At 34.3% G+C, this 65,545-nt stretch overlaps 8 protein-coding genes and 1 long non-coding RNA gene across 11 annotated transcripts in view; 6 read left to right on the top strand and 3 right to left on the bottom strand.

The window, feature by feature from the left end:
• Positions 1-1,397, bottom strand: part of LOC18606052 — a 5,065-nt gene extending 3,668 nt beyond the window's left edge. The window contains exon 1 of the long non-coding RNA XR_001926925.1: positions 759-1,397. This is a non-coding gene — a long non-coding RNA (uncharacterized LOC18606052). The remainder of the gene's footprint in view (positions 1-758) is intronic.
• On the top strand, positions 5,789-6,799 carry LOC18606051 (transcriptional regulator SUPERMAN). The gene has a single exon (XM_018117226.1). The coding sequence runs from the start codon at positions 5,882-5,884 to the stop codon at positions 6,632-6,634; it is 753 nt and encodes a 250-aa protein (XP_017972715.1). The 5' UTR covers positions 5,789-5,881; the 3' UTR covers positions 6,635-6,799.
• LOC18606050 (acetylornithine deacetylase) lies at positions 14,669-18,961 on the top strand. The gene is made up of 10 exons (XM_018118535.1): positions 14,669-15,079; positions 15,964-16,208; positions 16,364-16,472; positions 17,128-17,266; positions 17,342-17,399; positions 17,481-17,498; positions 17,660-17,782; positions 17,954-18,107; positions 18,192-18,225; positions 18,561-18,961. The coding sequence occupies exons 1-10, from the start codon at positions 14,750-14,752 to the stop codon at positions 18,662-18,664; spliced, it is 1,314 nt and encodes a 437-aa protein (XP_017974024.1). The 5' UTR covers positions 14,669-14,749; the 3' UTR covers positions 18,665-18,961.
• Positions 21,942-25,557, bottom strand: LOC18606049. The gene is made up of 9 exons (XM_007039450.2): positions 25,064-25,557; positions 24,252-24,403; positions 23,875-23,970; positions 23,709-23,771; positions 23,346-23,414; positions 23,145-23,247; positions 22,984-23,055; positions 22,481-22,569; positions 21,942-22,357 (listed from the first exon to the last, which is right to left on the bottom strand). Exons 1-9 carry the CDS (start codon positions 25,362-25,364, stop codon positions 22,205-22,207), a joined length of 1,098 nt encoding a protein of 365 aa, XP_007039512.2. The 5' UTR covers positions 25,365-25,557; the 3' UTR covers positions 21,942-22,204.
• On the top strand, positions 33,223-40,286 carry LOC18606048. 3 transcript variants are annotated; one of them, XM_018117998.1, is made up of 11 exons: positions 33,223-33,344; positions 34,298-34,375; positions 34,995-35,819; positions 35,923-36,177; positions 36,610-36,695; positions 36,853-37,268; positions 37,375-38,050; positions 38,171-38,401; positions 38,488-38,612; positions 38,712-39,055; positions 39,478-40,286. In XM_018117998.1, exons 2-11 carry the CDS (start codon positions 34,373-34,375, stop codon positions 40,120-40,122), a joined length of 3,606 nt encoding a protein of 1,201 aa, XP_017973487.1. In that variant the 5' UTR covers positions 33,223-33,344; positions 34,298-34,372; the 3' UTR covers positions 40,123-40,286. The 3 variants fall into 3 exon arrangements, with proteins under 3 accessions (XP_017973487.1, XP_017973486.1, XP_017973485.1); XM_018117997.1 differs by lacking the exon at positions 33,223-33,344 and adding an exon at positions 33,364-33,411 and having other exon boundaries at positions 39,490-40,286; XM_018117996.1 differs by lacking the exon at positions 33,223-33,344 and adding an exon at positions 33,364-33,411.
• LOC18606046 (mitochondrial carnitine/acylcarnitine carrier-like protein) lies at positions 46,737-50,564 on the top strand. The gene is made up of 4 exons (XM_007039441.2): positions 46,737-47,184; positions 47,281-47,353; positions 49,196-49,587; positions 49,836-50,564. The coding sequence occupies exons 3-4, from the start codon at positions 49,196-49,198 to the stop codon at positions 50,335-50,337; spliced, it is 894 nt and encodes a 297-aa protein (XP_007039503.2). The 5' UTR covers positions 46,737-47,184; positions 47,281-47,353; the 3' UTR covers positions 50,338-50,564.
• Positions 50,749-53,327, top strand: LOC18606045. Its single transcript, XM_007039439.2, has 4 exons — positions 50,749-51,024; positions 51,139-51,279; positions 52,005-52,187; positions 53,017-53,327. The coding sequence occupies exons 1-4, from the start codon at positions 50,956-50,958 to the stop codon at positions 53,167-53,169; spliced, it is 546 nt and encodes a 181-aa protein (XP_007039501.2). The 5' UTR covers positions 50,749-50,955; the 3' UTR covers positions 53,170-53,327.
• Positions 55,400-56,616, top strand: LOC18606044 (abscisic acid receptor PYR1). The gene has a single exon (XM_007039438.2). The coding sequence runs from the start codon at positions 55,666-55,668 to the stop codon at positions 56,317-56,319; it is 654 nt and encodes a 217-aa protein (XP_007039500.1). The 5' UTR covers positions 55,400-55,665; the 3' UTR covers positions 56,320-56,616.
• LOC18606043 (protein HAIKU1) overlaps positions 63,954-65,545 on the bottom strand; it is a 2,424-nt gene continuing 832 nt past the window's right edge. The window contains exon 2 of the mRNA XM_007039436.2: positions 63,954-65,545. This exon is cut by the window's right edge and continues 381 nt beyond it. Within this exon, the coding sequence (XP_007039498.2) occupies positions 64,459-65,469 (1,011 nt within the window). The 5' untranslated portion in view covers positions 65,470-65,545 and the 3' untranslated portion in view covers positions 63,954-64,458.

The raw sequence follows: 65,545 nt of genomic DNA, 5'->3' as shown, positions 1-65,545 counted from the left end.
AGGTGACTTTTTTATCATGATAATGAACAAAAATTCACAACTCCACTGGAATAAATAAGCATATGACAAGCTTGATGCAAGCCATGGTAATTGTCCCTCTTTCAAACAATTGACAGCACCAGTTCAATATATCAATATCAACAATGAACACTTCCAACTCCTACTAATCAGTCATTGCTTTGAGAAACTTCTTTACAGATTACACTTTCAGCAATGAGTGACACTAAAGGACTCCACCAGTAAATTAAAAATTCTACTCCATTTGCCATCATTGTCAGTTTTCAATTAATTAAATTTCCTCCTTTCTCATATAAGAAGGGGGAAAAAAAACCATCAGTTTAACTCTAAAACAAGAAAATAGATCACACCCTAAACTCTGCAATACTCTAGCAGGGAAACTGACATTCGGATTTCTACAAATGAAACAGCAATTAAAGGCATCTTTCTAAATTTGCACAAGAACCCACCAAATTTAGAGGTAATGTAACATTAAACGATGATCTTGTAGAAAGGCTTGAATCAACAACATCTCATATATCATCTAAGAATCTCAAAAAAAGATTAAAAAAAAAATGATCGAGGCTTCTCATATTTTCACCTCACAAGGTTGCACTATCCACAAAAGTTTAAGAGATTCAAGAGCTCAACAAAAAGGAAACCATAACGATCATAATATTGCTAAAATCATTCTCTACAACCAATAAAACAGGGTCTAGAAAAAAACAAATAGAAAGAAAGTGAAGGATGGAAGCACTGACCTTTCATGCGCTTTGGGTTATTTGGCTGCAAAGACAAGAGAGCCATCAGGCAGCGTATGGCTAGCGAACAAAATCATCAAGGAACAATAAGAGACAAATAAAGGGTGGGTTTGTTTTGCTGTTGTCTGAATGGAGGCAAAGATCTCTCATTAGAGTTCTAGTTTTTGACTCAGAAAGGTTCAGCTCAGCAACTGAACAGAACTGAGGGGAGAGACTTTCCCGTACTTTCAGTTCACAGTACAGAATCTACAAGGACACATTCGTACTTGAAATATTTGTGAGTCTCCATATAATCATTTTTGTTTCTTTTTTTTTATTGTTTTTCATTTTTTTTTCATGCCTTCTTTTTTCTTTTTCTAGAACAAAATCTGGGAACTAGGCAGTGACGCATCCGAATCCCAAACCAGCATTGAGTAGATTTGCTGTAGCCTTGCAGCTGAACTGGAGACCAACTAAACTCAACCTAGCTTGACCCGTAGCCAAAATCTACCGTTGTTTTCTACCTCAATCTCAGCGGTTCATTGTCACATCCGCATCCACATGGACCAAATCCAACTCGCTGTGGTTGGTTTGGCGTTACTTTTGGATCAAGCAAGGGCCAAACTGTAATCTCAATGCAACTGTTCATTGCATCCAACCCGCTACCTGTCACATTGAATCAGAATTATTACACTCTAATAGAATTCATCCAGTTCTTTCACGTTTTATTTTGCAACAGATAGGATCCACAACACGATGATGGGCCTAATTTGTATATTTAGGCATCAGGTACTGGGCTTGTATAACTGGGTTTCAACACCAATCTGATCCAAATTTATACTAGTTTGGGAGTCTGTAGAATGAGCTATGACCTACGGGGTAATGACTCGATCTCTTCCCAATGCTAACCGAACAGAGGTACGAAGCCAACTAGAAAAAAAAATTGTTTGGAATTTAACCAGATTGCGTCAGTGGGCATGCCATAGGATTTTGACACATCAACTCCATTTTTTCTGTTACTCGAGAAGAGAAAAGATGCCTTACCGGCAATCCCCAATATTTTGAGATACTATGTGTATACTTCGTCCCCTTTGTCTTTTTTATTATATATTATTCTACCTTACAAAGTTTTCTTGCAGCCACAAAATAAGTTCATCTAAGACGTAATGAAAAAGCAGCTTTTCGTGTAGCCATGGATGAGTAGTTCAAAAATTTGGACTTGCTGTTCTGACATTAATTCTCAACTTACTCTATGCAGTAAGAAGTACGAACATATAAAATGTTAAGTTTGTATCATATTTACTTTTCTAAATTTTTGCGTGTGTACATATATATATATATATAATATTTCTAATTTTATTAATAAAATAAATAAATTTATTATTCAAGTATGCAAAGAGATAAGAGCCTAGAGTCTTTGTCAATTAAATATTATAAATTTAGTTATATTCCTCGATCAAATTCTTTGATGTGCAATATATACTCCTTAAAGCATATGTTGTTTAAAATTTGCTAAGCATCAATACTAAAACTTCACCGGTCTTGATAGATACAAGAGGACAAATTAATTGTATTACTAAATGATATAGGATAGCTGTACACACAGCAACTTGATGAACTGACTACATTTTCTGCAAACTTTCCTTCTTTTTATCTTTTTCTTCGTGGCTTCTTATCTTTGTCTTAATGGAAACCATGCATAAGAAATGAAAGCAAAAGGGAATTGCAAAACCAATCATGAAGAATATCCTTCCCAACGATAAGAGCAAGATTAATCCGGTCATGGATGCGGGACATATCACTAAAAGGCTGTCCCTAAGTAAACCTCGTTACTCACTAAGAAAATCAAACATAATTAAGTAGTTAAACAGAAAGGGTTTAATTAATTGATCACAATTAAAACTGCTTAAAAGTCAACTTCCAATCTGTAGTAGGATACGGCAACAAAGAGAAGGAATTAAAAGATATATTAATTACGAAGCATGGGGACAGGGAAGTCTGTTACGGGTTATGACTAGGAAGAGTTCCCCCCCTGTTGGTATTTGACGGCAAGAAAACAGGACGATGCAAACAATGGAAGACAAAGTAAGATTAGTGTTTTCTTGTTCAAATCGAAAGGCGAAAACAGCTATGTCAGAAAGGAGACCATTTCTCCCCATGATCATCAAGTTGCTTCTGGCTACTTCTGCTTCCTGACATATTGATATTAATTTACATAAAAACAAAATAAAAATAATCACTTGCGAGTAACTTCGGAAAATCATTAAATATCTTGCTTTTATGTTAGATTTGTTTATGGAAAAAAAAAAAATTTCTTAGTAGGAGGGGAATTTATGCTAGTGCAACGGGAAGAAACCAACAAGATAGAGAATTCAGATATACTTTGGTGTTTAATGTATAATATTGACAGTCCACATCCAAGTTGAGAGAGAGTGGGATGGACAGGGCACATTTTGATTGGAAATTAATACTTTGATAATTTTAATGTTTTAAATTCCGTACGCCGTTGAAAGGGAATACATATAAAATAGGGAAATGGAATTAGACAAACTAACACTACAAAAGATTAATTGTTTTGAATTGCTTTCTAATACACAACTCAGACAAGTTCATTATCTTCAAATTACAGAAAACCAAATTGGGTAAATTTTTTCAATGAAGTTATTAGGTTTTCAATTTGGGAATAAATAAATAAAAATTATTAGGAATTGAAAATCAACAATCAATGATATATATTTATATAAAATAAATATTATGTAATGGTTAATGTTGAATTATGAGAAATATTGTCAAGTTGAATTAAAATAAAAGAATAAAATGTTAAATTTATTTCAATTGTTGGAAGTCTTGTGAATGTGACATGATCAAGAACTTTATGTAAGTGTTTTCCTTTACTAAAAAGTTAAAAGACAATTAAATCTAACAGTGTCATATTATTAATATACAAAATTATCGTTGAAATAAGCCTTCTATCTATTAATATTAAGTTAGGTTAAAGACTTGAATCAGTATAATCTCCTTTATGTCGACTATCAATACATATATATATATATAATTCATAAAAAGTGTTAAAATAAAAAATAAAAATAGGAATAGTACTGGGAGGATGTTGTGGACTAAAATCATCTATCTTGTCAAGGTTTGGGTGAGTATTGAAATAATAATAATAAGGTGGGCAAAATCCTGTATCTTATCCAATGCCATTTTCATCCCTATACTAACATCCACTCAATAGGGAAAATTAAACAGCTCACTAGAAATGAATTTGATAAATAAGAATAAAACAAAACTTTTGGGAGGTGAAGAGAAGATATATTTTCATATGTGATTTTCACCTCTTTATCAGAAAAAAGGTCTGGAAAAGTTTTGTGTCCAAATTTTAGTGTAGAAATTTGGAACTAAATGAAGCATGTAAAACATGTCCACGGAACAAGACAATCAAGTGGAGAAAAAGAATGTTGATTATACATATAATCCTATGCTTCTTCACACTTTGGTTGTTTGGGCATATATGGTGGAACTAGTCACATCACAAAGTAAATGGGAAAAAAAATACGACAATAGCATAGCATCGGTTATGCTAGAAGCCAAATGCAAGAAACTTCACTAGCATTACCAATCTCTTGTATATTGTGATGATGCCATCTCAATTAACTTCCATTCAGTCGGAAGCACTAAATAACAATATTTTACTTGTCATTGATTTTTCCTTTTTTCGATTTTTTTTCTAATTTAAATAGAATTTTTTTTTTGTTAATATCAAATAAAAATCTTGACACAAAAATTGTCAAACACTTAACCCTTAGATAATTGAAACACCCAAAAATCAACTTCCAACTTAACAACCTACAAAAAAAAATATCAAATTTCAATATAAAACTATCATCATAAGTAAAACATTTCTACCTTATCAACCCCAAATTTAATATGAGAATCTACAGAAACATTAGTTTTTCAAAAAATATATATATAAACAAAAATAACATCACCAATAAATTTTTTTTAAATTATCAATCTCATTAAAACATATCATTTATCATACGATTTTTATTGCTCCCTGAACACCCATACTTTCTAGTATGGTTCAACATTGACTGACTTGCTTCCAACCCATGATGAAGAACTAAAGACCTGCAAACCAACTTCAATAACCATTAATTTTGTGAAATTAGAATCTTGTATTCTCATAGGGACAAAGAAAATTTCAAATACCGAGCCATTTAAATCTCTAAACACCCCTTCACAACCCGCCAGACTCGATTCGCCTCTTGCCAAAACCATCAGCATTGTCTTTCGACTCATCCTCGTTTGGAGGAATCCAATCAACCCCTTTTGCTACCATTTGTAGATTGACAGACGTAACAATAATTCCAAGATTCTGACCGTCATCCAAATTCATTTACACAATCATAACTTTCAATCATCTTAATCCAAAACATAAACTTCATTTTTGTTCGTATAAAAACTTCATTGGGATAGGGTTACATAATAGGAAATATTCCTAATATAGTAACATTTTTTTTCTCAGCCAATCAAAGATTTCATTTACAGTGAATATAATTGCAAAATGTAGCAACTATATTGCTCTTAAAATGATAGATTGTGTTTGATTCTTTATATGGGTAGTTTAGATTTGATTCCTTATATGGGTAGTACAGATTCAAGCATTTAACCTGTATTTGGCAAGATATATGGTACGTGTATTAATGATTTATTAATCAAGAGAAATTTTTTTGTCGTAAAAAAAGAAGAATTTTATATGCCACCATTTTAATTTTAGTTTATATTTGGTTTTTCGATAAGCATTTGTGATTTTCATTGTATTTGAGATGAATTTTAATTTTATATTAAATCGAAGAGCAGAAAATGCATGAGGTGTTTGAAGCAGTAAATAGATGGCGTTGCAGCCAAAGTAGGACATTGTCCGTGTGCACAGAGGATAGCTAGTTTGAGTGGGCAAGTTATTATATTGTCAATGTTGCAAAAGTCCAAATGCTAGCTACAAGATTTGGGTGATATGCCCGGTGTTAGGGTTTTATTTTGTCTCTACCATCCTTCTTTAGCCCATCCCCCTTATTTAACCCATTTTCCCCATTTCATTCCTCATCAACTCTCTATCACCTATCTTAAATGTTTCTAGTACCATGGCTGCTGAGCTTGGCCTTCTCTCATTGAACCAACTTCAAAAGTTAGCTCAATCTCAACAAAACCAGATTCAACATCAGCCCAATCCTAGCTTAGCGGCTGCCTCGTGGATGTGGAACCCTAAGGCCCAGCCACAGGAAGACGATGATTCGTGGGAGGTTAGGGCCTTTGCCGAGGATACGGGCAACATCATGGGCACAACTTGGCCGCCGAGGTCTTACACTTGCACTTTTTGCAGAAGGGAATTCCGGTCAGCTCAAGCCCTTGGGGGTCACATGAATGTGCACCGCCGTGACAGGGCTAGGCTTCACCAAACGCAGCCCAGCGGTGCAATCAATCCAACCTCATCTTCTTCTACTACTTCCTCATCTACCCTCTTAATCCCGACTCAAGAATTCGGCACAAATGGAGGCTTGTGCCTCCTCTACCAATTACCTAACCCTAACGGGGTTTTCACTTCTCCGCCTATGAATGCATGCTCTAACGATTCACCTTCGACTCTTCTCTCTATTTCACCGTATCCCTCTAACAACTTGATGGAAGCGCCATCTCTAAATTTTCCGGTAACGCCTCAAGGGCTCAACAATTCTTCTTCCCTCTGTTACTCAAGCAAAGCTGAACCTTCAACACAGACGTCGGCGGATAATTGTATCAATAACATTGGCAACAGCAGCAGCAACAACTGCAAGGAAACATCCATTGAAGAGCTTGATCTAGAGCTTCGACTAGGGCATAGACCAACAACATCCTAAAATGGGAAAAGTACAAGAAAAATCAAAGAGAGTGAGTGTGCAATTATCTTTACATATATATATATATATATTTATATATGCCAGTTTGAGGAAGAGTGCCAATGAATTCTTTAGATAGTCTAGTTTTGATTAACTTGGTGTGAGATTTTTTTGTTTTTTCAATGCTTGAAATATGATTTTTCATTTACTATGTGTGAAGGTGCTATCGAGAGCGCAAGAAAAGCTAAGGAAAAAAGAAAATGGAAAAGCACCGTTTCAAATGTAAAAATTCAAAGGAAGAGAAGGATTTATTTTTAAGAATAATAAATGAAAACAAGATTAGGGTTTGATTGAGTGATAGACTGGTAATGTTTGCAGTGCAGGGTCATTTTCTCTTACAGGTTTTTCTGAGTGAGTCAGTGTCTCTCTGAGCATATATTTCCGTGGGGATTATTTCTATTAAGGCTACAAGATTCAAGCCTCTTGCTCACATAAAACTACATAAATGCCATTTCCTCTCTGCATTTAGTCACTTGGAAAATTACTACTTTTACAGGAAACATTTATAGATAACACTCAAGGGAAGACAGATAAGGTCATTTAAGCAAATTCTATAAAGGGTTCATGTCCCATGATTTATATGCATTAATTGCGCTTTTGGGAAGGGAAAACAACCCTTTTGTTTATAAGCTGATCATACCTCCTCATCATCAGGTGTCTACCTCAAGAATAAATTCATTATTGTTTTCACGTAGTACATCAGAATAAATTCATTATTATTATCATCTGGTACCATTTTCCTTACTTTCTTTCCCTTTTTTTTTTTTCTCTCTTTCTTTTGGGTTCTTCTTCCCCTTATAAGTCATACCCCCTGGCTCACTATCCCTCCTTCTGGTGCTGATCAAGCGGGCCAATACTTTCTTGTTTTTGAGAGTAGGAGGGAAAATCTGTGAAGATGTGATATATATTTTTCTCTTTATGAGGTAGGTTGTCAAGTAGAGAAAGGAAAATATGTGAAAGAAGAAAAAAAAATTATGAAAGGTTTAATGCTTAACAGCGTTTGCCATTGAGGTTGTGAAAAATAAATGTGGGTAAAAGGAAAAACAAATGAAAGTGTGTTTTAAACCACAGAAATAAGTCCAGACCAAACTTGCGGTTAAGACAGTGCTTGGCCATGGAAAATTCCATTCACACAAAACTGACTCGGGCAAAGAAAGCCAAAAATCAATCAATTTTATCTCATTGGGATTTGTGAATTTCAGATGAATATAAATACTTGAAGACACAAAAAGGTGGTTTCAACTTTTGATATGTTGTTTGCAAATAATTACTCTTGTTTCCTATATACAGATTTGACGATAGTGTTAGTGTGAAGTCAACTTTTACTATGTATACTATGGCAGTTGAAGGTGACTTGTTTAAATATTTTTTTTTTAATATATAATTATTTTTCGTGTTTCTTAAAAGATATAAATATATATATATATATATATATATCGAGTCTAAATATAGAATTTAGAATTTCAAATTTATACATTAAGTATATTTTGAACTCTATTTCTCTTGAAATTCTAATAAAATTTCTGTCTCATTAAAAAAAATGGTAATTAATGACACACAAGGATCAAGGAGACGAAAGTGAAATCTAGTTGGGGTGTTCTCAGATTTTAAGAAGTCAAATATTAACGAACAATGCACATCGTTAGAGCCAAGTGTCAACCCATCAAGAAAATTAATGACTAAAAATAAATTAGCTAGCTAGCCAAGTACCTGCTCCACTTATGCACCGTACGCTCTAGGTGGCAGCTATCATTATAATGTCGATTCCACGATCTCAAAGTTGAATCATGAAAATGAAGTTGGCATTAACAAAAGCTCGCATTAATTTTGAATCCCTTTATTGTGCAAATTTATATAAGAAAAAGAAACACACATTGTCCCAACTATAAAACCTCACAACCTCCAAATTTTCGTGCCCAAACTAATTTGTAAGAAAATTGAAGTTTAAGGGGGATGAAGGAAGGCTAGCAAAACGAGAAACAACATAAAAGAAACCACATGCCTGTATAACCAACTAAATCCACCTAACATCACCTTTTAATGTTATATTTTGCACGATGTTGCCACATGAGATATGTGTAGTTGAGAATTCAAAGTTGCTATCAATATAATTGCATTCCAGGAACACAATGCGGATCAGCTTGATAATTTTGCCAATTTTCTACTTTTCATTTAGAATATATTAAAATTCCATTAAGTTATTTTTCTTCTAATTTATAGTTCTTTCCTAATCCATTAAGTTATAACCAATTTTAAGATTATTACCAAATACCTTTATCATCTCACCTAACTAACCAATGATAAAATTGTCAATTTTACAAACAAATTTATATTGATATTCTTACAAGCATGTACCCTTTTTCTTTTTTTTTGGATACACAAGGAACTGTTACATGTCCATTTGATAGAAATAAAAATAAGGGAAAAAACATTTTATCATATAAGTTCAAATTTGACTTAACAGTTATTATTTAAGAGAAATGTTATATGTTTGAACAGCTGAAGTTTCATTCACTATAAGGGAAGGCAGCAAAAAAGGGTGCCTCCCTGCATGTACAAAACCTGCAGATAACCAAAAAAGATGTGCACAAGCAGATAACCCCAATCTCAAGAGGAAATCATCACACACACATATCAGAGGTAAGCTCAACCCCCACCACTAAAAAGAAATTGTATTTTAAAATTCCAATCCCTTAACCTCCTCATTGTGTAAATAGAAAATGCACGAATCATATATACTTTGTGATGGTTCTCCAAAGTTGCATTTCCTATCATCTATCAAATGTTCCCAAAAGGACGTGATTGTCTCTCACGTTGGAGCGTGGCATTAAACAAGTAGCTCTCCAAATACCTAAAGCATTTAAAAATGAAAATTTTTGCCTTGATTTTGATCGGTGCAGCTGCTTGCATTTCCGCCATTTGCTGTTTGATCTAGGGTTTTCATCAAATCACAATGCTGTATATATTCCCAATTTAATTTAGTTGTAAATATCAACCTGCCTCTCATTAACTTAATATTATTGTCACGCGGTACGGAATAAAATCTACACAATTCAGCTTTGACAAACTTTACTGTGATTCGAATTTCAAAACATATGCTAATATCATTATAGGCATTTGTTTTTTGGGCTACATTTTAACACCACCAACCAGGTCCTCTGCAACAATTGCATTAACTGATATATCTTCAACTTCTTGCAATTTCCGTTCACTCTTTTTTCTTCTTTTTAATTTCCTCAGCCAAAGAAAGGTGTTGTAACATTGATAAGCAAATGCAATTTTCATAGAGAGTGCAGAGAGATATTGTGACATTTGATTAGTTTAAACATCTGAATATTGTAACTATCGTATTGGGTTTCCACATTTTTTTCCTGTGGGTGCGATGGGGGTGAAATGGTGAGAGAAAATGCACTGGATGATTTAGAGGGGTGGGGGGATGGCTGGTTGGAAGGGGAGGCTAAGCCTTGTTCTGGCTTGCAGTACTGACTGGTTAGTGCCTAGTCGTCAATCTGTTTTATCTTTTTTTCCATCTTTTCTTTTTGTTTGTTATGCTAATTTTTACTTTTGGGTGCTTAAACCAGTAATTGTCGGCTTATGTCGTTTCTGTTGGAATACTCTTTCTAGGCCTGCAATGCAGTGCTGCCCTACTTTCCTACAAAGCTGCAGCTTCACCACAGCAGCCAGCTTTCTTTCTAATTGCCAAAGTGAAAACCAGAGTAACAAACATTCCCCTAAAGTCAGATAAACGGAAAAAGTTAAAACCCATTTCTTCGATCCATGTCATTTTCTTGTTTTCTTTGAACTGTGCCCTCTTTGTCACCAAAAAAAAACCTTACTTACATGATCAGAGAGGGGAGAGCTCCTTACAGAAACTTTAAAAACTCAAACTATCCTTTGCATGTGTATTTCCCTGTCAAGCTGTACTGTTCTAAGTAAATGATCACGCATTTTTAACCATCTAAACGGGGAGTAATTAATTCTTGTATCTGTGGTCCACTCCATCCGAGAGAGGTGAATGAACAGTGACCCACAAAAACCCATGGCCTGAAATTGAATTTGGCTAAGCTAGCCATGTGAAGGCTTCATGACATCATGTGTATCATGTGCTACTGTTAAAGAAAAGCACACACCGTTCTCTTTGTTTTCCCTTGCAGATCCAGGCGATTTTACTGTTAGTTTTGCTATCTTGAAACTTAAAGATAAAGCAGACAGAGACGAGTTAGCCCCCAGATGCTATATATTACTTTGCTCGTGAACATGATATATCACGGCGCCCAACATGGAATATTCCTCTCTGGATCATCTGATATAAACATATGCAATAATTAGGATGAATTAACCTGCAAAAAAAAACAAAAGAAAAGTGCACAATTACACATCTCTGCTAGCTTAAAAGGTAGATAAAGAACATATATATATGCTTATTGGTTCTGAATATAAAATGTTTGTGCATGAAAGAGTAACATGTTTCCTAAGTTATCTTCGACAAAAAGAGATTATTTATTACATCTAATAAAGGAATCCTTTTTTTCTGCTTGTTTTTCAGCAAAGTATATCGAACCAATCACCAAGAAAACCCTATAACCATGTAATTTGTAAAGTCAAGAAATAATTTTTCTAGTAAAATGAAAACGGGTATACTTTCCCAGACATAATAAATGTAGTATGTATGTACGATACTGAAATATATTTGCAGAGTCAGTAGCCGGTGGTGTTGGACCACTTCACTGGCTGCATCGATGTTCGAGGAGTACTTTGATGCAATTACAAGATCCCATGGTTAGCTCCTTATTTTGAGTTAAAATGTTTGCTCCCCTCACCCTCTCCAACTTTATTTTTTGTCCCTCCTTGTTTGTTTCCCACTGCAACGTACAAATTTGTAAAAGTACATTTCCATACATCTTTAATTACCCACTTTTCCTTTTGCTTCCTCTTTTAACCTTTTTACCCTAAACACCACTTTTATTTTCTTATTTTTCTTGTTCCATTTCTTTAGCACTTTTGAGTACTAAACCCATAGATGAAGTTGATATTATTAATTGCAGGTTCATATGGGCATTAATTAGAAATCTCAAGTTATTTATTGCCTTTGCCCCTAACCCTCAAATGTTCTCAGTGGTGGCATCAGAAGATTTTTAATTACTCTCTCCATATATATGGTTAATTAGAATTCTATCTCAAAGTGATAAATTCTACTAAGACTCCTACTTATTTATTAGGAAGCAATTTAGTTTTTCCAAGAAATACTCATCCACAGTGGGGTGGGACACGCATCACTGACGAGAGAGAGTACCTTCTGTGAAGATACTGAATCTATGTTTGTGAGACCTTTGTTTCTTCAACTTCTTACTGCTCGTACATCATCCTTTCAGCCTTTTGCCCCTGTCCTCGACCCCACTCAAATCCGTAGCCAGCTAAGACACCACATTTATAGGCCTGAGATGATTTTAACTACTTGCTTGGTCCCCTCACCCTCCCCAGACCCCTTTCCCTTTGGATTTCTTGATAAATATTGATCATCGTCATCAATTCATCACACACAAACACAACCAACAAACATGAACCACCGAAGAGAAATCCATCAACCAATCAACCATGAATTCTGCGTCCCCCTTAATTCATTTGTAGCCCCCCTGCGACAGGGTTTTCTTTCATTTCTTGCAGAAAAGAAATCCCCATTTGACTAAAGCCCTTTTAAATGCAAGAAATGAACACTGATGCTTAGACTTGCAAACAAGTACTCCACCCTTTTTATTTTCTTTTATTTTCTCTTCGACTTTTTCAACACCTGAGAGCAACTCAGCAGGAAAGGCTGAAGAGGAGTAATATCGACCAGGATTCTGATAGTTAAAAAGTTAAGATATATACATGAATGGTGGGGTCGTTTAGTTTAGAGCGAAAAAAAGTAGTAATGAAGATGCAGTGACTGAGAAAAAAAATGCGTGCGTGGGAAGGTGGGTTTTGAGGAATAGTCATGGTCAGTGCATGGGGCTCGGATTCCCAGGTCACCCCTCCAACAAAGTCAGTAATCATTGCCTTTCCCTTATCTTCATCTGCATGGGAAGCCCCCGCCTGTAGCCCTCTCTCCTCTCTCAAACAATCACTGTTACTACAGTGACACTTCTTCTATAAGCACTGCAAACACAACGAAACTTGTGTAGAGCTAGCTAGAGGTCGTGTTTTAGCAACAAAATCCAGGCGCGGATCCGCAGATGTTCGCTCCTTTTCTCAACTTATTTTGCTGCCATCAATAATTAAGTATTGTAGAGAACTTACTATAAGTAGTTAATGTGGTATTTGCCTAATACTACTAACATACAGTACTATGGTTTCAGGTCATATATTGATAGAATAATGTTTTTTTAAGGCAGAAGGTATAGAAATCCACAATTCGATTTTATTGAAAAAAAAAACCCTAAAACATGCCAGCCAATCATAGTTTAATAGCATAAGTATCATGGCAAATAAAAGGAGATCCTTCCAAAAAAACATTGAAGGCTTTTACTTTTATCAACCCATTTCCTTAAGCCTATACGTACTTATATATATGAAAATATAATTGAAAAAGAAATTTTAAATTTGATACTCTTAATATAATTGAAAATAAAATAATATATTATATCCACATTTAACAGTATAATATGTTCAAAATTACATACACACTGACACATAAATACGTATATATATTTCAAGATTTAGTTTTGATTCAGACTCTTTCCTAAATTAAAGAGAAGTATTATTAAACAAATGCATATTAATAGTGATAACTACAACATATGAAATAACAAACATTGTGCTTTAGGTACTAAGGCTTATATGTCAATGCAATGTGTTATTCATATGAATATTTCTTTATTTTCCCACATTAACTTCCAAGCTTCTCTAGGGTCCCTAAGTCACCCAATCCAACTAATTACTTTATCACTGCTCTTAGTCTTATCTAAACCTCCGGAATAATCTCAGTTTTTATTTTCAGATTTCCTCATTTAAAAATGCACTCTAACTTCTATATAACTTCTTCTCTTCCCCTAAATGAAGTATTCAAACAAATATATGATCAACTTCTTTATAAATAATTCATGGTATAACAAAAGTAGACACAAATTAGTCAAGACCTCGAATAGCCCCAAACAGAACCCGACCACATCCGACAAAAGGATTCTTTACATTGAATGAAAGCTGATGCTGCTGCCATGTCTATAAGCTTTTTGTATTTGCCAGGGAACCAATTATGGCGTTGTGTGTCATGACCGTGACGCTCTTTTGTAAAGACATATAAGGGACTGGAAATGGCAATCACAGCACAGACTAGAAAGGTTACCATTGCCACAGATTCACAAAGGTGCCCTACCTTCCATCAAAATTGGTACCCAAAAGGCTGTCATCAGAATACACACAGATGGTGCTTCTTGGAAACTCCAGCAAGTTAAATTATGAAAGTAGCATGTTTCTAAAGAGACGAAGTAATCCTGATATTGTCTCGTGGTGTTTAATTAGACATAAATAGCTAGGATGAAGAGGAAATTGTACGTAATGAAGAGGTATAATGCACTTCCAAACTTTTTTGGTTATAAAATTTCTTCATTTAAAACTTAGGAAACAAAATTAAAAAACAAACGGGGAATTTTGAGTAGCCATGAACAGCCAAGTTGCCAACATCGTTCTAAAGCAAAATTTTCAATGACTAAGCTTTCCCATGTCCTTTCCTTCTTAACCTCCCTCAACATTGAGTCTTTTTTCTATCGCTAGTATTTGGATTATGATGATCAGTGAATTTGTTTGACATTGTGTGGATTATAAACAAATGGTACTATCCTTTCCATCCCTTCACTGCTAGCTATGGCCCATTTAGTTTGAGTTGGGTAAAGCATCAATTTGGCCCAATAAGTTTTCAATCTTTAGGTTCTAATTTTTGAATTGGACCAAATCCTAGCCCATGGAATATTTAATCCCATGTCGGCCTGCTTTCCATGCACCTTTTTTTCGAATGCAAAATATAAATTATACGCTGTCTCCGAGGTGGAGAATCGGCTTCTGAAACGCAAACTCTCCACTTTCATCCGAGTCTACGGTCAAATGGCAACTTCGAACGTGAAACAAACACTGGGCAATCTGAACAAGGACTCGTTTGTGTCACTTCTAACAAAGGTCATAGGAGAATCCAAGTTTCTTCAAAACAACCCGCCGGAACTGATCCCAGAGGAAGACAGGGTGGTGAAGCATGTACTAGATTGTCTCGTCCCTTACAGCACGACAACTGGAGGAGGACCTTTGGTTGTTAACCATGTTACTTGTTTCCCCGGAAGGGGCAATCTCATTGTGGAATATCCTGGGACTGAGCCTGGCAAGATCTTATCATTTGTTGGGATGCATATGGATGTCGTCACCGCTAATCCTAATGATTGGGTAATGACTCTCTTTTGATCTTTGCTTTTTTTCCCTTTTATTTGGTTTCGGGTTGCTTCTTTTTTATTTTTGTTTAAAGTTTGAATTTTTTATGGCTGTTGGAAGGGATGGTTGTTATGGCTTTTGGGATGATATTTCTTAATATCTGGGTTTGTTTGCATTCGATATAGGATAGAGGTGGTAAAGGTTACAATTTTCCTTTTTATGGGGCGGGGTTTAGATTTTGTTTAATATTATAGATTTTGGCAGTGTAAATTTGGTTAATATTAAGTTTTCCATTGGTTAGAATTTGGTTTTTGAGACATCAAATTATGACTGTTTGGAATTAGCTTTTGCTACACTTTGTTTTTCTTGGGATGAATTTAATCTGGTTTGCTTTTTTCTTTGTTGTTTATGGGATTGATTTGAATTGGCTTCCATGCTTGAATTGATTAGTTACACTTCCAGTTTTGTGTTCACGGAGAAAAGAATAAGTTTTTGCCGTATAATCACTGTATTTGCGTCACTTTCTACAAATTTGTTTTGCATCTCTCTTCTTATTAGCAGGATTGATGAATCAGTCAAGACTTTGGTATGTTGACTTCTGTGGGCATACTCAGCTTCTAGAAATGGCATTCGCTTATCTTGAAGATTTATTTTTTATTGATGAACTTAATTTGGTTTTCCACTTAGGACTACTGGTTTTAGGATCTTTTAAAATTTGATACGGTTTCTTCAGATTTCCCCCCTCTCATTATGTCGACATTAATTCTTCTGCATGTGCTCTTAAATAATAACAATTCTCGATGCTCTGTCAATTGAGATTAGCCATTTCAAGTTACAGTTTGATATTAGGATTATAGGTACTTTGATATTAGATTTTGAAATATGTTGAATTTTGGCAGGATTTTGATCCTTTCTCATTGAGCATTGATGGTGATAAACTTCGTGGCCGTGGAACTACTGACTGTTTGGGACATGTTGCCCTTGTAACTGAACTCATGAGGAAACTTGGGGAGAGAAAACCGAAACTAAAATCAACCGTTGTTGCAGTTTTTATAGCCAATGAAGAAAACTCAGCAATAACTGGAGTTGGTGTTGATGCACTAGTGAAAGATGGTCTGCTTGATAAGCTGAAGGGAGGCCCTCTGTGAGTACTTACATTTTCAAAGTAGAAATACTGAGTATTAATAGTCTGAAGCATGTTTCTGGAAGCTGGTTATGTCACATTTTATTTTTTAAAAAAATTATTTGTCCTTTATCTGTTAAGATGGCAGAAATAATCTAATTCATATGATTTCACAGTTTCTGGATTGATACAGCGGATAAACAACCTTGCATTGGTACTGGTGGTATGATACCCTGGAAACTTCATGTAACGGGGAAGCTTTTTCACAGTGGTTTAGCACACAAGGTATACCATATAACCGCATTTGTTATGTAGCCTATGTAAGCAATCATTTAGCACAAAACCATAAGCTATGGTGTTTAAACCTAAATCCTAGGTAGAAGGAAAGATAAGGAACGCGCTGAATGTTAAATCTGAAAGTTTTATTTCACCACAAAATCTTTAGTCTTGATTACAATCTATAAAACACCATAAGCTATGGTGTTTAAACGTAAATCCCAGGTAGAATGAAAGATAAGGAACACTCTGAATGTTAAATGTGAAAATTTTATTTCACCACAAAATCTTTAGTCTTGATTACAATCTATTAAACTTTGTCTCCAAGTAAGTAACTTGTGCCCAGAATTAATTTACTTCTGGAACCTACAATAATATGGCTCATTAACCCATAGGCATATTCATTTTTATACCCAGTAAAGACCCTAAGTATAAAATTGCCTAATTCAAATCAGATCATACCTTACAAAGCAAACAGAATATTCTAATATAATGTATTAAAATGGTTGGTGCTTATCCTTGAGAATCTCTCTATCAAACTTTATTTGCAGTTAGAAGATTTAGCTGACTGATTGGCTGGTTCTTGATGAGAAAAAGGATAGATATATATGTGTTTTTGTTCTCCATTTTTTTAATTAACTTTGAAGTTGTTGATTATCTGCAGGCTATAAATCCATTGGAGCTGGGCATGGAAGCACTTAAAGAAATCCAGCTTCGTTTTTACAAAGACTTTCCCCCCCATCCAAATGAGCAAGTATATGGATTTGCTACACCATCAACCATGAAACCAACTCAATGGAGTTGTATGTTTTAAACCTTAGATCAAGTTATTCTTGAAAATAAAGTCAGTTCATTAATGAAATTTTTCTTTGGTGCAGATCCAGGTGGTGGAATCAATCAAATTCCTGGAGAGTGTACACTATCAGGAGATGTCAGGTTTATATTATTGTCAGAGTTTTTAAAGAGCCTGTTAACATAAAATGTTATCTTACTAAGGCCCTTTTTTTTGGGTTGCAGGTTAACTCCTTTCTACAAGTAAGTAACCCTCCAATTATCCAAAAGATCTGACCAACCATTGTCTGAGTTTTATGTTCATTCTTTCAAGTTATTTATTGTTGAAGGATTACTGTTTCTTTTCCAAATAAAATTGCTAGTCAATATTTTCTGCTTTGAAATATTATCGTCCTGTATTGCAGTGTAAAAGATGTAATGGAGAAGCTACAAGAATATGTAGATGACATAAATGAGAATATAGATGAGCTGGACACACAGGGTCCAGTTTCAAAATATATCCTCCATGATGAAAACCTTAGAGGAAGGTTTGTCCTTGTTCCCCCCTTCTTTGTTGTGCAAACTTGCTTAGATGTATGTAGTCAAGCTTTTCATTGACTATATCTGTTCAAGAAGAATCATGTTTTTTGTGCTAGTCTTTCTCATCTATGTTTGGATACTACATCCTTTTGAGTTGTTATGTGGTACTTTGTTTACAGCCTTACATTGACTTTTGATGAGGCAATGTCTGGAGTTGCTTGTGACCTTGATTCCCGTGGCTTTCATGTATTGTGCAAAGCAACTGAAGAGGCAGTTGGTTATGTGAAGCCTTACTCAATTACTGGAACTTTGCCACTCATTCGGGAGCTGCAAGTGAGATATATATCTTTTAGTAGTTCCTGCTCTTCTGATCTGTTATCGATTTAGCTAATTTTTTTTTTCCTCATCTTCTGTCAGGATGAAGGTTTCGATGTTCAAACTGCTGGTTATGGTATGATAACATTATTGCATTTGTACATTTTGCATTTAAGTCTTTCAAAATCTATTGTAGAAATTGAGCAAGAGCCTTTACAACTGAATGGAATTAGGGCTACCTATATAGAGCATTAGACAATTTTTGGGAAATTATAAGGTTTTACTGCTGCTGTTAAAATCCATAATCACATCAATCCATTTTTTGTTCTTGTCATGTTCTATTTGCTGGATTCAACTGAATGGAATCATTAAAATGTTACTTCATCCTCATTTATAGTTTTTTACGGTTAGAACAATGTAAGCGATCGTAAATATCTGACATGCGTCTGTTTTGCAAACATGTACGTGCAGGTTTAATGGCCACATACCATGCCAAGAATGAGTACTGCCTTCTTTCTGATATGTGCCAAGGCTACGATGTGTTTACCAGCATCATCTCCCAGTTAGAGAACTGATGCAATAAAGTAGATATGTCTTAATGATCCTACTCGATACGCATCGTGATCATTCCCCTATAAATGATTCAACACAATCATATGATATTTGAGCAGTTTATATGAATATTACGACGCAAATGCCCACTGCACGCAGCTTACTTGTTGGCTTGTTTAATGTGGGTTTTACTTATTTAGTTTCTAAAAGCATTCATTCTTCCAAACTTTGGATGGGAATTTGGGGTTTTCTCAAGTCAAGCGCTCCATTTTAGCTATGTCTGATGTTCTTGGGTGAAATTTTAATGTCAGAAATTGGCTCAACGCGATGTTGGTAAGCAGCCGGGCAAATAGGTAGGAATCAATATTGATTAGTATTTGTCAGGATATCCATTCTATGGGTTTGATTGAAAATTTTAAAAATTGAATTAATCAATATTTTATATATATAAAAAAGGTTTAATCCATCGAAATATATTTTAAATTTAAAAAATTGAAATAATTGAAATCAAAAACCAAATCATCAATTGAATTTGAATTTCAATCGAATTTTGCTCGATCTTAAGTTCTGTTTGCTAGGAATATGATTGTTGAATATTTTATTTTTAAGAAGATAATTTTGCAAGGTTTAGTAATAATAATTTGAAAAAGTGATGATTACTGAGGATGTGATTGTTGAAAAGATTTAATTGTAGTGTTTGTTTTGAAAACATTTTACTGATAATATAATGTAAATTTACAAAAAGGATGATTTTTAGGTGTTTTCGAAAATATTTTTTTTTAATTTTAACTCTTTTTTAATTAAGAGAAAAGATTTTTGAACAAAATTGTCTTTAGTGAAATCTTTTTATATTCAAGTGTATATGTTGAAAAAAAATTATTATTGATAAAAAAAGTTATTATATGTCATTTTTATTAAGATTACAAGAAATGTAACAAATAAAATAACTTAAAAGTTAATTATCCAAAATAGAGGATTTTGAATAATAATTTTTGTCTAAATCCATTTCATCCCAGGAGTAAGGTTGATAAATAATTCTTTTTTATTTTAAACTTTATCTCTTTTTTTAACTTTAAGAACTTATGTCCTTCTAAAATACAAAGATAAAAAATAAAAACTTTAAGAGCTTATGTCCTAGTAAAATATAAAGATAAAAAATAAAAAAAATATTGTTATTATATATTATGTTCAAAAACTTCAACAGAAGATGTTATATATTAAAACTTCAGTAGCAACCAAGACCAAACCTTCAAGACTGAATGTTACACGTTAAGGTCAAAACTTTAACTATAAAATGTTACATGACAAAGTCAAAGCTTTGGTATCAGATATTACACACCAAAGCTTCCTTCTTCCTATTGATATTATAGGTTAAAGCATAAATAACTTTGTTACATGCCAATATATGTTTTATCAAACTGGAATTACTGAAAAACTCAATACTAATAAACCAAGAACCCGTTGTTATTTAAAGTGCCATACTTTTTGATTTGTAAATCGATAATGATGTGGTGAGATGGTGAGAGATAGATAAAAAAAAGTATTTTGTAAATGCAAATCAATTAATTTAAGAATATATTGTTACATTCCATATCATATTCTTTAGTTTTTAAATCGACAAGTGATATGACGAGATAACGAGAAATAAAATTAGAAATAGTTGGATGGCCAAAGTGAAAAATGAGAGCATAGTACAAGATCAATTCGGATTGGCTCTAATTCGTTTAGAAAATGTAGTTAGAGGAACTATATGCGACGCAATTAGGCATAAATTGATATCGACTCCTCAGGATTTGGTAACTTCAACTCCAATAACAACCACTTATGAATCTTTTTTCGAATTACACCCATTATCTCAAATTTTAGATCAAACAAATCCATTGACACAAATAATTCATGAGAGAAAATTGAGTTATTTGGGCCTTAGAGGATTGGTCGAGCAAACTGTTAATTTTTTAATACGAGATATCCATCTTAGTCACTATGGACGCATTTGCCCAATTGACACGTCTGAAGGGATCAATGTTGGACTTATTGGATCCTTAGCAATTCATGCCAGGATTGGTCATTGGGAGTCTCTAGAAAGTCCATTTTATAAAATCTTTGAGAGATAAAAAAAAAAACACAAATGCTTTATTTATCTATGAATAACAAGAGAAAAAAATTGAGAACATTTAATTTATCTGAAATAATTTTAAAGATATTTTTATCATCTCATAGTTAAAATAGGATAAAAACAATTAATTTAATTACTCTTATATATAAAAATATAATGTTGAATAAATTTTTATTTTTTAATATAAAATTTTAACTTGTTTAACTTCATCTATTAAAATAATAAATAATAACATGATAAAAATAACATAATATTTTAATATTAATTATTAAAATATATAAAATTACTAAATATTTATTTTTACCTTGAACTTATAAAAATTAAAAATAATAATACTTAGAATTATCACATGAATAATAAAAAACATTATCTAAAGAAAAATTTGTTGATAGATTTTTTTATAAACGCGGCACCTCTCAACTCCTTATTAAATTTCTCTCATTTTAAATTATTTAAAATGTTTTTCTATCAATTGTCAGTATAAAAACATAAATTTTTCTCAAAAATTTAATTTAGGATTTCATAAAACCCTAGTCTCAATCTCTCCATTTGTCAAATTTAACGGTGAAACTTGATCCAAATGTATTGTTGACTGACTATCCTTCGTACGGACAGTGAGAAGGAGAAGAAGGCAAGAAGGAAGAAAAATAAAACATAAAGTAGAAGTGGAGGGCCGGGAGGTTAAGTTGGGGAAATTTTTTTTTTTTTTACTTTTCTTTTATTGAGAGAAAATTACTTTTGTAATCACATTGCTAAAGAATCACATTCTCATCTCAAAACACCAATCAAACCTTGCAATAAGATTTCTTCGCAATTTAATTACAAGAAATATCTCTTACTTGTATCGTTCCAAACGCACCCTTAGTGATTGTTGTTTTTGGTGCTGAAGGAGAACCTTTGTTAAGGCGCGCTTGGTGGATAGCTGCGCGAGTCACTATCAAAATATTATTACAGTATTAAGTAAAAGCCGCACAAATGCCTTATGCCTTCTTCCATGGCTGAAACTGCTACACATGGCCAAAGAAGCCACGACGGATCCAGATTAAAATGAATGACAAATCATTTTAAAGAATATGTTCCTCTTACATTATAAAGTTTAGATTAGGCTTAATACAAGAATCGAATAAAATGAGTACGCAGTAATTACATTCAGAAACTTGTAAAGTTTAGATTTGCAATGACCAGACAGAAAAGCTCGCAAGCTTATGCCAGCCAACTTGGAGAACCTTTCTTTCATTTTCTTTTTGTTCCCATTGTTTTTAACGCTAGAAAAATCTGGTATCAATAGTGAAATTTCATTTATTGTTTGATACATTGGGCGTGCCGTAACCTTTCAGCACACTGTTAGTATATAAACGTATTTCTACATTATACAACAATCCTAATCCATAATATTTCTAGCTTTCTAGACTCTGTAATATACAAAATTCCTCCCATCAACAGCTCCTTATAGTTTGTTTGAGCTCTTTCCTTCCGATTTAAGCTGTTGAATTCTCTGGTGTAGCCTTCGCCGGTGGTCATGTATCTTCCAAAGACCGTGTCCCAAAACAACAGCGGAGTAAATACCATGTGTGATAATGGGTGCAAGAATGTTGTCCGTCTGTCAAAGTTGCATCAGAATATGAAGAACCCAAATTAGTAAGCTGTTCTTATAAATAAATAAATGGTTAGTTGCTTCATTTTGAAATTATTCCTCAACTAGTTTAACAATGTGAAATGTTACCTGGATCCATTCAAATCCAAGGTAAAGGGCCAATATTCCTTCCAAAAGGGGAGAGTAGATCTTCTTCATTTGTCTCCTCTCATACCAGGCTGCAATGCGTTTACACAAAAAAAAAAAAAATAGTGAGATGAATACTTGGAAACAATTAATAGTGCTAAGTATGCATAACTTTTCTCCCACAAGGTTCTTTTGCCTAGGGAAACATCTCTGGATTTTAAGAGTTATCGAAATAAGATCTCATAAATCTATGACGCAAGGGAAATTGGAAACTTCTAGTGCACACGTCTCTATATGCATGTAGAAACTATTGGTTATATTAGTTAGGTTTATTGGTTCTATGGTGATGCGATTATAAGCAGGTCAGGTTTTGGCATTTCAGCTCTCCATCAAACAGTACAGTTCTGCCTCAGGGCCATGAAGACAGATAAGCCTTTAAAGACCTTACAAGACAAAAAAAAAAACCATTGAATGAATGACATTCTGTTTTTGGGCAGAGCGAGCACCTATGAATAGCTTTTTCAGATCTTCACGAGCAGGGCGAGACCGTTGAACTGGTGCAACAACATAAGTAGGATCTGAGGAAAAACAGAAAAGCAACAGGTAAATTAAAACTGAACTTGATGATAAGTAAAAAATTTCTCAAAAAGGACACTAAAGAATCTACCTTTTGGAGAGGCAGCCACATAATAAAGAGAGCCTGTAAGAGCAGCCGTTATAACAGCAGCAAATGCCTGAGCAAATGGGACAAAGGGAGGCAGCACACCAGTCTACAATTGGAGAAACAAAAAAAGTCAGAAAGTTTAGTTGCAAGAAAGATTTGATCACCACATAATAGAAGGTATAATCTGCGGAATGGAATGTATACCAGAGATGCCATTCCTCGAGCATCTGAAACCAACTCAGTGCCTCTCAGGAATATATCAGCTAATGCTCCCTATTTTTTTCAAACAGAAGCAATCGTTATCATTTAATTGTCATGTGGATAGTAAGGCATTGAGTAGAGGTCACAATACAGATATCAATGATATTAAAACTATAACATAGAAATTTACTACGTATACTATAGCAAGCTTCCTGAGAAGATTATAGCAGAATAATTGTACAACTTTTAATACTAGATCTCCTGGATAGAAATACTTTTCAGAATTGCCCTATAGTGATTCAACATTATATATTTGTTTAACATCACAGAATAAGATAAAAAGGAAAATTTTTCAAGATGACAGACCTGAACAGCAGCCCTGTAGAAAAGCTCCTCTCCCACTGAGCTGGCAGCAACCATAAGAATAAACTGCAAAATTCATGCAAGGTGAAGCCAGTTCCTCATTGCTTCATTAAAGATGAAGCATGTGAAAGGGAATATCTACGCAGCAAATACGTGTAAGATGGTTTACCTGCCAAGGTGACATTCCATAAAAGAAGCTCCTTAATTCCTCATCCTCCACATCTCTTATTGCACGAGCATGAGGAGATACTTTCACTACTTCATCCTGTAACCTCGAAAATTCATCACAATATAAGCACCAAATTCCAAAGACACTTTTGAACATGCAAGTAAACTAAAAATCCATGTTAAATTTGGATTTTATAACACCTAGAAAACTTCACTTGAATATATAGTTTTCCTCGAAATTCCAAGGGCTTAAAACAAGCACATGGCAAACAGTTTTATCCATAAAACTCCTAATATCAGCTGTCATTTACCCCTCAAGATTCTTCAAGCAATGATACAAATCCAATTATAAAACTGATAAGCAAATAACGAGCATACATCTAATATGAAAAGAAGGGCCATGATTGGAGGAACTGCATAGCCAAGTCCTTCAAGAACGGCATCTAATGAAGGATGAAAACCTCCCATGCTGTCGATTCCAGTAATTGAACATATAAACCTCCCAGCTAGCGCCATTGCCCCATATATCCCTAAACACACATATCCAAAAAAAAAGAATCAGAACTATTTATTGCTATATACATGCAGCTTTTATCCCCTTTAAGAACTAATTACTCTGTTTTACCAAGAAAACCAAAAGCACCAAAATAACCTCATAATTCACAAAATTGAATAATTGATAATGCTTTCAATCACAAATAAACGAACTTATTTATTCTAGTAAGATGAAGAAAATTGATGTATTATGTTGAAAAAAATATTCAAATAGCAGGCATTTATGACATCACCCTTCTTCTCCTCGAAGCAAAAGTCAAAAGTACTATATAAACAGAAAACTATGGAAGACGAAAATTGACTGAATTTCAATTGAAAAGCAAAATCATTTCATTCGTTTCAAAAAGGGAATAAGTAAAAAAAAAAAGAACTTTACTTCCTTGGACCATTTCCTTAAAAGAATTTCCCCTTTTCCTGTTTCTTTCGCTTTTAGAAACTACAGCTAAATGAAAAGAAAAGAAAAGTCTTTCCTCAAAATTACTGCTTCCTGAAATTCCCAAGAAAACGAAATACCAAAAAGTTAAGGCTTTTACCTATCTTTTCCACAAAATTCATCAATTTGGAGCAAACAAAGTTTTTCAATAAAACCCAAAAAGAATTTTATAAAAGAAAATAAAGGAATTTCGAAATGTTACCGATTCCATAGCTGAGTCTAACAACAGCACCAATCTTATCCCAAACGGGAAAATCCGCAGCTTCACCAAAGCTTCGATCCAGCGTGGTCACTTGCATAGCACTTCCAGCAAACCTCTCTCTATCCTTAATCGCAGCTTCACCACTCCGTTCCACGGACGCCTTTGCGCACCGTATTGACATTCTCCTCTTCCTCGCCCCAAACTCACAAAGCAACTTAACATTCCAAGAAGAAGAAGAAACGCAAGACGAACCCAAGTACGACGTGGTCTTCGATGTTAATGATAGTATCGGAACCTCCATGTAGACCTTTTTCTTTCCGCTTCTTTCTTCTTCTTCTTCTTCCTCTTCTTTGCCGTCGTCGTCGTCGTTGACGTCGTCGAATAATTATTGGCCGTTTGCTTTCCTGCTTAGAATAAAATCATTTTACGAGAGTGAGGAGTTTTTGTCATGGACTTTTAGGGGCGTTTCATCATGATCAGACGGCAGGGAAAGAGGAAGGTGGGGCCCGCGTCGTAGATTGATATTTGTGTAATCGAATGGGGTTTTCTTTTATCCGTGGGATTTTGGTGGGAAAATCTAAGAGAACCATTGAATTAATGACACATAGAGATAATGCTAGCCGCACTGTTGAGCTCCGATTTATTTTTTTTTTTGATAATTAACGTTATTGGACAGTTGAATATTCAAGTTGGGAATCATGTTCCACGTCATTTGAATTTGTGATGATGGATATATGAAAAATAATGAAGGGAAAATATATATATATATATATATGAAATAATAGTTTATTTTATTTAATGAATAAAAAAATTTACTTACACATTTGTGTCTTTTTCACATGATATTTTGTAAATTTTTTCAATTAATATTATGTAAATAAGTCTTGCATTCATAAAAAATTACATTGTTTGAAATAACGAGTTGCTAATATTGCAACAAAGATCCTTTGTTTGCAAGATTAAAAAATATGAATCTATACTCATGAAATAATAATTTATACAAAACTTATTGTTAAGATTGATATGAATATCGTCTGTTTGTAAGATTAAGAAACAGGGATCTATACTCATGAAATAATAATTTATTTTTATTTAATGAATTCAACAATTAGTCTAACAAATTCAACTTTAATAGTCAAGGTTTTTGGCATTTACAATTTGATAAACTCTACTTACATATTTTTTCACTTTTAATTTTTTCAAATGACATTTGATGATTTTTTTTTAATTAACATCGTGTGAACAATTTTTCTTTTCATAAAAAATTACATTGTTAAAAGTATGAATTTATAAAAACTATTGTTAAAATTGATATAAAAATGGCCTGTTTATAACATTAAGAAATATGAATCTACACTCCTCTAATAGTTTATTCTTATTTAAGGAATTAAAGAATTAACTATTAATTAGCTAATTAGATATAAAAAGATTAATAAATGAAGATAATTTGTTCAAAATGGTACTACATGTCCTTCCGCTATCTTAATATTACGAGGTTGTACTTTTCTAGGCGTCGAGCTACCAACTTAAAGTTCATTAAATACAAGAACAAAAAATTCCCCTCAAATAAATGCAATAAATACATTAAGTTAGGTTCATCAGGTCCCTCTTTTGTCTTACTTAAGTCATCTAATTTAACCATGCAACTATGTGTACAGGGCGGACCTAGAGTTTTTTTAAAAGGGATAAGACAAAATAAGATATTAAATAATTAAAAAGAATTTGATATATAATTTAATTTTCATTCATTTAAAAAATTAAATAAAATTCATAAAATATTGGACATATAAAAAATACACATTAACAGTTGTCATATATATATATATATATGACTGAATGAAACTATTAAATGAATCTCCCTCACTCTCTACGCATAAAAATGGAAGAACAAATAATATTTTAAATTCACATAAATTGTCTCTTTACTGATGTGTTTTACACAAAATGGATAGTTTTATGATAAAGCTCTCCTCTTATTTTCTATTTACTTTTTAAATTTTTAATTAACATATTGGGTTGAACTATTAAAATATAATATATTATGATAAGTTATTATATTAGACTGTTAAAATATAATATATTATAATATGCTTAAATTTATATTAAAACTTAGTGGGTTTGGATTTAATGACTCTAATTTTATCAAACAGTTTGAGGAATAAAAATAATTATTAAATCAATTTTTTTAAAATTATTAAAAATTATATATATAACAAATAAAATTATATTAAAAGAAATACAATCATTTCATTTTGTCAATTTGTATATATATCTTTGTTACTTAAAGTTTTCAACATCCATTTCAAAACACATTGGTTATTCTGAATAAAAAATGATAGATTGATAGAATTTTAAACAATAGTGTAACACTACAACTTATATTTGAAAATTACTTAATAATTTATTAAATTTTAAATATTAAAATCATGAAAAATAAAATTTACATAACAACAAAAAGAATAACTTGATAAGTAAAAGATAGAACCCACATATAACATAATAAAAAAATAAAAGAATATGACTGATGATTCGTAAAAATTTGTGAAAAAAAAAATTATAAAGATTTATAACATATTAATAATTGAATAGAAATGAAAAAATAAACAAATATAAATATAAATATTAATTGAAAGCAAAAAATAAAAAAAAACTTTAAAATTGAGTAAAACAAAGGGAACCATTTTGTTAATTTTTATTTATATTAATTATTAAATAAAAAATTATTTTGCGAGAACCATTAAAAAATTTATAAAAATTTAAAAATTTTATATAATATAAAAAAATTTAAAAATTTTGGGGGAGACTCCACCTCTGTATATATATACAATTAGAGATAACAATTGCATTAAGAACACTATATAGATATAGATGTATATGTATATGTTATGTCAAATGTTTTAAAAGAAGTAGGTCAAAAATATATAAGGTATTTTAATCTTACATTGTGCAAGTAAGAAGATCTTGAGAGGTTTATAAGCGTAAGTGTTATATATCCCATTAAGTTATTTTTTTTGAAAAAATAATAATGATCTTGTGACAAAGTAATAACAAAATATATCAAATATAGACTCGATCCATAATCCATGGCAAGTACCTCCAAAATGAGGCAAATAAAGTTATTGACTATGATGACGACGCCATTAGATTTGAATAAAGAAAAATATCACGTCAAGTACTTCAAAAAAATTAATAAAATATTTTAATTTCATACCGAACAAATAAGGAACCTTACGCTGTACACCTCATTAAATTAATTTTACAAATAATGTTTTCTAAAGTACAATGTATTAATTGACGTTTTCAATTGCAATCACAGCAAACATAATTAGTATTGATCTAAAAAAAAAACAAATACGTGGTTGGGCCAAAAGAGAAAAGGCAGCTGGCCCAAGGACACGTCCAGATCGGGCCTAATTGAGAAACAACAAGGCAAACTAACCTTAATGATAGTTCAGTCAAAAACAGTAAGACTTGTGGTTCCTTTAAAAAAGATGAAGAACAGGAATCTATGGCTGACAGACCTATGGAACTGTGAATCCAACCATGAAATAAACATATGAATCCAACCATGAAATAAACATATCACATTCTTAAATTTTGTTGCGTTGCAAGAGTAACTTTCAGATCTGTTCCAACGTGGCTGGGGACTTTGGAGACGCAAGTCTTTCTGTTTTGATGCCCCAAATTAGGCCCAAACCAGCAACCAAATTGAAGGTTCATATTTGATGGTTTTGACATTGGCTTCAAGCTTACAAGACAAATCTTGGGAGCTTTTGATTAACCAATGGCCATAAGCTGTCTGTATCACGTTAGCATCACATAAAAGAAAATGTGTATCTCCTGTCATTTGTAATTTTCTTCTCCTAAGTCAAGCAAGCCTATGCACCTGTCTATAGACTTTATTCTTCCTCCTCTCTTTTTTCCATTTGCCACCAACTTGCATGCTTTTTTTTTTTTTGAAAGTAACTTGCATGCTTTTTGCTACATGGAAAGTGGAATCCATTCAACTTCATTACGATTTTATTTCTTTTTTTAATTAATTCAATTCTGGTACACATGTATCTTGACCCTCCTCTTTCGGCAAACTTACATTTGCATTGAGAAGGTGAAAGGCTACACATCTAAAACACGACTCCAAATTAACAAAAAAAACCTAAAAACATTACTCACATGGCACGTTAATATTCAACAAGATTAAAGAGTGGAGGGCTGATTATCCTTGTACTAAAATGAAGCGTATCGCGTCAGTCCTGTTTTTATTTCTAATCAAGTGGCATGGCACTCCACTTTGAGTACATATTTCACTTTTCGCCCATGCGCCTTAAATAAAAGATGGCCAATTCCAATTAAACCCCATTATTCCCAAAAAATATGTATAAACAATGACTTGTAATTAATTGGTATGTGTTAAACAATTGCTAATATAAATCAAAATTATATATATATATATATATATATATATATATATTATTATTTTGTTTATNTATATTATTATATTTATTTTATTTGTGGACCACCTAATCATGTGGGAATAAGATCTCGTACTACTTGTTTTATTAATGGCATTAAGAATAATAACAGCAAAAAACATGCATGACGAGGGAGAGAATAGTGTGAAAATGAATGATAAACAAAGATCATATATGTTAGTTTGTGATATTTAATTTAATTAATCGTCCAAGATTCCTTTCAAACCTAATTAAAAGGATTTAATTAGAGCACTTAGCCCTAAATGGCATGTCAGTGTGTTATATTCTAAAACATGCAACGCGGTAACGCTGGCTAAAAACCAAAAAAAGGGAAACCAAAAGGGGAAAAAAAACTTAATAATAATACTCCTACTATTTATTAGTAACCATTGGAATTAAATCAAAGCTCAAAAGACGAAAGCTTTTCTACCAATGTTTTGTATTTTTTTTTTCATTATTTATTTCTCATGTTAGCTAAAAAAGACTAGGGAAAAAAAAAGAGTTGACTTCACCGATATTAAACTCATTAATTTGTTAACAAAATCCATATATACGAACACGAGATTGATTCCAATATACCTGAATAAAATAACCTTTGATCATGAGTCTTGGTCTTGGTTAATAATAGAGTAATCAAACCGAAATCTCGTGCTTACATATGATAAGTAGGCCCATCACCCCTTGAAAATATTCATTTTACTTTCGTTAAATTCTCCCCTTTTTCTTGTCGTTTCATGGTTTTTTTTCCTTTTTACTTACGAATGCTATCGCATGGAATGATGCAATTTGTAGACTTTCCAGGATATCAACTTTCTCAACATTTGTGTTTTTTATTATTATAAAAATTGACAAAAAAAAAGAGGAGGATTGGGAAAATATATAAGCTTATTAATTTACTTTTTTATTTGTAATGAAACTTTATTGGCTAGAACCAAAGGGAACTAAAATCCTACTAATTGGCAGCTCATAGATCCTTGTTAAACACTCTCCAACAGTAATGAATTCATAATTTCACATGAAATATAATTAAAGAATGATTATAAAAATAATCATATTGTACATAAATTTTATACATATAATAATAAAAAAATTAAAATTTGAAGAACAACGATCACTATTATCCGTCACCATCTTGATTCCACTAATAATCTTTAACTTTTTATTTAACTTAGGTGTATGTTTATAATTCTCCAATTGCTTTCTTCACAAGAATTCATAAACTACTTCATTACTAAGTCAAAAACTAAATATATAAATGATTGTCCATTATCAAAAGAGTTAGAAATACAAATAATTATAAAAATCGCGTACGCAGGTGTACACATGTGATATGTATGGTTGTACTTGAATTTAAGTTTTGTCATTCCTTAACATTTGGCATTCAATTTGATGACCATTCATTTTACTCCATAAATGATTAATATATTAAATTAATATTTATAAAAAACAGTTATGATTATCTGTGCTTGCGTGCTTCTTATAGTTAATTAAGAGTTGTGAACGATATTAAGTATAAAGCTCTTATGAACATGAGCTGTAAAGCTATAGTACTGAGTTTTACTTAACAAGTAAGTAAAACAAATCTCTTAAGTTAAAGAAGTGAGAGAACACAGTAAATAGCTTAACTATGAGCTCCTTGAGTTTATTACCTTTGCATGTGATATTTATGGGATACCAACTCCTTGGTTTAATATCAAATTAAATTTGCCAACTAATTCAATTGTCACGATCCTATTTCCTGCAATATGTTTTCATGCATTCCTCTTGCATCGCCAAAATTTCTATTATGCCATTGGAAATTAAATATGTATCTAAATGCTTTATAAACACAAAGTCTGAATTTATGACTACCAAAAGCACACATTTAAGACTAACATCTTTGGCCGGTTGGCTCTCACTCTCAATCCCTATCTCCAATATTTATACCATATGAATTTAAATTTAATATTCTATTAATTAATAAGAGAGATACTAGTAATATTTTTGTTTTCGTACATGTGATTTTGTGATACAAATAAGAGATACCACTTTTTTATTTTATTTCATAAATCTCACGTTATCTATTTAATTTAATATTTTATAATTCTCATATGTATTTTGGCTTTTCTTTTCATGGGTTAGTTTCCTAGATATGGTTTTTTTTTTTTCATTTTATATCTTCATTACAAACTAATTAACCGGTTTAAGAATATCCAAAAAAAAAAAAAAGTTGTACGTTGGTAACAAGCAATAAAAGAAAACATGATAGGAAAGTGGAATTTCACTGAACGATCGACCAAAGCTCTATCTTCTTGAAACTTGGACCATCGTTGTAAAGATGATCAGAATATTTACCTCAAAATTCCCCCATTTAGACAATAAATTATCATCTCCTTGAGAAGCCTGCCTTTTGCAGAACAAGTGCTTATCTAAATATTCCCTCACACGCCGCCATAAAATTGCTCAAAAATGATCTACATACATGAATTTTTCTAATTTAAAACAAATTTAAATATAGAATAGATTCGAATTTTAATTATTTGAATAGAAGAACATATGCATGTATATGAATATTATAAATGTAAAGAATATAATTTAGATAAAGTAATTATGACAATACATCGTTCTTGCATGTTTTTTTATTTTAAAATTCAACTTTAAGATAAATGTGAGTTCAAATCTAATTTTTTGAATTAAAAAAATTGATTATCAAACTACATGCATGGTATATATTCCATCACTGTGTGATAAAATTGTTGAAAATAATCTTCATAGATGAACTTTTTTAGTTCAAAAATAATTTTAAAGAAATAAGAAATCTGAATTCAAATATTTGATCGTAGAATACATGTATGTACTATCTAATTAAAAAATATCTTAATGTTATAAATGCAATAGATATGATTTAGAAAAGGTAATTATGATAGTATATATTCTTTGCGTGTGTTTTAGATTTTTAAGTAAAATTCAATTGTAAGGTGAATATGGATTTAAAATATAATTTTTTAATTCATAAATACATACATGTATTATCAAATCACATAAAATTTTATTATAAATGCATATCTAATTTATTTAATTATTCATAAAATTATTAAATTAAGTAAGGACACATAATTTGACATTTATCATTAGAAGGAATGATGAACCAAGTCCACGACTTTAAAAAAGAATTAAAAAAAGGAAGATAGATTATGACATTCCTTATATACAAATCCCACCGCCATTGGAGTCTCCAACGCAAAACTTTCTACGATTAAACAGGTCAAGTGGGTGATGGTGTATCACCTACAGATTCTAGCTCTCCCCCACGGCAGACGCGTGTCACTTTCCCATTGCCTGGAACTAAAATAATATCCTAGTACGACACGCATATGGCGCACGTTAGCATCCGCTTCGGCCCCACGCGTGACGTCCCCGACTTCCCGTTAACCCGGCCGCAATCCAATGCGGGCACTGTGACCCTTTTTCGCCACTCGTGTGTCACCACGTGGCAACAATCTTAAAGTTTGACGCTACGTTGCAATGCCCGGAAATGCTTAGCATCTAGAAAATTCTGATCAGTTGAAAAGCAACGGCGTAGATAACATGAGAGCAGGTACGGCCTAGTAATACACCGACATTACTACGAAATAAAATTTTATATATTGTGAAAAAAACAATCTAGCTTCTCCTCGTTTAAAAGGTAAGCCAATAAAGAAAATTAAAATTGCATATTAATATATGTTTTTCCCTTTCAAAGAGACTGAAGAAGCGAGCAAAGAAAACGTTGGAAAAAAAGGGAGGATAGCTATAAACGGAAGGCAAGGATAGGAAAAGAAGTCTTTTCTGGAGTTAATTCCTTAAAATTTGATTATCTGGGGTCTTATGAATTCTGCTTCTTTGTCTTCCAATTGTCATGTACTTGTCTTTTTTTTTTTTTAATCTTTTTTGGATGAGTTAAGGTTGTCTTGTCTGGGCTGAGTGTTGTACTTGTGTTTTGGTTTTTCTTAATTTTTGTTTGTGATATGAGAAAAGTGAAGTTTAAGAATGTGAAGGAACTCTATGGGGGTGAAAGTGAGGTTTTCAAGCCAAAGGCATGGAATTTCTTGATTACTCGGTCTTTGTTTCTGGGTTCAATTTTCTTGGTTCTAGAATTGGTGGTTATGGCTACTTATTAAAAAGTTAAGGCTTATTTTAGGCTGAGATTCCTGGTTTTGGTTTGTTTGTTTAGATAAATGAGTTTTTTGGGTTTGCCTTTCTTTGATTTGTTTGTAAATGCTAACTTGACATTTTCCTCTTGCTGAAGAAAGGTGTTTTTTTTTTCTTCCTTGTTTGTCTTTTTAATTCCCTTTTATTTGTTATTGCTTCTTGTGGAGTGTCAAGATTGGTGGTAAAGCTCAAGCGACCATATTTGTTCTTCAAGTATGAATTGTTCAGTTAATTTGAAGATATGGATGTTATGAGTATAAGTGTTACCGGTTTAGTTTTTGTTTTAGCATTGGTAATGGAATAATAAAAGATTGACTATTTTAATCTTGTCAATTGAAGATGATCTGGGAATTTTTTTCTTTGTTTTTGTTTCTTTTTTGTTCTTATCTCACGTATTCTCATTAATCAATTAAATGTCTGTCAACTTTGGTCTGTATTTGTTGTGTTTGGATTATGCACAAGTTTCTTCAAAATGCGAACTTCTGAGTATAAAGGGAGAGCTTTTGGTGTAATGTGTTAGCTTTGTGGCTTTAGCATTGTAATTTTCCTAAATTTCTGAAAGTTCTTATTATATTCTTCTTTGATATCTGTACAGGTCACATCAGTGTTGAAAGAAGGTTTCTGTTCAGAAGGGCTTGCGCATGAAACTGACTGCCCAGCTCCATTGAATATGGTGAGAAATTTTGTTGTGGCGTAGTGAGTGTATTCTGTTAATTTCTTTTTGGTTTTGTGTCAAATTATGATTCAATTAGCACAATTCCCATGGAAATTAATTGCATTGCTGATCTTTTAAGCTTGTTTCAGAGTTTTTGTGATAAATTTGTTGTGTTTATAAATTTTAGCTCTGTCAGGTATTTGGAAAAGAGCCAACCGGTTATTTCATTGCATTGAGACAGGTTTTGTTTGTGTTTATTTATTTTGATGCTTTTTGTTACTTTTAATGAATAGTGGTTTTTGGTTAGCTTGGTGTGAGTTGAATGCTTCTTGATGGAGTAAAAGAAGTAGAATCAAGCATATAGCAAAGAGAAGATACATATTTTTCGTGATTTTTGTCATTTAGATGGTGGCTAAGAAGGAACAGAGACATGGTAAATGGATGCTGGATTGACATGTGTGAATGCGGTGTAGATTTTAATTTTTTTCCTTCTTGAGTTTCAATATGTGATGCATGAGCACTTTGAAAATTAATGAAGCATCTATTTCCCACATTCTGAATGGAGTTGCAGTTGGTTTTACCATGATACTTATTCTAGTTTTTTCTTTTTTGGTTGTGATTCTCTATTGCCTTTCAGGGGTCATCTAATGCTGAAAAAGGATTTAGTGGTGGCCATTCCTCAAGCAGTAAATTAGGTTTAAAAGAAGAATCTGGGACATGCAACACGTGTGCTCCCTCATGCTCACCATGTCTGCATTCTGAACAAGTGACGTCAATGGCAACTAAGACCAATGGTTTTTCAGGTGAAGCCTGCAAAAAAAAGGATAGTAATTGTTGCTCTTTTAATGATGCTGATTTGTCATCTCCTCGGGTAAATAGTGCTTGCAATGATAGACATCATACAAGCAGTGAGACAAGCCAGCCTCTCAGTGCATGTTTGAGTCGCGAATCCTTCTCTGAAAATGCAGAGAGTGAAGAAACATTGAGGGATTGTAACACCTCCGAAGGCATTAAGATGATTAGAAAACCAAACTTGTGCCAAAATTCTGCTGATAATTGTGGTTCATTGAAATCATCAATCTTTCATGATAAGGTTGTCTCGAATCAGCTTGAGAAGCAGAAGGAATTGGAGTGTCATGGAGATAACATCGCTTTTATTTGTGGATCAGACTATGTGAAGACAAGGGGTGGTGGCCATAATAGTGATGCAGACAAGAAAAATTTGTCTTATAGATCAGCTTCAGTTGATAGTTTCTCTGAGACTGAAAAGGCAGTTAATGCTCAGCCTGCTTCTTCTTGTTTAGTTGGTAGTCCTTGTGACGAGGTAGACAATAATCATCCAAGGAGGTCAAATAGATCTACCAATGTGTCTTCTCAGGAGATTTTGTGTTGTTCAAACAAATCAGACTTATCAGAAATTTCATCCTTGCGAGATTCCTGTGCTGGAGCTAGCTCGGCAAAGGTGTTCTACATTGTTGAAATTCTTTCTCTTTTATGTGGTGAATAAATTTTTTTCCTTGAAGTTGCTTAGTATTTGAAACTAAATTTCAATCTGTCATTTTTAGGGAGAACGTTCTGACTGCTCAGAGGAACAAGTCCAATCATCTTTCGTGAGAGCAGATGCCCTACGGATTGGCAGTCAGATCGGTGATGAACATAACTCTGCTGAATCTATTCAACCTGAAACTGGAATAAATGGAGGAGAGCAAACAGCTGAAGTAAAGTCCACTACAGTGGTCAAGGACGTTAATATGGAGGAAAGTACTATTGTCTCAAGGCCTTATGCTTGTAGTGATGGATCTGACAGCTTGGAGTTGGAAGTACGTATAGTGTTATTCCTGTTATATTCTTATGTTAGGCATGTTCACACTATGCCTTGTCATTACTAAATCTAGACTAATTAAGCTCTAGGTGGGTAGGAACAGATGCTGTAGAAAGCTTTGAATATTGCCATTTAGTTTATTTTGGCTTGAGAAATCAAGGTATAAAATCAATTATGAATGTTGCCTCTCTGAGGCCTAATTCTCATTTGAAGAATAGTTACTTGAGGAAAATTTTCGTATGTTTCTTATGCATGAACTATAATGATGGTATACCTTTAAAACATTTTGCTTCTCATATCTAGGCATCCGATTGATATCTTCATGACCTTGACACTGTTGCACAGGGACTTATTGTCCCGTCTTGCTCTATTTGTCTCTGCTCAACAGAGTAGGCCCTTTGTATATTAATTGTTGTCTCTGGATAAGCAGGTAAAAGTTTGTGATATATGTGGTGACATAGGACGAGAGGAGTTGCTTGCTATTTGTAGCAAGTGCAATGATGGGGCAGAACACATGTATGTCTTGTGTCTCTCTCTCTCTCTCTCATGCATGCATGTGTGGCTTTTTTTCTTCTTATTTTTATGCTATAAAGTTTATGGTTCTTGTGTTTTAATAGCATCTTCCTTTTCTTGTGGGATTCTGAAATGTTGACATTCCATTTCCATAAATCAGTTATTGCATGCGGGTAAAGATGGACAATGTCCCCAAAAGTGATTGGATGTGTGAGGAATGCATGCTCGGTAAAGAAACTGAGAAGCAAAAGCAAGACAAAATAGAGGAAGGAGTTGGGATATTTAAAAAATCAAATACTTTGGAACCAGAAACCAAGGTTGAGGAAAGCGAAGCATATAAAGTTAGTTCAAGCCGTTTGTTCTCTTTTAAGAGACCTGCTGGCGGTTTACAAGTAGTGAGAAAGAGGCCTTTTGAAACAGTTTTGAAATCACCTAGCACTTCAAGTTCCAGCAGCAAAACTTCAATGCATCAATCTGGAGGCAACTCTTCTAGCACTACTCTGAAAACTGTGTGCATTCCTACTGAATCAAGTATTAAATCACCTAAATTGTCATCACAATCTCAGGTGTTGAGGGGTATAGTTCTTGTTCACCTTAAGGCAGAAGCTGTGCTTTATTAATTAGAATATCAGCATATAATTCTTATTCAATAACTGAACAAGCTTTTATTCTGGCATTGCAGGATCTCTTTTGAAGTCAAAATCATTTTCTGCTATGAGCTCAAAAGAGGATGTCCAGCTGCTCAAGGAAGGTGGTAGCCGCATGCAAGGATTTGCTAAAGACACTGCTGCAAGTGACAGCAAACGGGGAGTTCTAATGATGTCTAAATCAATGTCATTGAAGAATATGAGGTCATATGGTGTGAATAATAGTAATGCTGATAGCAGATTATGTCCTAATTTTTCTCATGGTGAGGATTTGAAGAGATCAAGGCATGCAAAAGGACAGCATTCAACCAATACAGAAAAGAAATTGAGATTAGCCAACAGTGATTCGTTTTTATTAGTGGCTGATAAAAGAATTGCATCTCCTAGCAACAATAGTTTGCGACAGTCTTCCAGTTCCTCTTGTCATGATCTAATTGCTGTGAAGGCTCATGAAATATCGGATAATTCATTGAAAATTTCTGGTCACTCTGCACAAGGAGGTTCTGCAAGTGAAGAGAAAAAGAGAGTTGTCAATGTGAGGCGGCATGCTGCGTACTCTGTAGAAGTAGTGCCTGCCACCTGTACAAATCAGTCAAATGCCAATGTCCTTCCTGATGAACAGCCTTGCCTCAGAGATTTGTCTATGTTTGCGTCTTCATTACATATGCCTTCTTGGATTTCTGCTGTTCCACAGCTAGATTATATATGGCAGTATGGTTTTTAATTCCTTTCTTATTGCCTGTTTTGAACTTTGTTAACGACTCTTAGTCTTACTGCTTCACTGCTTGACTTTTCAGTGTCTTATACAATGCCTTGTGACATGTTTTGCAGAGGCAAGTTTGAAATTCAAAGGAGTGGAGGACTTCCATTTACTTGTGATGGAATTCAAGCACACTTGTCAACGTGTGGCTCACATAAAGTAGTTGAAGTAGTGCAGAAACTGCCTCAAAAACTATTGTTGGAGGAAGTACCTCGATTGAGCATGTGGCCAACTCAATTCATGAAAAGTCATGCGACTGAAGATAATATTGCTCTCTACTTTTTTGCAAAAGACCTCAACAGGTTTGTTAAAATATTTCTTTGTGTAGAAGAGCTATTTTTCTTTCAGATAACTTAAGTTTTTTACATTCTACATTCTTCTTGTGCAGTTATGAGAGAAGCTATGAGAACTTGTTGGATAGGATGATTAAGAATGAAGTCAGCCTCAAAGGGAACTTTGGCGGGGTTGATCTTTTAATATTCACTTCTAACCTACTTCCAGAAAAATCTCGGCGTAAGAATTTAAGCTTTACGTTTAACATGCATCCACAAAAGCAAAATGAAATTTACATTTACATTTTTGGCTAAATCTTAAAAAGTTTCAAAATTGCAGGTTGGAATAACTTGCTGTTTTTATGGGGTGTATTTGGAGGAAAGGGGGTTCATTGCTTAGGAAAGATTCCAGGCATGTCTGCTTCTGAGAATTTGCTCCCTCCTGGAAAGTCAAGTGAAAGTATATCCGCATCCTTGGTATCTTATAATACTCAACAAACATTAAACTCCATCACTTTGCTCGACTCACAAGCAGTTACTTCTGGAAGAATGGTTGAAGTTTGTGAAACCAAAGCTTCTTGGGAACAGAAACCTCCAGATTTACAAACAAGTTGCAGTCAACCAATGGGCAGAGTTGATGGTGAAATGGAAAATGAGCAGTTTTCCAGAGCTGACTCATCTCAGGTAAATTTTTTGCTTCTACTTGTTTGTTGATATCAGGCAATTATAAAGGGCAAAAGTTAGAGAGGAAGAGAGATGAGAGAGTGTGGTTTGTCTCCTTAAATTTGTTCCCCTGGTCTGGTTACTTAAGTCTTCTTTGATCAGAAGTCGAAATCAGCATTTTTTGTTTATTTTTTTTCCCTGAGGCATTAAGCAGCATCTCATCAAGAAAGTTGGGAGGAATTATCTTTGCGGAATATACTAAATAGTTTCAATTTTCAAGCTATGAGTAGTTGGTGATGTTGTATATTGATGTCTGTGTATAATGTTGTCATTGATTAAAACATTATTTTGGTTGTTGACTTGCTTTTGCTCTTTTAGTTTCTTCGATACCTATTATATTTTTCTTATTTATGTTTTTGTTCTTATTTTTCTTTGATATCTAGTGTTTCCTGCAGAGGCAAGAAAGAGACTCGAAGAGAAGACCCGAAATTGATCTCAACAATTCTCTTCAAGAAAGCGAAGAATATGCTGAAGATTGTACAGAGGCTGATGGAAGAAATGACTGCAAGAGGTTGAAGAGTTGTTTTAGTGGAATGGACATAGGTAATAATAATATTAAAGATATAAATGAGAGATGTTCCATTGCTATAAATGGAAAAGTTCCTAGCATTCCTGCTGAGTTTAAGTGCGATGGAGCTTATGATATGTTGATATTTTCTCCAGAATTAGATTCATTAGGTGATAAGAATCGGTGGAAGTCCTTGCAGCAGCAAGTTGTTTCAAATGACAGTGGGAATCGACTAGATTCCAGTGTTTCAAGTCTTGAGCTTAAGCTTGGGGTTGAAAGGAGTCCTTCAGATCAGGGAATTATGCCCCCGTTTTTCATGCTGATGGGCAGTAAAGGTTTACATGAAGGGAACTCTGATAGAGAAACAAGTGGTGATACTAATCCTTCACTTGCGCTTTCCCTTGCATTGCCTTATCCTAAGAAGGGCGGAGTATTGAAACTTGATTCAGAAATGCAGGTACCCAAGTGCCCGGAGGTGAACACTACCCTGTCTCTTTTTGGTGTATCTTCAGACTCTTAGGTAGAGAATAATGGCATGTAAATAGAGTTCAGGACAGTGATATCATGGTGTATACTCGCCTTACAGATAATGACCTATAGGATGATAGTTTTCCAAACTTTAATATGAAATCATACACAGAAGCTTTCTCACCTGTTTATGAATGGTGGATTTACCTTTCTTTATTCATAGATTCGCAGTTACCCTGTGAATTAGTTAGAAGAATTGTAAAATTAGGAACAAGAATAATGACTGCTTATTAGATTTTGATCTGACCAAAGATGATATATAGGACTTTTGAAAGTTGGAAATTTATAATATGGTAATAAACAAAGAAAAATATTTCAGTAAGAAGACTTTCATAATTGCATCAAATCTTGCCATAAAGTTTGATAAGAAAATTGTCAGGCTAAATGCTTTAAGTTAGGATCCAAGTTTTACAAAATATTTCTCTTTCTACAGCTACTTTCAGTGCCATGAACTCCCTTATGGATAAACAAGCTTAGCTGAGGAAAAGAACCAGGTTTGATTGTGTCATCAATTCCGAGGGCAGTGTTGGGTTCCTTTACAACATTGAAATGACAATTACATATGAATTAATTCGAGCTGCAGCTCAAATATTTTTATCAGAAACTCTAATATTACTGCTTTAACATAAGTAGAAATGCAAGACCACCCTCGGAGGAGCTACTCAGCTCTTCAAATTAATATACAGAGATCATTGTTTCCTAAAGTATATAGAATCAAACCAAATTCCAGCCAAGCAGATGGGATAAAGAGAGAACTAAACTTCAATACTACCTGAATTTTGTGATTCTTCAGGGCGGATGATCGAAAGCAGGTTGCTTGTGCATATCCACACCAATGACAGAATCAATGTCTGTCTGCTGCAAATATAATAAGTTTGAAAATCTTTTGTTTACGTATCTAACATCTCAATAATTATGCAGCAGAAATGGAGTTTGCTTAATTGTTAGAATTCCTTCTTGCTTAATTCCACAACTTCTTCACATAATTTATTTGTTTGATGGGATTTGCTTTTGTATTTGATATATAAACTTGACTCTTGATATTGAAAGAATTTGTAACCCTTACAAAAAAAAAAAAACATTTTGGGATTGTAAATGTTTAATTTTAGTTTATTATTATTTTTTGAATTATTATATTATAGAAAAAACTATACTAGGGGCATTTCAAGCCTGGAGGCATCCATGGGTGTTCTAAGCGTGGAGGCGTCAAAGGGTATTCTTAGTATAGAAGTGCCTAGAGGCGCTCCAAGCGCATAAGCACTTGGACCGTTCCAAGTGCAGAGGCGCCCAAGGTCTTTCCAAGCATGAAAATACTCAAGAATAAGTATGAAACAATTATTTATACGGAGAAGTGAAAATAATTTAGAACGAGTGATAGCATTCATGAGTTATCTTCATATTTGAAATGTTTTAGAGAGCTTAACTTGGTAACTCAGATAAGGAGGTAATTAAAAAGATTCTTCTGAATCTTTTTTTAAAGTATACGTGCTTTACCATTTCCTTCCATATAGCTAGCGCATTATTAAGGGTCACTACTACACTATCCAAAACTTACTTTTACTATCCAATTACATAGTCATTCTTTTAATATCCTATAAGCTGTTTTTTGAGGTGTTTTTCCATGATAAGCACGTCTCCCATATTGAGCTTCATATCCCATAAGTTGTTCTTCAACGTGCTTTTTCAAGACAAACACATTCTCCCATGATTGAGCTTTATATCTAATAAGCCATTTTTTAACGTTCTCTTCCATAACAAACACGTTCTTCTATGATTAAATTTGTTTTTCTAACTGTTCTTAAGAAAGTGCTGCTGTTGATAATAAATATGAAAGTTTGAAAAATTGGAGGGACTATCCTTAAAATTCAGCAGAGACTATCCTTAAAATTTTCTAAAAGTTCTTCAAACTATTCTTTTTACTCAGCTCTTCTCATCCTTCATTGCTTTCTCCACTGTTTGCCACCAAAACACTTACGCTTCAAGGACTATTCTGATTTTCCTTTTTATCACCTCGAATGTATTCCGCTTCACTTATTACAACATATCCTTTTTCCCTATCAGAAGAATCCTCTACAGAGATTGAAAACATTATTTTCAATAATCAAGTTTTTTTTTTTTTGCATGAGCTGACTTTCATTAGCTTAAAAAGTTGAAACTTAGTCAAACTAATACTAGTTTATTTTTCTTGAAAACACAAGGTTTCTCCAAAACAGAATAGATAAAAAAAAAAACAAAAACAGAGTATTCCAACAAAGATAGGGAGGTTTGCTGAAAATGTAGAATCGGCAATCTGAGTGATGAAATCGACAACTCGTCCTGCAACCATTTTAACAAAAGATAGAAATCAAAATCATTGAAAGGATCAACCTCATCCGTATTGTCACCCCATTCATGCGAAAGGAAAATCTTAGGAGCTCCCATGGCAGCTAAGCACTTCTTTTGAAGATGTATACCTTAATAAACTTGCCCACGGTGGAAAAGCGACAGGTAGTGATGCAATTCTCCATGGAAAAAAACCACGCTTTTCACCAATATGGATTTAGGTAAAGGACAACAAAAATTCCCAATAATATAGCTACATATGAAACCAGAAAGCTCACACAAGAAAATTATGTGTCCAGTAAACTGCCTTCTCCTTCATCAACTAATGTAATGGAGGTCCACAAAGAAGAGGTTTTCCCTCATAACTGCTTTCATTAAAGGTCCCAAATTGAGCTTTTCTCTTTGAAATGCTACCTGAAAGGTTGTTGTGTGTCACGTTGAAAATTAGTAGAAAGTTTAACTCAACCAATTGCATGGGAATTCTATCATTTAAGTTGTTGTAAGAAAGGTCCAAACTCTCATTTCTCAATCTGCTTAAGATTTGAAAAGGACGAAAGTATAACTCCGATCAAATTATCTTTCAGAAAAAAAAAAAAAAACTCCGATCAAATTATTGTGTGAAAAGTTTAATGAATGGATCTCACTCAAGTTTTCCAATTCGAGTGAAATTTTGCCTGTTAACTTGTAAGATAAATCAATCATGGACATGTTCTCAAGAATGTCACCCCATAATCGTAGGAGGCACTCTTTGTGATAAGTTTTGTCCATTCTTCCTTTGTATCAAAGTGATAAAAAGCCATTGCATAAGACCTGCTATAACTTGATCTAAGAGTTAAATTACCTAATCAAGAAGATATAGGACTAGAAAGCATATTTTGAGAAAGATCCATGATGCTCAAGGAATACAATTTGCGTAATTGAATTGGGATTTTATCATTTAGATGATTAGCTTTCAAAACAAGGACATTCAAAGTCAAAAGAATGTCATTCCATCCATTCTGATAAATTGTTTTGAAAAAGATCCAAAAATTAAAGAACATCCAAGTTGCACAATTCCATTCGAATGGAGCTCTCAAAAGATTATTGGACAAAGCTAATCTTTTCAATTTGACAAATTCCATAGTCATCTGGTAAGCTTACTAGACAGATTATTATTACCTAGATCAATATCAATCAAAGAATAAGAAAAATCAACACTCGAGATATCAGTTTTAGGTATCTCTCCAGTAAATTTATTCCCATCCAAACATAATTGTGACAAACAGTTTGAGTTGAACAATGTAAGAAACTATAATATATATCCTCCCAAAATCAATAAATTTTTTTTTATGTTCTTGCTGTAGTTCTTTTCCTTTTCTCATTCAGAAACACATGCAGTTTGCACTTTGGAAAATGAAGAAATTATGTAGCAAATGGGATGAAAAGGGTTCAAGAGCGGTTTTTGGTTTTTTGTTTTGGCTTCGCTTGTATCATCTTGCCGAGTTTGGATAATTATGAAAGTCTGATGTTAGCCTTTGGTGTTTTCTTGTATAGAGATGGCTTCCTTTCTTTTGCAGCATTTCTCCCACAGTTTGTGTTATTGTGTGTTATCTGGGATTGGTCTTTTGAGTTTTTTATGCATATATTTGGGCAGGGCTTTTGATGTTGGGAGGATTAATTAGAATTGGTGGGGTATTCTCGACTGTATTGTGAGAGAATAGCGACCAATACACTAGAGAAATTGGTCTCGTTTGTTTTGTTTTGTACTCTTGTGATCGGGAATAATTCCATTCCCGAATTGTTAATGAAGGCAGGAGTATGATTTTCAACTCAACAAAAGCTTAATCCTGAACTAATGGAGTCAGACACATTGGCTATCGTTCATCAAGATCAAACACTACGCATTCCGGTGCTCCTATCATACAACTTAATGAATGAAAGACTTCCAAGCTTTTAGATCATCAGCAAGCAATTTTCCATGTCAATAACAGTAGGGATCTTTTCCAATATGCTTCTCTGTCTTGCCTGATTGTGGCGGATTTCTTCCCTCTTAGACTCATTACTCCATTTTATCCTGCAGGAAGTGCAAGTCCTCCTCATCATGCCAGCTCATCGGCAACCCTCCACATTCCATGCATAAATCGCAGGTGCCTTCACATCCACTGCAACGTGACAGCACATCTTCCATCAGGGTCGGAATTGAGGGACTTTGCAATTTCTTCCTTCGAATTACAGGGAACTTGGGCCTAAGTTTGAAATATGGTTCCCCATTGAAGGTATGGGTTTGGGGAATTCTTTTTCCAATTTCTAATTGATCAATCTCGCGGTTTGTCCTCCAAGAGATGATGCCAGAAGCAACCACAACAAGCAATACGAACAAGAGAAAGATGCAATGCATCAGTGTTACAACCCGTGGCAGAATTAGATCCAGAATAAGTCTGGGATATCCAAAAACCGAATAAAAGATGAGTGCATGAAGAAACATTCTCCTATTCGTCTAAACGATGAAGGAAAAACAGGAATGATTAATCAATTTAAGATCTGATTAATAGTCCTTTTCCCATATAATACTATGTCTGCATTCTACGGTTTAGACGGCTTTGGGAATTTTGTTTCAAACCCAGCAGTATCATTCAGGCACCAAAAATTTCAGTTTTTTCAAACAGAATCTCCAGTGCCTTTTAGTGTCTTAGGCTTCAAGTCATTGAGAAATATAGTTTCATGAATCAATGAAGCAAAAACAAATCTTTAAACTGTGATTGCAGTTGCATTAAATTATATTAGTATGATTATCATTAAGTTAAATCTCTACTTTGTCATCCAATATTCCAAAATTAGGCATAACCAACATGTTTCTATCCGTATAAAGATGAGTTTAAACGGAGAGCTATACATGGAACATCGCTGATCTTAATCTGAGTGTGGGTATGAAACAAAATTTGTTTATGTAACAGTTAGACTTGTTAATTTGGGCGTAACAAGTTTTCAGTTCTAGGCAATAAAAATTTGTTGCTTACCAAATTGTAATTATAATGAGCTGGAAAAAGGAAGTTAACAAAAAATTAAATTAAACATTGTTGTTCTCATGATCCAATAACATCGATTTCCAATTCTTGTTAGGCCAGTGATGGCGTATGCTCCTTTAGAACTAGGAAGACATGACCTTGGATTTGATCGTCGGGGTCCCAGAATAGAGCTACCCATAAATTTTCAGAGCAAAACAGAAGCAATTTCTATAATCCACAGTTTCCTGGTCCCCCAAAAGTGAAGCAGTTTGCATGTATTTACTCTCACAATCTCTTGTATCCATTATTCCATAATAACCACTCACAACTTGCTCCAATAGCATCATCAGCTGGAGTCTGGAACTGGTTCCGATCATTCACCGAGTGAATATTTCTCAAGTAACAGCTACAGTAATGAACATTATCTGGAAAATGACCACTCCCCATTGGAGGGCTGTTGCCATTCTTAAAGTTGGCAAGAAAGTTATCAGTAGGAGTAGGATAGTTTACGTAACTTGTGAAAATGTACCTAATTTAAAATAAATTTAAAAAAATCTTCGCTCTAAAATGAATAGATAATTATCAAGATAATTATCAAGAATTGGGATTACTCTTTGATGTCTATTTTAAAAATTTTGAATAATTAATTATTCATCATATCACAAAATCACTCTTGAAATCGATTTAAGTAAAATTGAACTCAATTATTCATAGTAATTCCACACCATTGTTCATTTTATTTTTAAGTTATCAATTGCAGAGAGTCTGAATTATACAATCCTTCAATTTTCAAGCCTAATTAAAAGTGTTTTATTTAATCAGGCTTCTCAATTTTCCAAAATTAAAAAATTACTCAGGCTAGTACCCTATTGTCTAATTATTTTAATTTTATTATGCTCCTTTTTCAATCAAATAAAGCAAGAGGACGACAATATATTTGGTCTAATTCCATCAACTCTAAATCAGAATACGGAATTGACTAAATTAGACAATTCAAACTCAAACTTCTAGTTTTCAGAAAATGAAATCTAAATGATGGAATATAAGAAAATTCATCCCAAAATGAAAATAGTTAAAGCAAAAAAAAAATCAAGAAAATTGTTTTTCATGATGGGTTGAAGCTGGCCCACTCGATGGGTCGAAAAGCCAATTCCAAAATACTAAGTAGGCACTACGATGTACTGGGTTGACAATGCCAGCGATGGGCTTATAACTTGAAAGGCGATAGCATCAGAGCCATCACCCTTTCATCTGGGAGAGAATGAAGGCCTCACTTCCTCTTTTATTAACAGTTTTTTTCTGTGCTGCCACTGCAAGGCAACTGAATCCGAACCACCAAACACTCAAATTGTGGTGGGAGTTAAAAACAAAGGCAGACTGCAATCTTTTCTTGGCCTCTGCTTGTAAACCAACAATTCTGTCCACATCTCAAAACCAATAAGAAACAATCTCATCGCAACCACAATCTCTCTGTCTCTGTTCCTTTGTGTGAAATCCACTCTCCACAAGAGTGGTTGGTCGTCCCTTTGTTTTTCAAGTGAGTCTCTAACCCAACCACTCTCTTGTGGCTCTCAATCCTATCCTAAAGATTCATTTCACGTTTTCTCTTTTATTCCCTATAGATTCTCTCATCAGTCTCACACCCCACAAATACAAAACCTATTAAAAAAAAAGCTTCACCAAACCCACCCCTCAAGAAAAAAAAAACTTTTGGGGGCTTTTTGTAGGAAATGTCGTGTCAGTTTTTGGTAATATTTTGCTTTCAATCTCTTTTTTGATTCTTTGATGAGCTTTACAGAAACATTTTTGGATCTGATAAATGGGGTTTCTATTTTTTTAATCAGATTTGATCACTTGGGTTGGGACTCCTAACTGTCTCTCGAATTCGATTCTTTCTCATTGTGCTGCGTTTTTAAGGTAAGATTCATAGTTCTTGTCGAATATATGGAATGTAAATGTAACAGTCCATTTGGTTTTCTGGACCCGTGTTTAGTATTTCATATGCATTTTGCCTGCACTCTTTCAAGTTCTGCTTTTGAGTTGGATTTTCTCTGAATTTCATCTATTTGTCGTGCTCTTTTTTCTTTTTTCAGTTACCATTTTTGGGGAACTGTCCCTTGTTTGGTATCTTTGATTGAAATGCTTGTTTTTATCTTTTAATATAAAACACCAGTTCTAAATGGTGTAAAAAATTAAGCTTTGGACTTGTAGCAGAAGCCTGTGAGATCCAAAGTTACTCTTTTTATGGATTCTTTGATATGCGTTGCTTCAAAAGGATATCTTGTTGAGGATGTATTATTTGATTCTATGTTATTTTTTATAAAGACCGATATCGGTGGCTTACAACTTACTCTGATGATTTTTTTTACGCTTAAATGTGGCTTGTGCTTAATTTTCTTGCCTAAGTCTCCTTTCATATTGTTAATTGGTTTCGAAATGTGAAAAGAAAACTTTTCTTCCTCTTAAATTATCATTTTGCAGTTGAGAGCTTGAGATATTTCAATGCTTTGATTATGTTTATAATACAAGCAAAAGTTTGGAATTGGATGTTGGTCTTAATAACTCGCTGGTTGAGAGTTCATAGTTCTTGAGTTTTTTAAACCCTGCTTACTTGACTTGAGCTTCTCTAAATCTTTTATTATTCGATAATATCCGCATCCAAAATTGCCTTCTATATTGAACCAGATTCCTTCCCACATTGTTAAATTCAATCATTGCTTGTGGTTACTGAATCTCACTGCCTTTGGTTTCTTAAAGTAGTTGCCATGTGTAAAGTTGCTATACTATCAGCTAATGTCAAATTTTTGGCTCAAGCCAAAGTAAATTATGCGTCTAGTTTAAAGGACACGCTCGCTTTTAAGATGGAGAATGAGTTTGAGTATGTGTGCTAGTGTGCTTAGCTTAAGCTGTTCATCTGCTGCTAATTATTCATTTGTCATTATCTTCATTTCACTTAAAAGTCGTGCACTACCAATGTTTTTATCTGCCTCCTGCGGATCCTTGCAGTAGATTAAAGCTGATTTTCTTACCAGAAAAATGTATTCTGTTGTGTGCTTTTGCTTTATATCTGCCAAGGAAGAACCACAACATATCTTGTTGTAATTTAAGTGATGGTTCACAGTTACGATAAAAAGGGTTGCGAGTAAGAGGTTATTTATAGGTGCATTCTCCCCTATATAGACATGAGATGCGGTATAAGAGATATGTTACTGGATCTCTCTTTTATTAATGAGAATGATGTTCTCCTGGAGCCAATCCAGTTGTACTTGTTCTCAAGGACAAAAAAGTGTGGAGAGTAGTGGAAGCATTGGTTGGTGAGTTATTATTCTATCCATATATGTCAAACATGGTGTCTTTATTTCAAAAGCCTGCATATGGTCCTTTGGATAAGCCATATTAGTTACAGATGATGTTCCATTTACAAGTCTGCACTTCCCTTAACAATTATTCCTTCACCCATCCTGTTAAATTATTGTAATACTAGGAGAGATAATAGAAGGCAACACTCCTTGTTTGGTGATATTATAACTGAAGCATTCAACTTAAAATATAAATTAATAACAAAAACATTTTCATTGAAAATTATTGCTCTTGATTTCTTGTATTGCAAACTCGAAGCTCAAGTGAAGATGGTCTATCTTAAGGTTCTTTTTCATTGAGTTTTAAATTCAATTATTAGGAAAAAAACACCTTTTCATTTAATATATTTGATGCCACTTCAGTAAATTAGTTATTTTACTACATGTTTAATTTTTGCAGATGGGAGACGTAGCTAAGGACCTGACGTCTGGAACTGTTGGAGGAGCTGCACAGTTGATAGTTGGGCACCCTTTTGATACCATCAAGGTTAAGCTTCAAAGCCAACCTGCTCCACTCCCTGGGCAACCACCGAAGTATGCTGGTGCTATGGATGCTGTCAAGCAAACTTTAGCTGCTGAAGGCCCAAGGGGTTTGTATAAAGGTATGGGGGCTCCACTGGCCACTGTGGCAGCCTTCAATGCCGTCCTTTTTACTGCGAGAGGGCAAATGGAGGCATTGTTGAGATCAGAACCTGGTGCCCCCCTCACAGTTAGCCAGCAGGTTGTTTGTGGGGCTGGGGCTGGAGTTGCTGTTTCATTCTTAGCTTGCCCCACTGAGTTGATCAAATGCAGGTCAGTAGCATGGTTTTTCCTATTCTATGTTTCTCTCAATTTTTGGCTATAGTATCTTATGGTCTTTTTTTTTTCCATTTTCAAGTAAATGCTTGATTTAGTTTACCAAATCTGTACAACCTGGATGTAAGGAGTGCTGATCAGTTTTTTTCAAATAATTTTCCACTTTGTCATTTGGATGGGATAATTATTAACTCATAAGGTCCTCAAACCACCTATTTATTTCCTGGGTTTTATGGTGAAAGCAGATTGCAAGCCCAAAGTGCACTGGCAGATTCTAGCTCAGCTGGTGTGGCAGTGAAGTATGGAGGGCCAATGGATGTAGCCAGGCATGTTCTGAGGTCAGAAGGTGGCATAAGGGGTCTCTTCAAGGGCTTGGTTCCGACCTTGGCACGTGAGGTTCCTGGAAATGCAGCTATGTTTGGTGTCTATGAAGCACTGAAGCAGTACATGGCAGGAGGGCCAGACACTTCTAAATTAGGAAGAGGCTCTTTGATCGTGGCTGGAGGCTTGGCTGGAGCTTCATTTTGGTTCTCTGTCTACCCAACTGATGTTGTCAAGAGTGTGATCCAGGTAGATGATTACAAAAATCCTAAGTACACTGGCTCCATAAATGCCATAAGGAGGATCTTAGCTTCAGAGGGGGCGAAAGGCCTGTACAAAGGGTTTGGTCCTGCCATGGCCCGGAGTGTCCCTGCAAATGCAGCATGCTTCTTGGCATACGAAGTGACAAGGGCTAGTTTGGGCTGATCAACTGTTGCACTCCGATTCCTCACCAAGCATGGTTAAAAGTTTGCCATTGTTATCATATTGCTTTTATCGAAGCCGATTATCTCTGTCAATGAACTATGCTGTTTAAACGACGTTTTGGCAATATGGTAACAGGGTTTCCATTCTTCAAGATTGCTGTAACTTCCATTGACTGGAAGAAACATTCTTTCATAAATCAACCATATTTATAGTTACTCCTCGCTAAAGCTTTTTTCTTCTTCTGTGTGGAATATTTGCGTCAAAACATGGAAAACCAATCTCTCTGATAAATAAAGCTCACAAGCAATCCGGGCCCTGCTTAAATTTGTGGGTTTTCGTTTCCAAGCGAAAAAATTGGACCGAGTTCTATTTTGGGTCAGAAGAAGCAACAGATATGGGCCGTGGAGCATTGAACTGTGGCTCTGTCTGTGTAGCCTCCATTTCTAGCTTGTACAGGTCGTCAGCCACGTAACTGTAACGAACTAGCGCATGGCTGACTGAAAAGGAGGGAATATGTAACCGTTCCAGAGTTAATAGCTCTGCACAGATAAACTACATTAAAACACTTGTTCAATGATCTCAACCCAAAACCCAAATCTCATTCCAAAATAAAAGAAAATGGAAAATGGAAGAAGATCTTACTCGTCGATGCCTCTTGCCTCCAGGTTGGATCATTTGGATTTCATTGTGAGTTTCTCCCCTCGATCATAACATAACAAAAATTACTTGCATTGGCTTCCACTGTTATGCTTGTTTTTGTTTTTTTTTTTTTGTTTTCGATATGAATTCTCTTCCATACAGATGAAGTATTTAGAAGGAAAACGAAGTTTGCAGAAAGGAATGGAAAAAGAATGCATGCCATTAGATTTGGCAATGAGGGAGGCTTACTTCAAAGGGTCGTTGTTGGATAGGGTGACATCTCTTGAACATAGACTTTTCCAGGTAAAAGTAATGTTCTTTTTTTTTTTAATTTCATTAAAAAAGAAACAAAACCAGTGTGTTGGGGAAAGAAAATAAAGGAAATACAGTTATTGAGATTATATGCATTTTAAATCAACTATGATGGTCGTGTTTCAAGCCTTCAAAGATGGTTTAGTGCTCGTGCATGTCACAAATTAAGCTTGGGGAATCATTCTGAAATTGCGGCTTGATCTCATGTGGAATGGGGATTTTGACAAGGGTAGTGGGATGAATAGAAAATTTGGAATGATTTGATTCGCCTTTTAATGCAAGGATATATTTTGATTACAAAACATCAACTTGATCTAAAGCTTGACCCCACTCCTACTAACACTTTTAGCTCTTGTTGGCTCCTGATAGCAACTTAAGGTCAAGTTCATTTATAAGAAAGATTCAGGTCAATCTGGGTCCTTACTAAACCTGCCTTTAAAAGTACCCTTCCTAGTTAAAATGGTCAGTCATTATATTTTTGCTTAAACAGCGTGGCTACACCTCATTCTCAGATCGATGCAAATTGCATCATACTGAAATATTGTCTTCCCATCATCATGCAGCAAACTTGCCCTCTTTACAATAAAATTAGGTACCAGAAGACAATGTTATGATTATTTTTCCCTTCATTGACTAGCATAGAATAATTTTAACACCATAAAGTTATATTTTTCCCTTCATTGATAATCTTGCTCATCTTGTTCTCCTTGTTTTAGCTATGCTTAGAGTTGGAATCCAGTAGCACATTTAGCACTTCAACATCAACATCTGGTTATGCATCTTCCAGCCTAGGATCTAGAGGGCAACCAATATCTCGCTCATTACCTACTTTCATCAACTCAAATCAAGCTCACAAACAGGCACCTCATCAAGTCCTGTTCACCAGGTCTGAAATTCAGGTAATTAGTGTCTCTGAATATTCTCCTCGCACCGACAAGGACAAAAATAAAACTATGGTTTAAATAATCATTGTTAAGCAACCTCATTAGGAATCTTGACACCCCATTATTTTAGTTTATTCATATTATATTCACTTTTGGCCAAAAAATTAAGTGTTCAGATGTTATCTTGATGAATTGATCGTGCAGGTCCATATGGCGATATTATTATTAGTCACTGTTGGTTGATCAAAATTTTTTACCCTTTGAGAGTTTAAGCAAAGAAGGCTCTATTTCAAAATATTTTTTTTCACTTTTAAGTTATCGGCAATGATTTTCTCTCATCGCCCTTCCCTCATTGATATGTAAGAAATTTCACAAAGTACATTTGATTATGTGCATTATCTTTGACTAATTTGTATGGTGATAATTAATGAAGCCAATGATGATTTGATTTACCTTTAATTTGAGTCTACATCTGCTTCTGTCTTCATAATCTTTTGTTTGGCCATAGTAAGCTATATGTTCCTACTCTATCATATGATCCAGATCAGGTATTTCCACATGGAGCTAGGCATATATCTAAACAGATCATCTGATTTGGGATCGATCTTTTTGTTTAGGTCAAGTGTGGACAGTCTGGACCTAATAATTGGTCCAAACAATTATACGTTTATATACCCTCAACCATTAATCAATTCCACTTGTATTTGGCTTCTTTATCTCAAATTCTTGTATTGAAATTCTCTTTCTGAATAGAGTTTTGATGGGAAGTACTGCACTGTTGGCTTTTGTATGTCACAAAAATATGAATATGATTCAATTGGCATTTTTTTTTTTTTTTGTACAGGAAGAATCTGAGGCAATGCTACAAAAGAAGAAAGATTCAAACCCCCTTAAGCAGCAAGTTGGGAACAAAAGGGGCAGCAAGAAAGAAAAAGTAAGCAAAAGTGGGAAGAAGGTATCTCCCAAGTGGTCGCATTGGAAAATATTAGGTTGCTAATTACCCTGCCTTTTTCTCCAAACTTACGTTTCTTTTCCAATGACACATTTGGACAATGCCAACTTCAATTCTCTAATTAATTAGTCCTATTGGTTGCTATAATCTCAATTAAGCCAGGGTTGCAATGGATTTATCTATTAAGATCTTGTAGGTGTATTTCTCTTTCCCTCCCGCTAATAAACAAAGAAAGATCGATGTCTTCAAGTGGGTTTTCATTGAAGTCCAAGGCTTCTGTCATGGAAAACTGGACCTTCCATGCTTTACAAGTCAAAAAGCAACATAAATTGCAAGCAGACAGCTACTTCACTTCAAGATTCAACGAACCCAAATTTCAGATAAACAATTTGAAATCATTGATGCAAAGCAACTGGCTTGATCAGTTAATTGGAAGCCTCAAAGCATGAGGGAGTTGATTCATTCTTAGAGCTTGACCTCTTATGACAATACTAGAAAAAGACTAATAGACCAAGCCTAAATTATTCTTTGCTTAGCTACTTTTTTGGGTAAATTAAAGATATCAGCAGACAATTAGACAGAATTTAGACACAAATGGGAAATCCAACAACATGTCTCATCAATGGGGCTAAGGCTAGAACCTTTTGCACCAATCTCTCGCATTCTCCTCTCAACTTTTCCTACGCAGCCGTTGGAAAGATATGGCAAAAAATGACAACCCTTTTAAAAAAAAACAAAAATAAATGAGTAACATATTGAGAGGGAACAAGAAGTCATGGAAACAAAAGCTGGTTGGATGCTTGATGTCCACATGAAAAAATTATAATTAATTAATGTTTTGCATTGTTTTAATCGAGAGGGGATCAATTTGACTGTTTCAAATATAAATGGGGTCAACAAAGGAAATTTGGATGAGACGATAAATTTTATTTAAAAAGAATACACATTGAGGGTTGAATTGTCTATGGATGTATACAAATTACAAAAGACTTGGTTTGCTTAGCTGGATTAGCCATGGAATGATGTGGACGCCCTATTTTCTTTTCCAAAGCAGGCCACCACTCTCTTCCTTCCTCTCTCATGGTAATTAATTAATCAAATAATGGTTTTGATTAATGTGAAAGTGGGAATTTGAGATAAATTTATGGGCACTTATGTTTTTTCCTCTTTGAGAAGGAAATTAATGGCCCAACAGCAATTTTGTTCATGTCATTTGAAGTGACTTTGACAGTAGGATGTAAAGAAGCAGCTCAACGTGAAAACCAAAACAATAAGAATAATCATAATAACCTTTAATTATATTTATAATTAAAATTAAAACTAAAATTAAAATTGGAAACACTGTACAACAGTCTATATCAATCATGTTGTTTCTGGCGCTGGCGGCTGCCTTTCCCATATTACCTTCCTTCACCTTGGGTCTAGGGGCAGTGCGGTTGTCCTCATCCCATCGTTTTCAACGAACTACGAAACTACAATGAAACAAAGCTTATCATTCGCATCTTTTTCTTTCTTTTCTATAAACAATTAAACATACTTATATGTATAGGAATATATATATATATATATATATATATATATATAGTAATTAATTAGNTATATATATATATATATATATATATATATATGATTAAATATTTGTTTGTTTATTTGTATTAAAATTATTTATTGAATATTCAATTATATTTTTAATAATTTTTTTACAATTATAATGGTTATTACTGTGCTATAAATATAACATCCAAAACATAACATAGTACTTGGCACACGAACTGGACACTAATATTTACATAAAGTAACTACTATATTTCGCGAAGGTAATAGGAATCGAGCAAGTATAATACCAAGCTCAAACATTTTTTTTAATTTGTCTTATGTGCGGAGTAAAAACAAAAGTTTGTTTGCATTTTCTATTCAATTTTTGAGGTCAATAAGGATTTGATTACACGTAGAATTTCAATTCATTATAATGGAATTGAGTTCAAATAACCCAGTTATATTTTTTAAATCCAAATGTAAATCTCAAAAATTAAAATAAATAATTTTTAGTCTCGAATTTTATAATTAATCAAGTCAAGCTTGAGTTCTTCTTAACTCGAAAGGGTTGACTTTTTGAACAACTATAATTTATTTATTTATTTAGTGTATAATTGGATTAAATTATACGTATTTGAAATTAAATTTCATTATTAATAATAATATTTACTTTTGTTTGAATAAGGATTTAATCTTATTTTTTAATAATAATAAGAAAAATAAAAGAAACAACATGGATTTTCTGAGCTCTAGTTTTGCAATGTGTTGAAAGGCAGGTTGATCTGTCAAGCAACCAACATCAAATCCTCTGAGCCCAAACCCACCTGTCTCCTTCACCTGCTTGCCATCCCGATCAGGCCCTTTTCTTTTTTAAATGTTAAAAACAATTAAATATTCATTTCTTACTTCCTATTTTGCCCTCCACCATTCCCCATAATCCCTTTCCCTTATAAGCCCGCAGTAAACCCCTTCCCCTTTTCTTGCTCTTCCCTCTTCCCTCCTCCGATGGCAGACCCAAAACCCGAACCTTCCTCTTCAATGCCCAACCCACGACCCGACTCCGAACCTACCACCCACCACCTCACCATCCCCACCGGGTTAACCCACGACGAGTTCTGCGACCTAATCCCTTCCATCACTCAGTTCCACACCTACTCGGTGGGTCCGGGCAAATGTTCTTCCTTATTAGCCCAACCTATCAAGGCCCCGCACGACGTAGTTTGGTCCGTCGTCCGCCGTTTCGATAAACCCCAGACGTACAAACACTTCATCAAGAGCTGCGCGGTGAAAGAAGGTTTCCGAATGGTCGTGGGTTGCACGCGTGACGTTAACGTGATCTCCGGGTTACCGGCTGCCACCAGCACCGAGAGACTCGATATTTTAGATGATGACCAACAGGTCACGGGTTTCAGTATCATTGGAGGGGAGCATCGGTTAAGGAATTACAGGTCGGTGACTACGGTGCATGGTTTCCAGCGTGACGGGAGGATCTGGACCACCGTTTTGGAATCGTACGTTGTTGATGTTCCGGAAGGGAATACGGAGGAAGACACGCGGCTGTTTGCTGATACTGTTGTCAAGTTGAACTTGCAGAAGCTGGCCACCGTAACCGAAGGCTTAGCGCGTGATGGTGACGGTCATAAATCACAGGTGATGTGAAAAGGGCGGAAAAAAAATACAGAGAAGAAAAAAATTGTACCTTTCTTCTTGTTTCTCTCGCTGTTCTTTTTGTGTTTTTGGTGGGTTATGTTTTTTCTTTAATTTTTTCTAATTTTAATGCTTTTGGGTTAACCCCTCTGTGAAATTACCGGAATATCCTCTCTGTCAATCGATTGACTGGGATGTGGGTGTGGACTGTGGATACATATATGGTAAGGGCGTTTGAGTCAATGCATTTGTACAGAAATGTTTTTCACTTGAACAATATTGATGCAATTCTGGTTTTAATTTTTTTAATTAGCATTAAATGTAGTGTAAAGTGGTGATCAAGGAAGTAATAGTTGGCAAAGAATCTCTACTTTGAGAGCCAATTTTTTTTTTTTTTACTTCTTTAATTGTTTTAAATACCATGAATTAAGACAAAAGCAGCTGTCTTATATGCGTCAGCTCCCTCCCTCCCTCCCTCCAATATTGTTTTTGTCGAATATGTGCTTTTGACTTTCCCTTCAATATCTCAAGAATCTAATTTTGTGATCATATCTTTCAATACGATTCATAACATCAATATGGTTTCTCCTATATATATATTAACCGAATATAGGGATAATTTCGTATCCGTATTCGTATTTCTTTCTTTGTTCTACACCATAAACGAGACCGGAAATGATTTCCCGTTTATAATTCTTCGAAGATGTTAGAAAAATGCATTGAACCTGTAATTGTCTAAAAATTTCATCTAGGCTGTTTTGTTTTCTGCACTCATTCCTTGATGATAAGTAAGCAAAATGGGATGAGATGAGCCCTCCACGATTTCATGTCTCGCTATCTATGAACAAGGCACAAAGCAATCAGACACTCTATATGGAATGAAAGAATATTGGCTATTAAGGGAGGGGCCTGAGGCTAGTTCCGTTGGCCATGGTCCCCGTCCAGGAAGAGAGCAATGAACCACCAGTTGCGTCAGGTGGGACTGCATTTTTTCCACATCAAGAATATACAGAGAAAGGGAAAGAAAGAAAAAAAAAAAGGTGAGAGTAGTACAACAGTTAAATTAGGTAAAGTATGGTGGAATTTATCGGGAGCCTAAAAGAAATATATAAAAAGGGCCGTTTCTGGTAAGTTCGGGCAGCCCCATTTTCTATTTTAAGCTAAGTACAAAAAAAAAAAAAAGGCGTTTTTCCACTTAGTTTGTTTTGCCAAAAGGTCTCGACTCCCCCTAAGTGTTTCTTTATACCCGCATTGACCCTAACGTTATTGTCCACAAATGATATAGACCGTCCGATGGCAATCCTGCACAGTCCATTATTAGCAACAGCTACTATCAATGCCACGACTTTGATGTCTCATTGTCATTGGTGGGGTTTTCCCCGGCATCATAGTCTTAGTTTACGCCGGCTGTTACATTATTGGGATTCTAACTCGAGATCATCATAGTGTTTACTATATTTTTGGGCCATGACCATGTTCAAGGAAAACTGTCATGGTCGCCATGTTGTTGGCTGAGTTTTCAGATTCAGAGATTGGATGGGATTTATCGGTAAGAAAATATGTTGGGTACAATGGTGGAATTATATCCGTGAATAATATATATGCAACGATGAGATTCGGCCAAGTGTGGATTTGTCGATGGAAAGACAGACGCTGATCGAGATGGTTCAAGATCAGAGCGGGCATGGAATGGAATAGAAAGGAGAGGTACCTAGGTTGACTCTGACCATTAATGGAGTCTGAGTTTTAACTGGCATAGGTCTGAAATGAGTTTTATCTTTCGTAATGGCGGCACCTAAAATTCACCTAATTATGTTTGAGAACATGGCAATGTATGCCTTATGTTTCTCTTATTTTACTATTTTGTTTTTCCTTTTATAGGGTCTAGCCATTCTTCTTTTAAACGTTTTCTGTTTTCTGTCGCTTGGTGGATCATGGGTGAATGCAGGGTGAGAAGTAAAGGTTTGTTTAATGCCATATCATTTTCTTTAGTTCAGATATACTTTGAACAGGCTGAGGTCAAGGATATCTGGTTTACTCGCCGATGATTTGCTGCTTCAATTACTTTCTTTCTGTTATGGAGAATTCCTTCCTCTTCCTCCTCTTCTTCTTTCTTCTTTATTTATGTTTTTTGCAGGGAGGATGTAATTTTGTGTTTGCAGAGGTAAATCTTTGTTATCACTAAGCTATGTTTTGCCCATTTTATAGTTGTTTTAATTACTTGAGAGGCTAAAAATGAATGAAGCCTAAATAATATTATAGCTGTATATTGTGATTTGAAAGTGTATACATTTTCTGTTGAAATTTAAAACCCTAGGGTTTAGGTGCATTTTCATGACATGTTGACTATTTGAGCAGTGTAAAGGTCTTCTTACGGTAGCTATGGTTTCATTATCATACACTTACCGTCCAGATATGTTAAATAAGCAGTAACATGCAGGGCAATCAATGCAGCTTAGTTTTTTTAGAGACACTAGATGAGTGAAGACTTCATTTATATCTTCGCCATATGAACACAGAAAAAGGAAAATTCAACTATCAAGGTAAATTGGCAGTGTGTGATGATAAATCAAAAGGTGGATTGAGCATTATATGAGGTTCACACTTACAAAAATTGCGTCTTCTTAAGTTTGGTTTTTTTTCTTTCTTTCTTTCTTTCTTTATGGATTCTATTATGTTTTTTTGAAAGGTAAATAGTGATCTCATTACTCATAGTTAATTTGTATACAAAAACTATCCTTTTGTGGTAGTGAAGCAGACAGCACATGCATAACATGAAGCTCCCTGTCATGGCTTGTTCTTTATGGATTTTATTATTGGATTTCTTTTCATCTAGTAATCTATAAGGTCTCGTCTATTGACAGTGCTTGAAATGTATACGCTGATAAATAAACATTACACCGAATATAAGTTTATTTACTTAATATATGATAATCTTAAAGAGTGTACACTCGTTAGCAAAACTTAATAGTGCAGCTCAATTGGGTGCAAGCTTATATATAAAAACAAAATTCTAAACTTTAAACATTGTTGCAAAATTGCCTTGGGCATGAAAGAAAAATACAATCAAAGATGCTCAATTGGAATTATTCAAACTATGAGCTGTCCATAAATTAAACATTCAAATTAAAAAGGGTTCTTTTCCATTGACTTCTACATATTTGGGGATATGTCGGTGGAAAAAATGTAAAGAACTTTTTTTTTGTTGAGTAAAAGAGTATTTAAATTTTACTTTTTAAATAAATGATTATACATCAATTAATAAATCAAATGTTCAAATATGTAGAGAATTGGATAGCGCAAAAATCAAATCCCAGCTCCAACATTATTGTCCGGTTACGTATAAATAAAAAGAGACAGGTAATTAAGCAAGCATTTATTACATATTACGAAATACAACAATTGTTTTTCGTTCCTTGTGATATACCCACTGGCTGCCCTCCTTCTCATGATGTTTTGGAGCTTAAATTTTGTTTTGTTTCCAAAGCAATTCATTTTCTAGGTATTGATCAGCGTCTTATACAACAAGTTTACTTAGTATTATGGGTGTAATTTTTGGCATTTTGTTTATTTTCATACCCATGCTCCTGTTTGGAAATTATCCTACTCGATCAGCAGTAAGACTTGTTTGTTCAAAATAATAATAATTAACGAGCACAAGACCAAATCTTGCCTGCAAAAATATGGTCTTAGTTCCAATCATCATCTCTATTCCAAATACAAAAGAGATAATTAAGGAATGCTAAGGCTCTTTTGTATTTCTATTTAACTGACACATCTAGCTATTTTAATATATTTTTAAGAACCAACAAAACCAAAGTCCATTTGTATTAGCTTCATATGGAAAATGTGAAGGAAAAAAAATGCAAATATTAGATATAGAGATCGATATAATGTATCAATCTACCTATCTATCTATATAGTATAATTAATTTGGAACATTCGAACAGATTAAAAAATTAAGAGGTAATATGAATATTTGCCAACATTTTTAACACTAGTAATACTTTGAACAATATTATTCACCGATTCATTTGAATTTTTTTTTTTGGCCAATTATGCAAAACTTGTTATATGAGACAAATTCCTCTTCTGATATTTTGAGACTTTACATATGTAAATAATTGATTAATTTTTTTTTTGTTTGAAATAGTGAAATAGTTTATATAACACACAGCAAATTTGGTTAAAATGGACAGCTAGCTTGTTTTATCGGTCCAAAAAAATGAAAATCAATCCTATGATCCAAATCTTGGAGCGCATGCCTATGATAAAATATGGAATCACAGACAAGCCTTAAAAACTATAGATAGAATCTTATTTGCATGCACTGTCTTTATCCTTAGCCGGATTGGATAAGATCAAAAAGTGGGGGCGAGGGCAGGCAGCTCCCTTTGAACAGTGGTTTCCCAAATGGAAAATGCCTTTGGACGCCAGCAACTGTTGAAATCATGGAATATCCAATTTATTGAGAGGATGTGATTGATCTATCCAACATTAATTTTTCTTGATGGTCATCTAAGAAAACGAAATAAAACTTTAAATAATGATCATATTTTTGGCGGAGACTTTATTTTTCTGATAATCTAAATCACGTGAAGGAGCACCATCCCCACTTCCTCCCCACCCCCCAATTTGACAAAGAAAGTCTCATGGAAAGCTACTTGCCTCTTTTTGGTAGGCGAAAGGGCAATTTAAGTGCAAGTGGCCAACTTGTGACTAATAAGGAAAGGAAGATTTCGTGCTGTCCAAATAGAAAGTGGAAAAAGAGGGGCACAGAAGCTACAAAGAGCAGCTTTAGAGAGGGATGGGGAGGGAAAGAAGAGGAGAAAAAAAATTGGTTTGGTGGTTTGTCAAAAGAATCTTTGCCTTGATTTTCTTTGGTTAATAATTGGTTTCTTTTTTGGTGAGAAAGGTGATGGCCACATCTCCAAGTAAGAGGCCTTCCAAGTCCAATGAAGAAAACCAGGGCGTGTGCACATTGTCGTTGAAGTTACATGTTAGAGGCCGTCAAGATTCTAACCCTATACCCCCACCACCGATGGATTTTGATTTGACGGGTGCCACCCTCCTTTCAGCCCTCATTTTATCCTTCTTTTTATTTTGTCAAATTCACTTGAAATAATTGACTCAATAATCATCAATCATTCCTTGCTTCTTAAAGCGTATAATGGTTAAAGCATATTTCTATATTTTATATTACTCGTTTTTTCTATGTTAATTAACGGAAAAATGGGAAAAATCATATAATTTGATTTCCATAATTCCTATGTAGATAGGATGACACTACCAAAAGGGGAATTAAATCCTTAATTATTAGGAGGACAACCTGGTTGGATTTTTCGTTTCTTTTTAGTTTATTGGGGGGCAAGTGGATTATGCTTTTGTAAAGGAACCCAGTCTATATATATACATACTTCCATCTGCAGCTTAATTAAATTTTGAAGATTTAAGGATCAATTTGCAGTATGTGTTTTGTTTCAAATAACCAATAATTAGTAAAGAGATAAAGTAATCATGGCATATACGACAGCAAATGGTAAAAGTTGTTTGCAATACTATTTTATAAAAGCAAATTATCAACTTTTTTTGTTGTTTTACATATTAGCATTTTAATTACCACGAAATTAGGGTCAAGAAACATTTTGCATTTCCACTTAGGATCTACTTGACATTGCAATGCCAATCCAAAATGCATTAGGCCTTTCGGCTAAGAATGGCCCTGACCCAAGTTTGGGATTTTCGGCCAGATTTATGGATGTCCACCTAAAGCCCAATTTCGATTATGGACGAATACCATTCTGTTTGGTTGGGGAAGTGAGAAATAGAAAAGGAAAAGAGAATTATCACCTTTATTTTTTCCCTCTACAAAAATATAACAACTCTGTACTCTTACCTTTCGTTTTTTAAATTTAATTGACTTGTAAAATTCATTCAACTAGAGTGGTCTCTCTAAATACCAAATAACTTTCAAATATGTGTTAGGAAAATAAGGTTTCCTCTACCCATTTTGCCATCAATTTTAATTGGAATTGTCACCCTTAACCCTTAAATCTCTTTCCAACTACACGCAATTCCATTGTTCTATATGGATTTAGGTAAGGCTTTTCATGATTTCAATGTAGATTTTATAAAGCATGTCTGCATCAACGTTAAGGAAAATAAACACGCCAGTGCTATCAGTGAGGTCCACCTCCATGGTCCTTTGCTTCCCTTCTTCACAGGAAAACAGGCCACCAAACCTGATGGAGAACCCCTGCTTCATTAGTGGAAGCCCATCCCCTTTCCCCCAAGGCAAGTTTAGGGAAACATCTGACTTGCAAATTGCTCTTTCAAAACTGGCCCTGCCAATCTGAAACCAACTCCTCTCTGACTTTACTTAACTGAACTAAGCAGACAAAAGACTTTTGCTTTTAATGAAAATCCAAACACTTTGCTTTTCAGTTTTCACTCAAGGGATGTAAAAGGTTTTCCCTTCTACCTATTCTCTTACCATTAACCATAGAAATATCAATGTTTTATTTAAAAGTAATTGATAATAAATAATAAATTCTTGTGTTATATTTTAATTTTTAAAATATTTCTACTTTAATTAATATAAAAAAAATTTATCATCATTTTAATATAATAATTTCCAACCTGATAAGGGAATTTCCACATATTTCTAACAATCCAAACATTCAAGCCAATTTCGAGCAAAACGATATTTGTCGTGGAACCCTATAAAGCAAACCACTCTTCCATTCTATTTTGGTTGACCATTGACGTTAAAAAGTCTCTCGACCAAAAGATTCTGTCTTTTGCTTTGGACATAACTTCTTCCATGGTGTGAACGTTTACCTCTTGACTCGTATTCTCAACTCAGAGATGCCAAAATAGCAAGGGGAGGGGACATCAACCATTTATGCAAAGGGTAACTAATCTATAAATTCAAATCGATATTAGAAAGGGAAGCTTTAATTACAGCTGCAGCCTCCATTTACCCTGACCAGATGCTCAAGGAAAATACAGAATTACCTCAGAATAAGAACTTGAATGCATCAAATAGATGTTAAGAAATGCATCTTTAAGAGAGTTCATGAAGAGATTAAATATGCTCAGATAAAACTGGAAATTTATGCTGGCTTCAAATCAAAGGAACTGCTTCATACTCATTTGAGACAGGTTGCAATTTCAAAATTAGGCAGTTCAAAGGTACAGCTTGATCAAAATGCCTTAGTGAATGCAGTTTATTGTTGCTTAGAAGTAATTTGCTCCAGAGCTGGGGATTTTGGCAGTTAGTAGCAACTTCTTTTCTTTCTAGAATTTAGTTTATCTGTCTCCCAAGAAAATGAAAATGAATTTTACAAGCATTCGAGTGGCAAACTATAGCATTGAATATAAGCAAAAGAATCAAACGAGGAGAACCCATAGCAGATTAGAGAGTACTCAAAGGCATCATTGAGCTATAGTGAACTAATATGAAGAACAAAATTACTCCTCTATTTGACTCTCTTGCAGGTAATCAATCAAAGGCAAGTTTTTATTAGAAAATGGTTTACGATTAGCAACTCAACACCAATAGGAGTAAAAAATTAAACATTTTGAGCAAAATTTGATATAGTCTAACACCATCACCCTTCATTTTCAATAACATGGAAAAAAAATAATGAAGAATTGCTTGAACATTTTATTTCCACATGCCACCCAATTGAACAAGAATTTAACCGAAACTAATTAGGATTTAATCCACAACAGTACAACTACACAAGAATTTTTCAACTAGATTTGCCTACCTATAAATTTTTTATGCCTGTGGTCTTACCTCCTTACAGGTTACAGCTCTTTCATGTTACAGCTTCTGTCCAGATGTCCAACTGAGTTATCTGATCTCCACTATTTCCTAGGTAAAACTTGTCCAAGAATACAAAAAGCATTGCAGCTGTTACAAGCCTCAGCGCAAACAACTTGGGGAAATGGGTATCAACATGGTAAAAGACCAAAAAAGAAAACAAAAGAAGAAAATAAAACTTTAATAAGACCCTTACACCACCAGTGTACATTATATTTTCACGATTGAACCTCCATCGGAAGGAGATTAACCTTCATGAAGAAGCTCCCAGTTCCTCAACAAGCATTGAACTGATAAGAACAATAATGCAATATCTTGGACTATTGATCCCTCCATCTTGGACTTGGGAAGGGAAAAAACCCAGAAGGTGATAATGGAAACACAAGACCTGGGGAAGGTGGAGGTTGAGGTCCTGGACCTAAAATCCCTGACTGACCCATTGGTGAAAAAGCAAAATTGGGAGTCATTGGAGGAAATTGAACCCCAGGAGAAAGCAAAGGGTAAGGTGAGCGGGGGGACAACAAATTCATGTAACCAGTAGGTGATGGCAAAAGGAATTGAGAAGTTGGAGAGGGTAAAAGAGGAGGCCCATTCATCCGCGGGGATGGAAGATTGGGCATTGATGGAACAGGACCTTTCATGCGTGGAGAAGGGATATTAGGCATCGGTGGTACAGGACCATTTACTCCTCTTGGGGAAGGGAGAACTGGCATTGGTGGATTAGGAAGTAAACCAGAAGATGGTGGCAAAGCCTGAGGTTGACCTGGAACTGGGGGGTATAGTTGAGGTTGAACTTGGTTTCCAACTGGACTTGGATCTATAAGAGAAGTCTGAAGGTACCGCATATAAGCTGAGATAGGAGATTCAGCTGTATTTCCCCAAATAGCATCTCCAGGCATCATAGGATGCAACATTGCAGGTGATGGTGGTCCATAGTGACCAGGTCTAACTAAGCTATTGTTATAAGGAGCAGGAGGGGGAACTAGAGCTGGTACGTGAGCAGGGGCTGGAACCGGGACTGGGACTGGAGGTGGAATATGGGGTCGATTGATTGGTGTCAATGGTGGAGGCCTAATTCGCTGCAACCTCATACTTTGGGGTTTGGGTGGATTCTGTGGTGGTCTGGGCAAAGGATCTTGTGAAGGTGAACCAGTGAGCTGCTGAACAATGTTCCTGAAATCATTCTTGCTTATATTATAAACCTGAGGCTGAGGCTGCTGCCTAGCTGCATTATTAGCAAAATTAGGTTGATGCAACGGGCTCTTCTTTATGTTCTTCCCGATCTTGTTCACACCCAGATGATCATTATGCCGGTTCTTTGAATTATCCATTTTGAAAAACTAAACTGCAAACTGCACCAGAAGAAACTAATCCCAATATTTCCAAACAGCCACAAAGTCAAACCAT

This window comes from Theobroma cacao, chromosome 3, assembly GCF_000208745.1.
Source record: "Theobroma cacao cultivar B97-61/B2 chromosome 3, Criollo_cocoa_genome_V2, whole genome shotgun sequence".
Lineage (NCBI taxonomy): Eukaryota > Viridiplantae > Streptophyta > Magnoliopsida > Malvales > Malvaceae > Theobroma > Theobroma cacao.
Note: the sequence above shows the minus strand (reverse complement) of the source record. Positions and strands in the feature narration are given on the sequence as shown.

Bases quoted from the DNA above. Each gene is read 5' to 3' on its own strand.
- LOC18606051 (XM_018117226.1), top strand. From the start codon at position 5,882: ATGGCTGCTGAGCTTGGCCTTCTCTCATTGAACCAACTTCAAAAGTTA.
- LOC18606050 (XM_018118535.1), top strand. From the start codon at position 14,750: ATGGCAACTTCGAACGTGAAACAAACACTGGGCAATCTGAACAAGGAC. The intron at 16,209-16,363 runs GTGAGTACTTAC...ATGATTTCACAG, and splicing joins AAGCTGAAGGGAGGCCCTCT to TTTCTGGATTGATACAGCGG. The intron at 16,473-17,127 runs GTATACCATATA...GATTATCTGCAG, and splicing joins ACAGTGGTTTAGCACACAAG to GCTATAAATCCATTGGAGCT.
- LOC18606049 (XM_007039450.2), bottom strand. From the start codon at position 25,364: ATGGAGGTTCCGATACTATCATTAACATCGAAGACCACGTCGTACTTG. The intron at 23,971-24,251 runs GTATGCTCGTTA...TCGAGGTTACAG, and splicing joins CCCTTCTTTTCATATTAGAT to GATGAAGTAGTGAAAGTATC. The intron at 23,772-23,874 runs GTAAACCATCTT...TGAATTTTGCAG, and splicing joins ATGGAATGTCACCTTGGCAG to TTTATTCTTATGGTTGCTGC.
- LOC18606048 (XM_018117996.1), top strand. From the start codon at position 33,379: ATGAATTCTGCTTCTTTGTCTTCCAATTGTCAT. The intron at 35,820-35,922 runs GTGTTCTACATT...TGTCATTTTTAG, and splicing joins CTGGAGCTAGCTCGGCAAAG to GGAGAACGTTCTGACTGCTC. The intron at 39,056-39,477 runs GTAAATTTTTTG...TTTGATATCTAG, and splicing joins CCAGAGCTGACTCATCTCAG to TGTTTCCTGCAGAGGCAAGA.
- LOC18606046 (XM_007039441.2), top strand. From the start codon at position 49,196: ATGGGAGACGTAGCTAAGGACCTGACGTCTGGAACTGTTGGAGGAGCT. The intron at 49,588-49,835 runs GTCAGTAGCATG...TGGTGAAAGCAG, and splicing joins ACTGAGTTGATCAAATGCAG to ATTGCAAGCCCAAAGTGCAC.
- LOC18606045 (XM_007039439.2), top strand. From the start codon at position 50,956: ATGGAAAATGGAAGAAGATCTTACTCGTCGATGCCTCTTGCCTCCAGG. The intron at 51,025-51,138 runs GTGAGTTTCTCC...TCTTCCATACAG, and splicing joins TGGATCATTTGGATTTCATT to ATGAAGTATTTAGAAGGAAA. The intron at 51,280-52,004 runs GTAAAAGTAATG...TCCTTGTTTTAG, and splicing joins TTGAACATAGACTTTTCCAG to CTATGCTTAGAGTTGGAATC.
- LOC18606044 (XM_007039438.2), top strand. From the start codon at position 55,666: ATGGCAGACCCAAAACCCGAACCTTCCTCTTCAATGCCCAACCCACGA.